The sequence below is a fragment of the Loxodonta africana genome, chromosome 8 (genome assembly GCF_030014295.1).
Source record: "Loxodonta africana isolate mLoxAfr1 chromosome 8, mLoxAfr1.hap2, whole genome shotgun sequence".
Taxonomy (NCBI): domain Eukaryota; kingdom Metazoa; phylum Chordata; class Mammalia; order Proboscidea; family Elephantidae; genus Loxodonta; species Loxodonta africana.
This window is the reverse complement of record NC_087349.1, coordinates 3,690,945-3,763,033: the sequence shown is the minus strand read 5'-3', so window position 1 is coordinate 3,763,033 and position 72,089 is coordinate 3,690,945.

Sequence of the window (72,089 nt, the reverse complement as noted above, 5' to 3'; positions counted from 1 at the left end):
TGAAGAATACCTGTAAGATTCTTCGATAACAATTTACAATTTTAAATACCTAATTTAAAAAATTTTTAATGGGAAAATTAATTGTGCAAATATTTACTATGCCAAAATTTAAAACTAAACCAAAACTAAAAACCAAACCCACTGCTGTCGAGTCGATTCCGACCCTATAGGACAGAGTAGAACTTCCCCATAGAGTTTCCAGGGAGTGCCTGGTGGATTCGAGCTGCTGACCCTTTGGTTAACAGCCATAGCACTTAACCATTATGCCACCAGGGTTTCCATTTAAAACTAAACAATGTTAAAATGCTAATAAGTTCATCAGTGATAAAACCAAACTAAACCCACTGCTGTGAAGTCGATTCCGACTCATAAGTAGTAAAAATAAACATTTAGTAATAATTATATCTAAATAATGTCATTGTTAGGTGCCATCGAGTTGGTTACAACTCATAACGACCCTATGTACAACAGAACAAAACACTTCCTGGTCCTACACCATCCTCACAATCATTGTTATAAGAGTTATGAATTCACTTGGGACATTTTTGCTGTTTCCATTGTTTGATAAGCCTAAACATATCATAGCATGCTTTCTTTTTAAGGAGCTGCTTAAATTAATTGAACATATGGTTACTGGTGTTATATTTTTCAAATTTGCTAGACTCTTAAAACTTATACATATTTACAGAGTGTATTTATTTACCCTAGATAAGCCCATATAAAGTAAGTGATGTAAGATGGACAATAAATAAAATACTAATTTGAGATATCTTAATACTAATGAAAAAAGTACAGATAAGATATTGTGAGAAGTCAGAGGTTGAAGGGACTGTTTTAGATCAAGAAATTCAGCGAATGTATCCCAGAGAGATCCCGTGAAGTTGAACCTTCAAGCACTGGTGACTTTTAGGCACCCTGACAGAGAGAACAGCACAAACCAAGACAGCTAAGTGAGCAGGGCAGGTGGTGGGGGGAGAATAGGAAGGTAAAGGGAGATGTGAAGATGAGGTGAGGAAAGTAGTGAAAAGCATGATTGTGATTTCAAATGTCAGTGTGGAGTCTGGACTTTCCACATTAGGAAATGATATGCCCCAGGAAAAGCATGGGCTGGGATATTCTTGTATGAAGCACGTCTCTCCTGCACAGCACCTGCCAAAAACTCTGCCAAGAGACAGGCTCATCTTTAGAGAAGGATTGAAAAGGAGTCCATAAATGGAAGGAAAGGAAAAGTATAGCCCATGCTAGAATGTGCCACCCAGATCCCATTGACCTTGAAGGCCACCGGAAACTTATTCCACTTATAAGTTATTCAGTTTCTAACTACAGCAATGACAGAGATGGTGTCATACAAGCAGTTCCTCAACAGAAGATTAAGTCAATGAAGTGTGTTGTAGATTAGTGCCTACCCTTTTATTCACATGTTCTTCTAGGCCATACATTCATCTTAACTGCATAAGTAAATCAATGTAAAAATAATTATACCTTTCCATGAATACCCTACCCATTTATATCTGCTGAAGATATGACAGCAAGTCATGGTAAGAAAACGAAAAAGGAAGAATCATAATTTAAGTTAGATTATCCAGTAATCCTTGCTGATGTCAGATGGATCTTGGCTAAAAGCAGAGAACACCAGAAAGATGTTAATCTGTGTTTCATTGACTATGCAAAGGCAGTTGACTGTGTGGAAAATGATAAATTATGGATAACATTGTGAAGGATGGGAATTCCAGAACATTTAATTGTGCTCCTGAAGAAACTGTATTTAGACCAAGAGTCATTCAAACAGAACAAGGGGATATTGTGTGGTTTAAAGTCAGGAAATGTGTAAGTTAGGATTGTATCTTTTTACCATATTTATTAAATCTGTACACTGAGCAAATAATCCAAGAAACTGGACTATCTGAAAAATGGGGCATCCAGATTGGAGTAAGACTCATTAATAATCTGCGATAGGCAAAGGACACTACCTTGGTGCAGAAAGTGAAGAGGACTTGAAGCACTTACTGAGGAAGATTGAAGACCACAGCCTTCAGTATGGATTAAAAAAAAAATTACACCTCAACAAAGAGAAAACAAAATCCTCAAAACTGTACCAATAAACAATATCATGATTAATGGAGAAAAAATTAAAGTTGTCAAGAATTTCATCTTACTTGGATTCACAATCAACACCCTTGGAAGCAGCAGTCAAGAAATCAAAAGACACATTGCACAGGGAAAATCTGTTGCAGGAAACCTCTTTAAAGTGTTGAAAAGCAAAGATGTCACCTTGAAGACTAAGGTGCGCCTGACCCAAGCCATGTTGTTTTCAATATCATATGCATGCAAAAGCTGGAAAATGAATAAGGAAGACCAAAGAAGAACTGACATCTTTAAACTGCGGTGTTGTTGAAGAATATTGAATATACAATGGACTGCGAGAAGAATGAACAAAGGAGTACAACCAGAATGCTCCTTATAAGCAAGGACGGCAAAACTTTGTCTCACGTAGTTTGGACATGTTATCAGGAAGGACCAGGCCCTAGAGAAGGATATCATGCTTGAGGAAAAAGAAGAAGAGCCTCAATGAGACAGAATGACACAGTGGCTGTGTCTTAGTCATCTAGCGCTGCTATAACAGCAATAGCACAAGTGAATGGCTTTAACGAAGAGAAATTTATTTTCTCACAGTCTAGTAGGCTAGAAGTCAAAATTCAGGGTGTCACCTCCAGGGGAAGGCTTTCTTTCTCTGTCGGCTCTGGAGGAAAGTCTTTCTCGTCAATCTTCCCCTGGTCTAGGAGCTTCTCTGTGCAGGAATCCCAGGTCCAAAGGACACACTCTTCTCCTGGTTCTTCTTTCTTGGTAGTATGAGGTCCCCCATTTCTCTGCTAACTTCCTTTCTTTTATATCTTAAGAGATTGCCTCAAAACACAATTCAATCTTGTAGGTTGAGTCCTGCATCGCTAACACAACTGCTGCCCATCTTCTCTCACTGACATCATAGAGGCAGGATTTACATCATATAGGAAAACCACACAAGACCTGGAATTATGGCCCAGCTAAACTGATACACACACTTTTGGGGGAACATAATTCAATCCATGACAGGCTTCAACAATTGGCTCAAGCATAACAACAACTGTGAGGATGGTATAGGACCAGGCAGCGTTTCATTCTGCTGCACATAGGGTCGCTATGAGTCGGAACAGAGTCAGTGGCATCTAACTACAACAACAACCAGTAACAAGTTGCATTCAGCTCTCCACCCCTGGCAACCTCATCTGTGTCAGAGTTGAACTATAATCCACAGGGTTTTCAATGACTGATTTTTTTTTTTAAGTAGATCACCAGGCCTTTCTTCCAAGGATGGACTTGAACTTCCAATCTTTGGATTAGCAACACGGTGCTTAACTGCTTGCCTTACCCAGGGACCCCTAAGTTAGCTTACTTCCCCTTTAAAGTTTCCCATTTATCCTGCGGCACTGACACTGCCCCTTGGCCGTAGAGGTATAAATTGGAAGCTACCATAAAGTGGAAGCATGTCATGACCATCGTAGGAAGTACAATCTTCAAAAGGTGCAGAATTTCCTAGTTAATGAATTTCAGTACCAGCAATCCTTGAAGATGAAAAGGGTTTAAAAATGCATTGAGACGGATGTGTGATGTGTACTCAAAATGTTCTCAAGACCTACTTGTCCAACGAGTATACTCAATGTTGGGCTAAACAACAAATGCTTCTAGCTTAGTGAATAATTCATTCAAGAAGCAGATCTGAGAGCAGATAAATAAACTTGTCAAATATTTCATGACTGAATGCCACTCAAATGAACTTAAAAAAAATGAACTTGAGAAGAAAATATATGGAAAAACTGTGAAGCCAATAGAAATGAGGGTTTCTGCTATTACATCATCTAAAAAATAAATAGAGAAAATAGATGTAGAATCTTAAAGGAAAAGAAATTAAAATCTCCTATATGTATAGTGGTTAAGAGCTCAGTCCACCAGCTGCCCCTTGGAAACTCCATGGGACAGTTCTTCTCTGTCCTATAGAGCCACTATGGGTTGGATTCAATTCAATGGCAATGGGTTTGGTTTTAGTTTTTATACGCACATGTAGCTTTCTTAATTGATATCTATGTAATATTTTTCAAATATCTACCACTGGTCTGGTTCTATTCAACAAGAGAGAGCAGAGGGCGGAAGAAGGGGAGGAATAGCAGAGGAGTCTGGCTCCAGGTCAAAGTTCTGTGTATGATCCTTCAGGCTGGGCCCCCCTGGCCAGCCACCCTGTTACACACGTCTGCATCCCTAGTCCAGACACCTCCATTTGGAGAACTCCTTCCTGGGACACCTCAGCTGAGACACTTCCCGGGAGCCTTCACTGAGAACTCCTTACTTGGGTGGGGGGGAGGGGAGGTGGCCCTCAGCTGAGGCACTTTCCAGGAGGCTCTATTTGGAGAAGTCCTTTCTGGAGTCCTTGTCTGAGGCATTTTTCTCTACTCAATCTCAGCACTTTCCACTCTTAGCGCTCACCTCATTCCCTAGAGCTAACCCCTTCCCTGACATTAAAGGCAGAAGTCTTCTGTTAGGGCTCTTCAGCAGTGAGTCCCCTGGCTACCGTAGGTGTCATGTGACCTAAGCCCAGTGCTGTTCCTTGGGGGAAAATGGGACCTTGGGGGCTGTGCCTGTCTCTTACTGGCCTTTAGCTTACACTGCTGCAGGAAGTGAACAAAGCTTGTTAGTTTTGTTTTGACTCTTGCCTTAATTGAGCACCTGGACACCGGGCAACTGAGCAGACACACTGCTTTTTTCTCAGCGGCTCTCCGGAGGCAGTAGTATGGGTATCACCACAAGCACCGATAGCAGCAGGAGCAGCAACATCAAGAACAATGGCCAAAACAAGACATTTTGACAGAGTAAAATTGTGAATACAAGGTCTGCCTGATGAGTTCTTTTTTTTTTTTTTCTCTCTCTGCTTTAATAATTTTGTTGTTGTTGAGAATATACACAGCTAAATACGCACTAATTCAACAATTTCTACAGGTACAACAGAGTTGACTTAGATGGCATTCTTCAACTTCTGCAACCATTCTCACCCTCCTTATGTGAGTTGTTCCTCCCCCATTAACATGAACTCACTGCCCCCTAAATTTCCTATCTAATCTTTTGAGTTGTTCTTGTCAATTTGATTCCATTTATATAGTTCTTTAAAAGAGCACAATGCTCTAGGCATACCTGCTTTACTAAGATTTAAAGAAGACTTCAAGGGATGTTTTTGGTTTAAGGTTTAAGATTATCTCAGGACAATAAGGGGTTCATCCAGCCTCAATGGCTCCAGGAAGTCTGGAGTCCATGAGAATTTGAAATTCTGTTCTGCATTTTTCCCCTTTTGGTCAGGGTTCTTCTACAGAATCTTTAATCAAAATGTTCAGTAATGGTAACTGGGTACCAGCCAATTCTTCCGGTCTCATGGCAAAAGAGGCAGTCATTTATGGAGGCAATTAGCTACACATTCAATTTCCCCCTCCTATTATTGACTCTCCTTCTTTCTTTGTTGCTGCAGGTAAAGACCGATTGTTGTACATTGGATGGCCACTTGCAAGCTTTTAAGACCCCAGGCACTACACAACTAAATAGGAGGTAGAACAGAAGCATTAAAGGGATTTTAAGCCAATTAACTTTAATGTCCCAAGAAACCATGGCCCTAAACCTCCAAACCAAGGAACCAAATCCCATGAGGTATTTGGTCGTACATCAGCAGCCTCAAAAGATTTTTTTTGTTGTTGTTATTTTCCTGAATATATCTATCACACGACTTTTGCCAATTCAACTTTTTACAGGAGTACAACTTATTGACAGCAATTGCATTACGTAACTGGCCTTTAAAACCTTGGAATTCCAAAAAGAGTAAAAAAAAATTACTAGCTGAGTTATTAAAAAAGACTTATAATAATTTTATGACTCCCGAAGTGAGAACACAAGTTATTAAACATAGTTTTGAGCAATAGTTCTGTGTAAGCATCTGAATGAAATTTTTATGCAGTTGGTTGACTTTCTGAGTAAATTTTTGGTATTCACTAGATGTACATACCTGGTCAAGCATATTTTAATCAAATTATATTAAGCGGTTTGGCTTTAGTCAAATACTTCATGACTTAAAATAGTGATTACTGTTAAAATAGTACATTTAAAGAAGGGTACATGATTAAAATAACTTTTCATTAAATTAGAGCAGAATTTAGTTTTAAGGCAAGTCATTACCACACTAATTAAAAAGCCGTCTCCAACATAATTAGCATATGTAAGATGGAGGTTAATTTTTGCCTCTTTCAACACCAAACATCAATACGATAGGGAATTTGTACTTAATTTTAGTATTTAACCTTCAGTAATAAAAAGTGTAAGTAGCAATACATTTTAAGACAAAATATCTACCAATATAAAATTCTCACTCAGGTCTTAATATTTTTTCCCTAATGGATAATGGGAGAGACTCCTTGGTGTCATTTGTGAGAGGATCCGAAGCCTACCAGGCATTTCTGTTTCTGTAAGTTGACTATAGTTTCTTTATTAATGAAGTTCAGCTCTTCTTTTGGAGTTCTCTGAGTAGTTTAGCTATGTATATGTAACATTCCCAATTCATTATTCCCCAAAGTAGTTTCCTTGAAATGCTCTTCCAAGCGGTAAGCTGACAGGAAAAGTTTCCAAAGCCAAATAAATTTGGGGAACTCTGCATATCTTTAGGGATTCTCATTATATGTTTACATAGTAAAAACCCTCTGAACCCCTGCAGTAAAGAAACCTGTTTAACTTTTTATTCCAGTCTTCCAAAGCTATTTGATCACAGATGGTTTTATTATTATTATTATGTATGAGCTATTTTGTGAAGCACTTATCTAAGCCAAATATATTAGCAACTAAATGGGTTTACTTTGTTTTGTTCTTATATTTTATCTTGATTCCTAGAGATCATATATAATTAATATCATATGATTGGTGATATATTAATTAAATCAATTATGTATCAATGGTAAACAGTGATTATGGCTGAAATGTTTTTTTTTTTATTTATTTCTTCCTGATGTGGGTAAATTTCAAACTACATTCTATGCCGTTAAAGTAAGTAGATAACAATAAATATTATAAAACAGTAACTATAATAAACAATACCACCAATTTCTGCCATGTAAATTGACTATCCTGTTGCCATCGAGTCAATTTGGACTCATAGCAACCCTATAGGATAGAGTAGAACTGCACCGTAGGCTTTCCAAGGAGTGATGGTAGATTAGAACTGCTGATATTTTGGTTAGCAGTCGAGCTCTTAACTACTGTACCACCAGGGCTCCATAAATTGACTATGGTAAAACCTAATTTATGACTGCATGATACAAATCTTTAAAAAGTTTGTATTAATATGCCACATCTTAGACTTCAAAATCCTTTAATATTATATTTTTACTTTGAACACAGAATGGCAAAACAGGTAGATATTAACTAGCTCTAACAAAAACCCGATTTCAGAGAGATTAAGTCACCCAAATACTGTTTTGAGACCAATTCATGTTGTGTTTATCAGTAGATCACTGTGTTTTATTGCCGAATACTGTTCCAATGTATGAACATACTATCCTTTTTTTGTTCATTTATCCATTGTTGATGGACTTTTGGGTTGTTTCCCATGTTCTGTCATTATGAATAAGGCTACTATGGGCATTCTTATAAGAGCCTTTTTGTGAACATGTATTTCCATTTCCCTTGAGAAAACACTAGAAGTTTCCACTTTATGACATTGCTGGGTCATAAGTTAGGGGCATTCAATATTTTAACATAAAGTTTGGTGTAGCTTTTTTATGGATTCCCTATGATAGATGAATGAAACATCCTTATATTCCTAATTTTCTAAGAGTTTTCATTATGATCACCACTGAAATTTTCAAACAATTTTCTTCCTGTATTACAATTATCATAAGATACTTTTATGTTATCCTTTTATACTGTTGATAGTTGCTATCCAGTCAGTTCTGACACATAGTGACACTTTGTACAACAGAACAAAACACTGCTCAGTCCTGCTCCATCCTCACAATCATTGTTAGGCTTAAGCCCATTGTGGTAGGCATTGCATGAGTCTATCTCATTGAGGGCCACCTTCTTTTTCACTGACCCTCTACCTTACCAAGTATGATGTCCTTCTCCAGAGACTGGTCCCTCCTAATAACATGTCCAAAGTATGTGAGATGAAGTCTTGCCATCCTTGCTTCTAACGGTTGTATTTCTTCCAAGACAGATTTGTTCCACCTTCTGGCAGTCAGTGGTTTGCCAACAGCATTATTCAAAGGCATCAATTTTTCTTTGGTCCTCCTTATTCATTATTCAGCTGTCGCATGCATACGAAATGATAGAAAACACCCTGGCCTGGGTTAGGCACACCTTAGTCCTCAAGGTGACATCTTTGCTTTTGAACACTGGAAAGATGTATGTTGCGGCAGACTTACCCAACGCAATATGTTGTTTGATGCCTTGACTGCTGCTTCCGTGGGTGTTGATTGTGGATACAAGTAAAATGAAATCCTTTACAGCTTCAATCTTTTCTCCATTTATCGTGATATTGCTTATGGTCCAGTTGTGAGGATTTTTGTTTTCTTTATGTTAAGGTGTAATCCACACTGAAGGCTGTAGGCTTCAATCTTAATCAGCAAGTGCTTCAAGTCCTCTTCACTTTCATCAAGCAAGGTTGTGTCATCTGCATAATGCAGGTTGCTAATGAGTCTTCCCCCAATCGTGATGCTCCATTCTTCTTCATATAATCCAGCTTCTCAGATTATTTGCTCAGCATACAGATCGAATATGTATGATGAAAGGATACAACCCTGACCCACAACTTTCCTGGTTTTGAGCCACACAGTATCTCCTTGTTCTATTTGAAACACCGCCTCTTGATCTATGTACAGATTCCTCATGAGCACAATTAAGTGTTCTGGGATTCCCATTCTTTGCAATGTTATCCAAAATTTGTTATGATCCACACAGTTGAATGCCTTTGCATAGTCAGTAAAACACAGGTAAACAACTCTCTGGTATTCTCTGCCATTCAGCCAAGATCCATCAGACATCAGCAATGATAGTCCTCCTTCCACGTCTTTTTCTGAATCTCATTTGAATTTCTGGCAGTTCCCTGCCAACGTGCTACTGCAATGACTTTTGAATGATCTTCAGCAAAATTTTACTTGCATGTGATATAAATGATATTGTTCAGTAATTTCTGTGTTCCATTGGATCACTTTTCTTTGGAATGGGTGCAAATATGGATCTCTTCCAGTCAGTTGGCCAGGTAGCTGTCTTCCAAATTTTTTGCCGTAGACCAGCGAGAACTTCCAGAGCTGCATTCATTTGTTGAAACATCTCAATCGGTATTCCCTCAATTCCTGGAGTCTTGTCTTTCACCAACGACTTCAGTGCAGCTTGGACTTCATTCTTCAGTACCTTCAGTTCTTGATCATATGCTACCTCCTGAATGTTGGCCAATTCTTTTTGGTACAGTGACTCTGTGTATCCCTTCCACCTTCTTCTGATGCTTCCTGTACCTTTTTTTATTTTTCCCAAAGCATCCTTCAATATTGCAACTCAAGGCTTGAATTCTTCTTCAGTTTTTTCAGCTTGAGATATGTTGACCTTGTACTTCCCTTCTGGTTTTTGAACTCCAGGTCTTTGCGCATTTCATTAAAATACTTTACTTTGTATTCTCAAGCTGACTTTTGAAATCTTCTGTTCAGCTCTTTTACCTCATCATTTCTTCCTTTCACTTTACCTACTGGACGTTCAGGAGCAAGTTTCAGAGACTGTTCTGACATCCATTTTGGTCTTTTCTTTCTCTCTTGTCTTTTTAATGACCTCTTGCTTTCTTCATGTATGATGTCCTTGATGTCATTCCACAACTTAACTTGTCTTTGGTCATTAGTGTTCAGTTCATCAAATCTATTATTGAGATGATCTCTAAATTCAGGTGTGATATACTCAAGGTTGTACTTTGGCTCTTGTGGACTTGTTTTAATTTTCGTCAGCTTCAACTTGAACTTGCAGAGGAACAATTGATGGTCTGTTCCACAGTCATCCCTGGCCTTGTTCTGACTGATGATATTGAGCTTCTCCATAGTCTCTTTCCACAGATGTAGTCAGTTTGATTTCTGTGTATTCCCCCTGGCTATTTCCACATTTATAGTCATCATTTATGCTGTTGAAAAAGGGTATTTTCAGTGAAGAAGTCATTGGTCTTGCAAAATTCTGTCATAAGATCTCTGGCATCGTTTCTAGCACCAAGGCCATGTTTTCCAACTACTGTTCTTTCTTCTTTGTTTCTAACTTTAGTATTTCAATCACCAGTAATTATCAATGTATCTTGATTGCATGCTTGATGAATTTCAGACTGCAGAAGTTGGTAAAAATCTTCAATTTCTTCATTTTGGCCTTAGTGATTGGTGAGTAAATTTGAATAATAGTCGTATTAACTGGTCTTGCTTGTAGATGTATGGATATTTTCCTATCACTGACAGCATTGTCACATCAACAAAAGAAGAGTCTGAAAGTTTGACTCCATCCATGTTATTAAGGTTGACTCTAGTTTGAGGAAGCAGCTCTTCCCCAATCATATTTTCAGTGCCTTCCAATCAGAGGGGCTCATCTTCTGGCACTATATCAGATAATATTCTGCTTCTATTCTATTAGGTTTTCACTGCCTTTTTTCTTTTTTCCAAAAGAACACTACCAGGTCCTCCTTAGTCTGTCTTAGCCTGGAAGCTCAGCTGGAAGCTGTCCACCATGAGTCATCCTGTCGGTATTTGAAATAGCAGTGACATAACTTCCAGCATCACAGCAACATGCCAGCGACCACAGTACAACAAAAGGACAGACACCTGGGAGTTACAAGATAGATGCACTTTATGTTACGTTATGGCATTTACACGATGCAGGGTTTGGTTTGCTAGTTGATAAAGAATTTATGTGCCTATGTTCCCAAAGGTAATGGGCCTCTAATTTTCTTTGTTGTAATGTCTTTGCTGGGCTTAAGTATCAGGATAATCATGAGTCTTGTAAAATTACTTGAAAAGGGTTCTGGCTTATTCTATTTTGTGCAAGAGTTTGTGTGAAATTGGTTTAATTTCTTTCATTAATGATTGTTAGCGTTCACCATTTAAGTCATCTGAGTTTAAATTTGTATGTTTGTGTGTGAGAAGGTTTTTAATTAAAATTTCAATGTCTTTGATAGATAAAAGGATACTCAATTTTTTTAATTTATTCTTGTTTCATCTTGTTAGATTTTGTTCTTCAGACAGTCTGTTTCATTCAAGTTTGTGTATTTATTGGCATGAAGTTCATCATAATATACCTCTACATTTCTTTTAATGACTTTGGGATTTGAAGTGATAACCCCTCTTTCATTAATGCCCTTGATGAATTCTCTCTTTTATTGTTTTGATTCCTAATTAGTCTTACTAAATGCTTATAAATTTTAATAAATTCTGAAAGACCAGCTTTTGATTTTCTTTGTCTGTTTTTTTTTTTTTTATTATTGCCTTGCTTTATTCTCTTATTTTTTGTGATTATGTGTGTTTTTACTTTCTTCTTCTTTTCCTAGGTTCTTAAATGGCAACTTAAATCATTGATTTTAAACCTTTCTTTCTTTTCTTAAGTAAGCACTTTTAGCAATACATTTCCTTCTAAGCACTGTTTTAGTTGCATTCCACAAATTTTGTTATGATGAGTTTTCATATTCATAACCTAAAAATATTTCCATTTTTCTTTGTGATTCCTCCTTGAATCACTGTATTACCTAGAAATGTGCTGTTTAATTTCCAGACATTTCAGGATTTAATAGATAACTTCTTGGTATTGATTTCTAGTTTAATAATTCTATAGTCCAAAAACATGTTCTGTAGGACTTCAATGTTTTGAAATGTGTGGACTTATTTTTGTCCAGGATTTTCTGGGATCCTTGTACCTGTGGATTTCTTTCTTTGATTAGTTTTAGAAAGTTCTCAACCATTCTTTTCTCTGTTTCTGAAATTGCAATTACATTTTATATTTTATTTAATAGTATCTGAAAATTACCAGATGTTTTGTGTTCTTAACTTTCTTTACTCTGTGTTTTAATTTTGATAATTTCTATTGATCTTTCTTCTAATTTGGAAACCCTGGTGGCGGTGGTTAAGTGCTATGGCTGCTAACGAAAAGGTTTGCAGTTCGAATCCACCTGGCTCTTCTTGGAAACTCTATGGAACAGTTCTACCCTGTCTTGTAGGATCGCTAGGAGTCAGAATCTACTGGATGGCAACAAGTTTTTTTTCCTTCTAATTTGCAGTCCCTTTCTTTTGTTGTTGGAGCCCTGGTGGCTCAGTGTTTAAAGTGGTAGGCTGCTAACTGAAAGGCCAGCATTTGAACTCACCAGCTGCTCTGAGGGAGAAAGATGTGCCTGTCTGCTTCTGTAAAGATTTACACCTTTGGAAACCCTATGGGGCAGTTCTACTCTGTCCTACAGGGTTGCTATGATTCAGAAACAACTCGAAGGTGGTAGGTTTGGTTTTTGGTTTCTTCTGTTGTTAGGCATGTTGTTTATGTTCAACTTCTATCACACCATCACATAAATTGTTTATTTCTTATGTAATATTTTTCACAGCTAGTGTTTCTATTTGGTTATTGTTTTTGTTGTGGTTTTAGAGTTGTTATTTCTCTGCTGAAATTTCCACATCTGTTAATTTATGTTGTTTACCTTTGTAATTATATCCTTTAACATATTCACTGTAGTTATTTTAAAGTCTCGTCTGGGCTATCTGTGAGTCTGCTTTTACTGACTGCCCTTTCTCTTAATTATGAATACCATTTTTTTTGCATATCCTTATAACTTGTAATTTTTTATGAACTGCTAGACACTGTGTGTAGAAGGATAACAGAGACTGAAGTAAATAATATCTATCCTCGGAATAAGGCACACTGGCCTTGTCACACCACAACTTTGTGTGGGGGAGAGGCTGAGTAATATCAACATGTTGTGATTTGAGTGTAAACTTTGTTGTCTGTTTATTTAGTTTGATTTCACCACTGGATGGAACATTTTGAGGTCACTTCAGCAGGGTTTGAGATCTTAGCACCAAGGAGGCTTTAGAGCCTCTTTGTTTTACAACCTGGGTGCCATCTTTGGAAGTCCTGATGATTACTTTCTTCTTTACAGCCAGGTTTTGGATCACTGGGGAGCTTTCCTTGCTCTCCTGGACTACTTTCATCTTTCCATATCTTGAGAGGTCTGTCACTACCCTGCTGCACTGGCCAGTCTTTGGAGGACCATGCAATGTGGAGCCTCAGAGGGATGTCTGTTTTGTTCCCTTGACCTACCACCACCCCTTATATCCAAGGCCTTCATGTCTTCCTTGACCTTCCACTTGTCACCACTCTTCCCACCCTTAGTCTCACGTCCTTCTCATGTATGCTCCAGTCATACTTAAGTAGAGAAACTTTGTTCATATTTCCAAGACATTGAGAAGTTTATGACTCATGCAGTCAACTCCCATGGTAGTATCCCATTTCAAAATCCAGGGATCAAAGAGGAGTTTCAAGCATTACCCATCTCTTCCAAACACTTAAGCAGCCCAACAGTTTACACAGAGCACTCTATGTAAAGCAGCTTCCACTCAGTACCTAGTATCTGGAACCCTGAATTTCCTGGGAGTCTCTGATGCCTCTACTTGAAAATGACAACTTTTCCCATCTTCCACACCATCTTCTCCCTAACATTTTGGTCTCTTGACACCTTTTTTCTTGTGTATAATATGCAGAATCACAGACATTTCCCCTCTCCCATGACAGATAACCTCCTTGAGAACTTAAATATTATTTTATTCTAAATGTTTTGTTGTTTGTTTCTCCTGAGAATCCACCTCAAATTTTGGATTATTTTTTCTTTAGCAGATGATTAAAGGTGAATTACTAAACTGACACGAGGAAAGTGGAAAGACTGAACATTCACATACGGTTTATTTATCCTGTACACATCTATGCTTTCATGAATGCTGGTCTGTATTGGGCTGTACTTTCGCGTAACATATTTATCCTGGAATGTAAGTGTGTAATTGTATGCAATCTCTACAGGAGTCTCTGGGTGGTGCCAACAGTTAATGCACTCAGCTGCTAACCAAAAGTTTGGTGGTTTGAGTTCACTTAAAGGTGCCTCAATGATCTGCTTCTGAAAAAATCAGCCATTGAAACCATATGGAGCACAGTTCTTCTCTGACACACAGGGGACACCATGAGTCAGGGAGGACTCCATGGCAAGTAGTTTTTACCTGTCTACAGTCATCTCTGTCCTTTTAAACACTGATCTTCTTTAGGGAAAACCCGAGTCTCTGTCATCTGTGTCAGGGAAGCAAGCTGACATGCTTTATACTTCTTAAGCTATCAGCATCTGCACACTGAATGGATCATCAAAATTAGCTGTGTAGTTTGAGAAGCTAAACATAAAAGGCATAAGATATGAAAACAGTGGGCTGGTGTTAGATGGATGGTATCTAAGGTATCTGCTATGTACATTATATTATACTTTCCTTTTTTGTTTTTACTTTATAATTACATTTCCCCTCAAACTTCCAGATGTTATACTTCGATGCCAGTCTACTTTTATTGAAATATATTGAGTGATAAGCGATCAGACATCAAAGGAGTTAAAGAACTGGAGCTCAGAAGCCACATCAAAATTCCAAAGCACAAGGAAGCACCAGGGACAGAAACTGCAGTGTGTATAACACAACACTGTGCTAATGAGAACTGAATGTTAGAATACTATTTAAACAGGAGGAATTCTGCTAGCGTGCTGTAAATGGTTCCCACTTTTTAGGGCAGTTACTAGAATCTAACTCTGGTAGCGATGTGCTTCTTTGTTATGAGGCATTTTTTTTTTCCCCATCTTGCATTTGAGTTTTACATGTAAAGTTTAGTACCTGCTGCTGTTCCTGGAATGACTCAGGTGCGTATGCTTCAGAGTCGTTGTCACCAGGTCTGATCATTTAAAATGGGACAGTCTTCAGCGTAAAATGCCGCTGCAAATTTAAGGACCTTTTTCCCAAAAATATTTGTTATTTCATAAAAATGTTCATTTGTTGTGGGTGGTATGTGCAAGTTTATGTATGTGTGTGTGAGTGTACATGTATGTCTGTGTGAGTGTGTGGGAGTGTGTGTTTGTGTGAGTGTATGTGTGTGTATGGGAGTGTGTGTGAATGTACGTGGGTGTGCGAGTGTATGTGTGTGTTCCTGGTAAACTGCTTCTGTAAAGATTACAGCCAAGAAAACCCTCTGGAGCAGCTCTACTCTGTAACACATGGGATCATCATGAGTCAGGATGGACCGAACAGCAGCAGGAAACAGATAGTCCCAGGGAAATGTCCTGGCGATTTACTTCCAAAAGCGAAAACCTCATGGAGCACAAAAAATCTGATCCATGACTGATTGTGGGGTTGGTAAAGGACCAGGCAGCATTTTGTTCAGTGTGCGTGGGGTCGCCATGAGTCCAGGGCTGACTCAACAGCAGCTAACAGGTGTCAGACACCCCGCTAAGCAAGTTATATGGATTGTTTTATTTCAACTTCAGAACAATCCTATGAGTTAGTTTTGACCTCATTTATAGGTGAAGTTCCTAAGGCACAGAAAGCAAGTGATAATAACCAATGCTACGAATTTGGTGGGAGAATCAGGGTTCAAACCTACAGAATCAGACTGCTACACGTGAGTATATTTAGGAAACCAAAACCTCCCAATTCCAGTAAAGCCCAGAGGTTTCTCCATTGTTGGCAGCTGAGAGGCACCAGCAGGGGCCTGGAATCTCTGTCTGGAGCATCAAAGGACAAACTGCAGAAGTTTAGGAATGTCCTTTCTCCCTCTTCAGGTACGTGATTTTCAAAACAATTAAGGTAAAATTTACCACACATTGGGACCATGGATTTTTTTTTCTCAATCCAACTTGGCCTCATTATTTACTGCTGTTGTCTCCATCCACATCTTGCCATTAGTTTATCCATGGATCTGAATTTCTGAGACTCTTACTTTTAGTATTTCTCTTTCTGTTTCATCATAATGGGGACACTGGATCCTGGCTGAAAGCAGAGAATACCAGGAAGATGTTTACCTGTGTTTTATTGACTATGCAAAGACATTCAGCTGTGTGGATCATAACAAATTGTGGATAACATGGTGAAGAATGGGAATTCCAGAACATTTAATTGTGTTCATGAGGGACCTGTACATAGATCAAGAGGTAGTCATTCAAACAGAATAAAGGGATGATGTATGTTTTATCTTACTTCCCTGCTTATATTTTTGTGTACTGTATATTTTCACAATAGATTTGTATTATAAACATAATGAGAAAACTATTAAGTATATGAAACAATAGAGAAAATTAAAGTAGAATTTCTAAAAACAATACTATGCTGGGAAATGTATTAGAGATCTATTTTTTTAATCCAACAAATAGTAAGACCCTATTAATATTGGCATTTCAAAAATGTAAGAATTTAAGAACACATTCACTCACACAAATGAAAATCCCAAGGGAGGTCCTGGCTCTGGCACTGTTGATGCCCGCACTCACGCAATGCATCAGGAGTCGTTCTCTATGTCTTTCAATTTTGCCTTTCTTTGTGTTGGGTTTATTTTCAGGCAAGGTCCACTGAAGGTTGACAAGATGGCCATAAAATGACCTACGCTTATATCCAACTAGAAAAGGGATCCAATGATTGACGGATTTTTCTTTTTCAAATATAACAGTACAAGTCCCTGGGCTGACCTTCTTTGTTCTGTGGAGCACTGGAGTCTTAGAATGTAGTCCACTCACAAGTCAACTACTTGTGCCAAAACAAATCAGAGTCAGAGCCCAGCATAACTAGATGGTGCCTAGCTACCACCACTGACTGCTTTGACAGGGGTCACAATAGAGGGTCCTGGACAGAGCTGGAAAAAATGTAGAACAAACTTCTAACTCATAAAAAAAAAAAAAAAAAAAAAAAAACCAGACTTACTGGATTGGCAGAGACTGGAGAAACCCTGAGAGTCTGGCCCCGGATATCTTTATACCTCGGTAATGAGGTCATTCCTGAGGCTCACACTTCATCCAAAGGTTAGACAGGCCCATAAAACAAAATGAGACTAAATAGGCACACCAGCCCAGGGGCAAGGACTAGAGGGCGGGAAGGGACAGGCAAGCTGGCAACAGGGAACCCAAGATCAAGAAGGGAGAGTCTTGACATGTCGCAGCGTTGTTAACCAATGTCATAAAACAATAGGTGTATTTATTGCTTAATGAGAAGCTAGTTTGTTCTGTAAACCTTCATCAAACAAAATAAAAAAAAATCAATCAATCAATCAAAGTCAGAGAGGAGTCGGTCTCACCTGAACCATGGAGTTTCAGGGTGCTTTCCCAAGGAGCCCTGGTGACACAATGGTTAAGGGCTGTAGCTGCTAACCAAAAGGTCAGCAGTTTGAATCCACCAGCTGATCCTTGGAAGCCCTATGGGGCGATTCTACTGTGTCCTGTAGGGTCACTGTTAGTTGGAACCAACTCGACTACAATGGGCTTGGTGTTTGGTTTTTCCCTCAGGAAAATAGGGGTGCCAGTAACAGATGAACAGGAAATGAGCAATGGGCCACAGAACAAGATAAATCCTTCCTAAGTGAGTCAGTAAATGAGAAATTTATAAAGAAATATACATTTGAGGACCTAAACTTATAAACCTTGTCTACATGAAGTCACTATAAGCACAGCTAAGAGACAAGATACAGAAAGAAAAACGCATGTGTTGTAGTTAAATGTTTAATATTTATGTATATGAAGAGTTCCTATTTCCAAGGCCAGAAAAAAAAAAATAGTACAATAGAAAAATTTATAAAGTGCATAAAAAGGAATTCAATGTAAAAAAAAAAGGCAATGGTCATAATACACATAAATTATTATTAATAATCAGCAATGCAAATAAGGGTGATAAGATTTCACTTGTCATTAATGAGATTATGGAAGTGGGAAAAATGATAAGTTAAATGGTAAACACAGCCTAGTACAACTGGCACTTTCTTACACTCTTGATGGAAACATAAACTGGTGCAGCTTTTTTACCTGGTACAGATATCGAGGTTGACAAGTTGCCAGTCACCTGTCAAAATTGAAAATGTTCCTATCTATGTCTATCTTAGAAAAAATCTCACAAATATGCGCAAAAGTGTATAAGAATGTAATTGTACCACTCTTTGTAATAGCGCACACACGCACACACACACACACAACCTGAAAACCTATCAGTAGGATAATGATTAACAAATTATGGGATACCTGCATTTTGAAATAATATGAAAGTCGTTAAAGCATGACATATCTCTGCAGGAACAGAAAGGCATGGATCGTTAGATCGCGTGTGTGTGAGTCTACTGAAGGTAATCCTATATCCATGTGTGAATATACATTACCCTAATCTAAATGCCCATAACTGTGCTACCTCTGTGTGTGAGGGTGTGTAGAGAGAGAGACAGAGGGCAGGACATGAACTTTCATTTAGGCAGTGCTTACTTCTGTGGAAAAGTCAGAGCATGAGGAGGGAACAGAGAGATACACTTCTATGTTACTAGAGGTTTTGTGACTACATATTATATATTTTTTCTATTCATGGTTAGTGTGGGTGTGGGGGGTCGCAAGGGTGGGGAGTGGGAGGAAGTACAGCAAATGCTGGAAGAAATGAAGAAATAAATGTACCATGTTTGCAGAAATTACAAAACATGTCTTCCTGAAGCCTGTTGGGCAAAGAGACAGTACCTGTTACTTGTGTTGTACTTCAACTTCATGGACAAGCATTTCATGTTTTCTACTATTGCACCCAGCCCCTCACCCTGACACCCAAACCCTGACCAGCTACTCTGTGCTGGGCACACACTGGAAATGGGAATGCTAACAGAAGCAGACTATGGGAGGCCATCACAGCTGCTCACGCTTTGGGCAGGGGCAGATTATCCAATAGATGAGGTAAGCACGGTGCTTGCCATGCTTACCAGTTCACAGGCTAGTAAGTAAGCACAAGTAAGCCCATGGTTACCTTACTTACTGGATCATCCGCCCCTGACAGGGATTGTAAATTTGAAAAGAGTCTTTGATCTGTAGGAAGTTGCTATTGGGCTGGGAAAGAGACAGATACCAGCCATACCTAGAAGCAGAATCTTTGAAGTAGTGAAAATGTGCAATTGTTCACTAGAGATGATCTGGTAAGCAAGGTAAGCACCTTGGTTACCTTACCTGTTGGATAATCCACCGCTAGCTTTATGATTTATCTCCTGTTGGATAATCCACCGCTGGCTTTATGATTTATCTCCTGTGATTGGACATGCAATTAGAAATTCATGGGGTGGCAGCTTGTGTCTTCTCTGAACCCTTTAGGTGTGTTCTAATGGGCGAGAGCTCAGCCTAGAGCCAAGGCGCTGCCACCTGAGGCTTACTTTCTTAGTGTTACCATCTCTTTTTGGGGTCTTATAGAAAGTTAATCATTTTAATGTTTGTTTGTCTGTTTGTTTATAATCTGCTGAAAATTTCCAAAAGATTCACTATGAATACATACATATATATATATAAAATAGATCAGAAATTTTGAGCGGTTGCTGGCTGAGACATCTCTGAGGGCTTGTCAGCAGCGGTGTGGCCGGGAGTCCTAGTGCCCAATCCAAGCTGCACTGGTGCTGCCCATGGACCACGTCAGCCAGGCCAGGGTTGTCCTGTACAGTGCACCTAAAAGGCATTTTCTTTGAACACAGTTATTAACGTGTTATTAAAAAGTTAGTCTTTATATTTTAAATACATATGTTTTTAAACTCACTCTTCTTAATCCATTTGTATTCCACCCTGAGGCCAAAAGACTTCCTATGAGTATATTCTGAGAACAGACCACTAAAAGTGTAATGTAGACCCAGACAACGTTCTGGGTTGGTTTACCAAAAACAGATTATGGATGAACACTTAAGGAAATCCTTGGCATAAAAAAAATGTTTTGCATCGGTCACTGTGAGATATTTGGCTTCCTATTCAACCCCTGTGTTTATCCTCAAGCATAACAACAATTGTAAGGATGGCTCAGGACCGGGCAGTGTTTCATTCTGTTGTGCATGGGGCTGCTATGAGTCAGAACCGACTTGACGGCACCTAACAACAACAACAACGACCCTCAAGCACACATGTTCTCATTGTTGGATTTGATTGTTTAAAAAATACCACCAGGTTGGTAATTATTTTTGTTGTTCTTGTTGCCTTAGTTTGTCCCCATTTTTCTGTGTGTGTTAAATTATCCCGCTGTTGTGCTTGTCCTATTTGAAGTGAACTAACACTAAAAATCATATTGCTGGTTCTGCGATGACATGAACGTTTAGTGTAAAGATGCCTTCAGGGAGGTTTTCGGTGTCTAAAGTTGGGAGAGTTTTAGAAGTTGCTTAATGTAACTTTAATGCATTATTTAATGACAGTAATAAATCCTGACACATCCTTCTCTCTACTGAAGAAAAAAAATCATTTAATTCTTAATACAATTTCTCCAGTAACAGTTTACAGTTGAAGTTCGAAGTATTCATTTTCCTAGTCTTGAAACATAAACCTCTTCGTTATACAACACAGCTACAGAGGAATTTTTTTCTCCCACAAATGAGCATAATAAAAAATATCAGAACTTTCAATTTAGCAATTTTTAATCAGAATTATCTGGTGCAGTGGTTAAGCGGTCAGCTGCTCCACCAAAAAGTTGATAGTTCAAATCCACCAGCCGCTCCCAGGGAGAAAGGTGTGGCTGCCTGCGTCCGTAAAGATTTACAGCCTTGGAAAACTTATGGGGCAGTTCTACTTTGCCCTTTAGGGTCACTATTAGTTGGAATCGACTCAGCAGCAATGGGTTTGGTTTTTGTTTTTTGGGTTTCTCACATACAGACTATTTTCACATTGTTACACTCAAAAACTTACTAGTTTTTCATCATCACATATTTTAAGCTCATTTCTATGTTGGGAAACTGTGCTTTTTCAGTTATTGAAGTTCTATGAGGAAATAAGTGTGTATGGAAAAAAACAAAATAATGTAAATATGTATTTGGACTTTTAAAAAGTCTTGATAGGTTTTCACCCAAAAGAGTGCACTGCATGATCATTTATCATGTGGTTGAGGAAAAAGGAAAATTTTGTCCTCTTTTAAGAACTAGCCTGTGAAATAAAAATAAACAGATGAGAATAAGCACTAGTGGCACCGTGGTTAAGAGCCTGGCTGCTCACTAAAAGGTCAGCAGTTTGAATCTACCAGCTACTCCTTGGCGATCGATCCTATGGGCTGGTTCTACTCTGTCCTATATGGTCACTATGAGTAGCTGGAATCAACCTGATGGCAACAGGTTTTTTGTTTTGTTTTTGTTTTTTGATAGAGAGAGAGAAGCATAAATAGTGGAGTTTCATCTTTTCTAAAACTTTTGGAAAGAGGGAGCAAGGGTAACGCAGGTGGAATGACTGTGAGCTTCCTCCTGTAGGGAGAACAGGAATCTTAGGACAAGGAGCAGGGTTGCATTCTAAACAGCACTTCCAGGATGATGGACTGAGTTATTAGTAATGACCTAGGAAAGGAACATATAGCGGTCTGGATAAGAAAAGTTATCAGTTTTGTTCACCAGTGTATTTTCCCTTCCCTTTTGGCCAGTGGGAGTCATTTTAGAGCAAGGATTAAACCCCCGTATCTTGCCCCATGGCAGTGGTGTCACAAGGGTTGGTAACTCATGCTGTTAACACCCCACCCCATGAACCTCCTCATGTACCAGACCATACAGAATCCTTAGTAATTTTTTTGTTCTAATGTTCCTCGTAAATCATATCTCGTGTATATCACTCCTTCTTTTCCTCTAATTACTGCATCATTCTCAAAAAAGCTATTGGTGTAGGTTCACAAATACTAATTTTCACAATATTGTAGCTAAAACACCTGGAAATTTAACAAAATCAGCAATCATAAAAACACTGGCAGCAACAAAAAGAACAGCGTACACATGCCTGTAGCACTTGCAAACAAAACCACATGATTCGAAGCATCATTTTAATTGACTAAAAATGTCAGCTCTGAATGAGCACATTAAAAACTAAAAATCAAATCCATGGTGCCTATTCTGATTCATAGTGACCCCATAGGGTTTCTAAGGAGTGGCCAGTGGATTTGAACTGCTGACCTTTTGGTTAGGATCCCTGGTCTTTACCACTATACCACCAGTGCTCCAGAGCACATCAGATGGCTCAAAAAGTAAGTTATCATAGAGTTTTAGACTTGTAGGTCTATTGACACATGTAAACTGAGCTTAGGAAAAATATTTTTGTTGTTATAACTAACCACAGGGATATTTTTACTAAAAAAAAAAATAGATTTCTCGGAAACAGTGCACAAAAATTTTATAGACAGTCATTTTGGTGCTACACCCTCTGACAGTATCATCAGGGCGGTCCACACCCCATGCACACCCTCCCCCACCCCAGTGATGCCACTGGCCCATGGGTGTAATTCGGTGTGTGTAGGAGCTGTGATGAAGGGATGGTCTTCACCTAAAAAGTCAGAGCTTCAGGGCCCATGACATCCTTACCCGACATGAAGTTCTTGAAGTTCTGTGAGAGCCCACTGCCCTTCCTGGAGATGCCCACTCAGAACTGTGCAGGCACCAATCAGCATTAGGCACAAGGAAGTGTTCTCCAGTGTTCTGCCTGGATTCCTGCTGCAGTTGTCCTGTGACTGACCTGTGGGACCAACCCTCCCAGCAAGAGCAGCTCACCTACTGAGGGCTAGCTCCAGTGACGCCTGCAACTGTCCTGACAATAGGCTTCATGTGTTTCTGTCCACTACCGCTTCCCCTGGCATAAGTAGATCACAGGTCTGTGTAAAGTCCACTGTTTCCAGAGGGAAAACACTGCATCCTGAGTCCGTAGGCTCCTTCACATGGTCGCATGATTCCATTGCCATCAAGTCATTTCTGACTCATAGTAACAATCAAGGGACTCCGAGCAAGTCTCAACCTTTGATTTTGGGAAAATCCCACCTCTGTGCTTTCCTCTAATGTCTACCAGGTGGCGGATGCTGAGCTTCTTCAGGATTTCTCTCAGTCAAGTGCACCAGGCTGTCCCAGTTCCTGGGAATATCCCACACTTTGGGAAAAAATCCTGCCCTTTGCCTCTGAAAAGTATGGATATTTCCTTGATCCCAAATGACATTCATCCCAATGTAGGAAGCATGCTTCTATGTCTCTCTAAGCCTCCATTTCTTTATTTTAAAATAAGTCTAATAGCACATGTATCTCATAAGGTTTAGAGTGCAAAAAACAAGATGATCAATAGCAAGGACTTTAACACAGTCTCCTGTATAAAATAAGCACGAAATTGTTGTTGTTAGCTGCCCTCTAGTCGATTCAGGGAGACCTGGTGGCACAGTGATTAAGTGCTATGGCCACTAACCAAAAGGTCAACAGTTGGAATCCACCAGCTACTCCTTGGGAACTCTACGGGGACAGTTCTACTCTGTCCTATAGGGTTATTGTGGGTCAGAATTGACGAGATGGCAATGAGTAGTCAATTCAGACTCATGGTGAACCCATGTGTGTCAGAGGAGAACTGTGCTCCATAGGGTTTTCTAGGCCTTTGACATTTCTAGCCTCTTGACCTTTTGGAACAGATTAACAGGCTTCCAAGGCTTCTCTAGATGGATTCAAACCTCCAACCTTTTTGCTATCAATTGAGCGCTGAACCGTTTACACCATCCGGGACTCTAAATAAATGTCCGTTATGATTCTAATGTTGGCGTTGAAGGTATACCTCATTTAACCATTGCTGTTGACCTCTATACTATTTAATTGTAATAATTAAAATACACCTTTAGAACTCCTTCATATCACGGCATTACTGGCACTGCAATAATTGTGTTAAAATTTCACCGTCATTTTTTGCCTAAGATTGCATACAAACTAGTTAAACGTTCACTAGTTTAAGTTTTCAGTATGGATTATTATAATAAGAATAGCTCTATTGGAACATAAAGTTCCACTTAGAATAAAATTAAGTGGTTAAAAATAACTTAAATAATACCATAAATAACTCTTACTACTAAAAAAAAAAAAAAAAAAAACCAAACCCACTGCCATTGAGTCAATTCTGACTCATAGCGACCCTATAGGACAGAGTAGAACTGCCCCATAGAGTTTCCAAGGAGCGCCTGGCGGATTCAAACTGCCGACCTTTTGGTTAGCAGCCGTAGCACTTAACCATTACGCCACCAGGGTTTCCTCTTACTATAAAGTGTTCGTTAAAAATTCAGAATAAAAAATTTATTTTCAATGTGTTTAACACTTATAGTATTATAAGACAAAATTTAAAAGGCCCTCTGTAGAAATTACTCGTCTGTCAGTTTGTCATACTGTGGGGGCTTGTGTGTTGCTGTGATGCTAGAAGGTATGCCACCAGTATTTTAAATACCAGCAGGGTCACTCTTGGTGGACAGGTTTCAACAGAGTGTCCGGATTAAGACACACTGGGAAAAAGGGTCTGGCAATCTACTTCTGAAAAAAACTGGCTAGTGAAAACATTACAAACAGCCACAGAACATTGTCTGATATAGTGCCAGAAGATGAGCACCTCAGTTTGGAAGGCACCCAAAATACAGCTTGGAAAGAGCTGTCCCTTCAAAGTAGGGTTTGCCTTAATGACATGGGTGGAGTAAAGCTTTCAGGACATTCACTTGCTGATGTGTCAAGACTCAAAATGAGAAGAAACAGCTGCAAACATCCTTTAATAATTTGGAATGTGGAATGTACAAGGTATGAATCAAGGAAAATTAGAAGCTGTCAAAAATGAAATGGCTTGAGCAAATATGAATGGGTATAAACAAATTGGAACGTGGGTAGGTACAGATGTATACATAGGTGTGAACAGATAGAATTATTTACAAGTCTGTATAAATACAAATATGTGGGTGCAGGCTCATATATTCATTGAAGACACAAATACAGATAGTCCTCAGGCATAACCAAACACCTTCCAGCACTGGTTTTCTGGGTTTAAAGACTTAAGACCAGAAGGCGGGGCCAAGATGGCGGACTAGGTGGACGCTACCGCGGATCCCTCTTGCAACAAAGACTCGGAAAAACAAGTGAATCAATCACATACATAACAATCTACGAACTCTGAACAACAAGCACAGACTTAGAGACGGAAAACGAACAAATACAGGCAGACAGTGACCGTTTTCAGAACTGGGAGCCAGTGTACCAGGCAGGTGACCTTCGGAGCCCTATCTGGGGCAGAGCCCAGGGGGGCAGATGGCACAGACAAGGGGCCCAGCCCTACCTCACCAAACCCATCCCGGGAGAGAGTCTAGCTGGTTGGCGCGGGTGGCATAGCGGCGCAGCCGGAGGGAGAAGCACCCGGGAGGCAGTGACTGATCTTGGAGCAGGGAGAGCAGCGTCCCAGCCGGGGAGCCGTCCTGCTGGGAGTTTGGCGAGAAGCGGGCGGGGTGCGAGCGGGGGGGGGTCAGCTATATTTCCCTAAAGCGACCCCGGGGCGGGGCCCACACATTCGTGTGGGGGGACGCCCACCCAATTTGCACGTGTGGCACGGCGCACTGGAGGGAGAAGTCCCCGGGAGGAAGTGATTGGTCTTGGAGTGGGGAGAGCAGCGTCCCAGCCGGGGAGCCGTCCCACTGGGATTTTGTGAAAGCGGGCGGGGCATGAGCACGGGGTCCAATTATATTCCCCTGAATTGACCCAGGGGGCTGGCCCACCTGGTCGTGCAGGTGACGCCCGCCCAGTTCGCGTGAGCGGTGCTGCGCAACAGAGGGAGGAGTCCCCGGGAGGAAGTGACTGGTCTCAGAGCAGGGAAAGCAGCATCCCAGCCGGGGAGCCGTCCCGCTGAGATCTTGGCGAAAGCGGGCGGGGCGTGAGCGCGGGGTCCAATTATATTCTCCTGAGTAGACCCTGGGGGCGGGACCACCCGTTCGTGCGGGAGACGTCCACCCAGTTCGCGTGAGCGGTGCCGCGCACCGAAGGGAGAAATCCCCGGGACTAAGTGACTGGTCTCGGAGTGGGGAGAGTAGCGTCCCAACCGGGGAGCCGTTCCGCCCGGAATTTGGCGGACGGGGGCGGAGCGTGAACGCGGTGATCAGCTCTATATTCTGTGGTGCTACACTCCTTGCTCCCTGATCCCTCCCCCACCCTCCCCAGGCGGCTCCATTAACATCCGAATAACTGAAGCCAGAGGGAGAATTCAGATAGGGATTTGACTGCATTTTTTTTAGCTGATTACCTGGAAAATCTAGTTTCCCAGTGATGGCTCGGAGAGAGCAGTCCATATCAAACCACATAAAGAAACAGACCATGACAGCTTCTCCAACCCCACAAACAAAAGAATCAAAATCTTTCCCAAATGAAGATACAATCCTGGAATTATCAGATACACAATATAAAAAACTAATTTACAGAATGCTTAAAGATATCACAAAAGAAATTAGGATAACTGCAGAAAAAGCCAAGGAACACACTGATAAAACTGTTGAAGAACTCAAAAAGATTATTCAAGAACATAGTGGAAAAATTAATAAGTTGCAAGAATCCATAGAGAGACAGCATGTAGAAATCCAAAAGATTAACAATAAAATTACAGAATTAGACAACGCAATAGAAAGTCAGAGGAGCAGACTCGAGCAATTAGAATGTAGACTGGGACTTCTGGAGGACCGGGGAATCAACACCAACATAGCTGAAAAAAAAATCAGATAAAAGAATTTAAAAAAAATGAAGAAACCCTAAGAATCATGTGGGACTCTATCAAGAAGGATAACTTGTGAGTGATTGGAGTCCCGGAACAGGGAGGGGGGACAGAAAACACAGAGAAAATAGTTGAAGAACTCCTGACACAAAACTTCCCTGACATCATGAAAGACAAAAGGATATCTATCCAAGATGCTCATTGAACCCCATTTAAGATTGATCCAAAAAGAAAAACACCAAGACATATTATCATCAAACTTGCCAAAACCAAAGACAAACAGAAAATTTTAAAAGCAGCCAGGGAGAAAAGAAAGGTTTCCTTCAAGGGAGAATCAATAAGAATAAGTTCAGACTACTCAGCAGAAACCATGCAGGCAAGAAGGGAATGGGATGATGTATACAGAGCACTGAATGAGAAAAACTCCCAACCAAGGATCATATATCCAGCAAAACTCTCTCTGAAATATGAAGGAGAAATTAAGATATTTACAGATAAACACAAGTTTAGAGAATTTGCAAAAACTAAACCAAGACTGCAAGAAATGCTAAAGGAGATTGCTTTGCCTGATGACCAATAATATCAGGTACCAGCACAATACAAGGTCACAAAACAGAATGCCCTCATATCAACACAACTCAAATAGGGAAAGCACAAAAACAAACAAATTAAGGCTAATTCTAAAAAATAAATAAATAAACAAAATAATACACATAACAGGAAATCATGGAAATCAATAGATAAACGATCACAATAATCAAAAAGAGGGACTAAATATAGGAGGCATTGAACTGCCAGATGGAGAGTGATACAAGGCGATATAGAAGGATACAAGTTAGGTTTTTACTTAGAAAAATAGGGGTAAATAATCAGGTAACCACAAAAAGGAATATCAATTCCATAACTCAAGAAAAAAGCCAAGAAAAACGTAACGACTCAACAAACACAAAGTTAAACATTATGAAAATGAGGATCTCACAAGCTACTAAGAAAAACGTCTCAGCACAAAAAAATATGTGGAAAAATGAAATGGCCAACAACACACATGACAAGGCATCAAAATGACAGCACTAAAAACTTATTTATCTATAATTACGCTGAATGTAAATGGACTAAATGCACCAATAAAGAGACAGAGAGTCACGGACTGGATAAAGAAACACGATCCACCTATATGCTGCCTACAAGAGACACACCTTAGACTTAGAGACACAAACAAACTAAAACTCAAAGGATAGAAAAAAATATATCAAGCAAACAATAAGCAAAAAAGAAGAGGAGTAGCAATATTAATTTCTGACAAAATAGACTTTAGACTTAAATCCGCCACAAAGGATAAAGAAGGACACTATATAATGATAAAAGGGACAATTGATCAGGAAGACATAACCATATTAAATATTTACGCACCCAATGACAGGGCTGCAAGATACATAAATCAAATTTTAACAGAATTGAAAAGTGAGATAGACACCTCCACATTTATAGTAGGAGACTTCAACACACCACTTTCGGAGAAGGACAGGACATCCAGTAAGAAGCTCAATAGAGACACGGAAGACCTACTTACAACAATCAACCAACTTGACCTCATTGACTTATACAGAACTCTCCACCCAACTGCTGCAAAATATACTTTTTTTTCTAGTGCACATGGAACATTCTCTAGAATAGACCACATATTAGGTCATAAAACAAATCTTTCCACAGTCCAAAACATCAAAATATTACAAAGCATCTTCTCAGGCCACAAGGCAATGAAGCTAGAAATCAATAACAAAAACTAGGGAAAAGAAATCAAATACTTGGAAAATGAACAATACCCTCCTGAAAAAAGACTGGGTTATAGAAGACATCAAGAAGGGAATAAGGAAATTCTTAGAAAGCAACGAGAATGAAAATACTTCCTATCAAAACCTCTGGGACACAGCAAAAGCAGTGCTCAGAGGCCAATTTATATCAATAAATGCACACATACAAAAAGAAGAAAGAGCCAAAATCAGAGAACTGTCCCGACAACTTGAACAAATAGAAAGTGAGCAACAAAAGAATCCATCAGGCACCAGAAGAAAACAAATAATAAAAATTAGAGCTGAACTAAATGAATTAGAGAACAGAAAAACAATTGAAAGAATTAACAAAGCCAAAAGCTGGTTCTTTGAAAAAATTAACAAAACTGATAAACCATTGGCTAGACTGACTAAAGAAAAACAGGAAAGGAAACAAATAACCCGAATAAGAAAAGAGAAGGACCACATCACAACAGAACCAAATGAAATTAAAAGAATCATTTCAGATTACTATGTAAAATTGTACTCTAACACATTTGAAAACCTAGAAGAAATGGATAAATTCTTGGAACAATACTACTTACCTAAACTAACACATCCAGAAGTAGAACAACTAAATAGACGCTTAACAAAAAAAGAGATTGAAACGGTAATCAAAAAACTTCCAACAAAAAAAGTCCTGGCCCAGACGGCTACACTGCAGAGTTCTACCAAACCTTCAGAGAAGACTTAACACCATTACTACTGAAGGTATTTCAAAGCATAGAAAAAGACGGAATACTACCCAACTCATTCTATGAAGCTACCATCTCCCTGATACCAAAACCAGGTAAAGACATTACAAAAAAAGAAAATTTTAGACCTATATCCCCCATGAACATAGATGCAAAAATCCTCTACAAAATTCTAGCCAATAGAATCCAACAACACATCAAAAAAATAATTCACCCTGATCAAGTGGGATTTATACCAGGTATGCAAGGCTGGTTTAATATCAGAAAAACCATTAACGTAATCCATCACATAAATAAAACAAAAGATAAAAACCACATGATCTTATCAATTGATGCAGAAAAGGCATTTGACAAAGTCCAACACCCATTTATGATAAAAACTCTTACCAAAATAGGAATTGAAGGAAAATTCCTCAACATAATAAAGGGCATCTATGCAAAGCCAACAGCCAATATCACTCTAAATGGAGAGAAACTGAAAGCATTTCCCTTGAGAACGGGAACCAGACAAGGATGCCCTTTATCACCGCTCTTATTCAACATCGTACTTGAAGTCCTAGCCAGGGCAATTAGGCTAGACAAAGAAATAAAGGGTATCCAGTTTGGTAAGGAGGAAGTAAAGCTATCACTATTTGCAGATGACATGATCGTATACATGGAAAACCCTAAGGAATCCTCCAGAAAACTACTGAAACTAATAGAAGAGTTTGGAAGAGTCTCAGGTTATAAAATAAACATACAAAAATCACTTGGATTCCTCTACATCAACAAAAAGAACACCGAAGAGGTAATAACCAAATCAATACCATTCACAGTAGCCCCCAAGAAGATAAAATACTTAGGAATAAATCTTACCAAGGATGTAAAAGACCTGTACAAAGAAAACTATAAAACTCTGCTACAAGAAATTCAAAAGGACATACTTAAGTGGAAAAACATACCCTGCTCATGGATAGGAAGACTTAACATAGTAAAAATGTCTATTCTACCAAAAGCCATCTATACATATAACGCACTTCCAATCCAAATACCAATGTCATATTTTAAGGGAATAGAGAAACAAATCACTAATTTCATATGGAAAGGAAAGAACCCCTGGATAAGCAAAGCATTACTGAAAAAGAAGAAGAAAGTGGGAGGCCTCACTCTACCTGATTTTAGAACCTATTATACAGCTACAGTAGTCAAAACAGCCTGGTACTGGTACAACAACAGGCACATAGACCAGTGGAACAGAATTGAGAACCCAGATATAAATCCATCCACGTATGAGCAGCTGATATTTGACAAAGGACCAGTGTCAGTCAATTGGGGAAGTGATAGTCTTTTTAACAAATGGTGCTGGCATAACTGGATATCCATTTGCAAAAGAATGAAACAGGACCCATACCTCACACCATGCACAAAAACTAACTCCAAGTGGATCAAAGACCTAAACATAAAGACTAAAACGATAAAGATCATGGAAGAAAAAATAGGATCAACCCTAGGAGCCCTAATACAGGGCATAAACAGAATACAAAACATTACCAAAAATGATGAAGAGAAACCAGATAACTGGGAGCTCCTAAAAATCAAACACCTATGCTCATCTAAAGACTTCACCAAAAGAGTAAAAAGACCACCTACAGATTGGGAAAGAATATTCAGCTATGACATCTCAGACCAGCGCCTGATCTCTAAAATCTACATGATTCTGTCAAAACTCAACCACAAAAAGACAAACAACCCAATCAAGAAGTGGGCAAAGGATATGAACACACATTTCACTAAAGAAGATATTCAGGCAGCCAACAGATACATGAGAAAATGCTCCCGATCATTAGCCATTAGAGAACGCAAATTAAAACTACGATGAGATTCCATCTCACACCAACTAGACTGGCATTAATTCAAAAAACACAAAATAATAAATGTTGGAGAGGCTGCGGAGAGATTGGAACTCTCATACACTGCTGGTGGGATTGTAAAATGGTACAACCACTTTGGAAATCCATCTGGCGTTATCTTAAACAGTTAGAAATAGAACTACCATACAACCCAGAAATCCCACTCCTCGGAATATACCCTAAAGATACAAGAGCCTTCACACAAACAGATATATGCACACCCATGTTTATTTCAGCTCTGTTTACAATAGCAAAAAGCTGGAAGCAACCAAGATGTCCGTCAACGGATGAATGGGTAAATAAATTGTGGTATATTCACACAATGGAATACTACGCATCGATAAAGAACAGTGACGAATCTCTGAAACATTTCATAACGTGGAGGAATCTGGAAGGCATTATGCTGAGTGAAATTAGTCAGAGGCAAAAGGACAAATATTGTATAAGACCACTATTATAAGATCTTGAGAAATAGAAAAAACGGAGAAGAATACATACTTTTGTGGTTACAAAGGGGGGAGGGAGGGAGGGAGGGAGGGAGAGGGCTTTTTATTGATCAATCTGTAGATAAGAACTGCTTTGGGTGAAGGGAAAGACAACACTCAATACAAGGAAGGTCAGCCTAATTGGACTGGACTAAAAGCAAAGAGGTTTCCGGGATAAAATGAAAGCTTCAAAGGTCAGCGGAGCAGGGGCTGGGGTCTGGGGAACTTGGTTTGAGGGGACTTCTAAGTCAACGGGCAAAATAATTCTATTATGAAAACTTTCTGCATCCCACTTTGAATTGTGGCGCCTGGGGTCCTAAATGCCAACAAGCGGCCATCTAAGATACATCAATTGGTCTCAACCCACCTGGAGCAAAGGCAAAGGAAGAACACCAAGGTCACACGACAACTAAGAACCCAAGAGACAGAAAGGGCCACATAAACCAGAGACCTACATTATCCTGAGACCAGAAGAACTAGTTGGTGCCCGGCCACAATCGATGTCTGCCCTGACAGGGAGCACAACAGACAACTCCTGAGGGAGCAGGAGACCAATGGGATACAGTCCCCAAATTCTCATGAAAAGACCATACCTAATTTTTTTTTTAATGTTATGACCGAGACTAGAGGAATCCCAGAGACAATGCTCCCCAGAACTTCTGATGGCACAGGACAGGAACCATCCCCGAAGACAAGTCATCAGGCATGAAAAGGACTGGTCAGTGGGGGGGAGAGAGATGCTGATGAAGAGTGAGCTAATTAAATCAGGTGGACACTGGAGAGTGTGTTGGCAACTCTTGACTGGAGGGGGGATGGGAAGATAGAGAGAGAGGGAAGACGGCAAAATTGGCACGAAACGAGAGACTGAAAGGGCTGACTCAATAGGGGGAGAGCAAGTGGGAGAAGGGAGTAAGATGTATGTAAACCTATATGTGACAGACTGATTGGAATGGTAAATGTTCACTTGAAGCTTAATAAAAATTAATTAAAAAAAAAAAAAAGACTTAAGACCAGAATCTCATGGGACAACTCAGTCAATTGGCATAACATAGTTCATAAAATCATGATCTGTATCCAACTGAAGTCAGTAGCATCTGGGCTCTTAAAAGTTTGTGAGCAGCCATCTAAGACACAATTATGTGTCTCAACTCACCAGGAGCAAAACAGTAAGGGGGTGACCAAAACAGCAGAGAAGAAATGAGCCTACAAAAGCCACAAATTCACCTACCCTGAGACCAGAAGAACTAGATGGTACCTGGCTTCCACCACTCACCATTCTGACCAGGGTCACGATTGTTGGTCCTGGATAGAAAGAGAAAAATATGAAGCATAACTAAAATTCTTATTAAAAAAAAAAAAAGCCAGACAAACTGGAACAGCAGAGAACAGAGGACCCTCCTGAGATTAACACCCTGAGACATGCTTTAAACCTATAACCAACTCTATTCCCTGAGGTTACTTTTTAGCAAAATAGCTAAGTGGCACACAAAATAAAGGGTATTACCCAAAAGATGGATGCCCTACTTAAAAACCATCAGTATGAAACCAAAAGATCAACAATTTCTCAAAAGCAAAGATGAGAAGATGGCAGGGGTGCAGGGAAACTAGAGTGCTTTAAAGGGAGCAAACAGAACACAAAGAGAATGTTGACACATTGAAATAAATGTAACTAATGTCACTGAACAATTTGTGTGGAAATTGTCAAAAGGAAACCAACAAATGGAAATCAGTAAAATATAGTGGAGCAGCATAGTGGAGGCCAGCATGTGGGGGCTTCGTGCACCCAGGGCAGCTGTGGGCCAGCGCACCAGTAGCACTCTATCTGCAGCATGCACCAGGAGCCAGAAGGAAGGGGAGGAGGAGGTGTACAGAGCTGGATGGAAGGAAGAAAGAAAGAAAAAAATGGAAAAAAGAAAAAAATATATCAGCTCGACAAGTGGGGCAAGTATAGGTGGAGCAAACCTGGGGCCAGTGAGAAGGGACAGGAGGAGGCATACTGGGTTAAGTAGGAAGGAGGGAGAAAATGGTGGTGTGGAGGGGCTGTGGGTGGGGCAGGGTGAACCTGGGGCAGCAGCAGCCCAGTGTGCCAGCCATTCTGTAGCCTAATCATTGTGGTGGTTCCATAGGGAAGATGGGAGAGGTGGCAAACAGGGCTAGGTGGGAGGGAGAAAGAAAAGGGAGAATAAACGAACATATAAATAAAAATGAAAAGACTGGTTGTGCAGTGGAGTCTGGCAAGTGGGGGGGGGTGGAGCAAGCCAGAGGGCCAATGGGAAAGGAAGGAAAGTGATGTATGGGGCTAGATGGGAGGGAGAAAGAAAACAAGAAGAGAAAGAAAAAAATGCAAAAAAAAAAAAAAAAGTGAGATGTTAGCTCGCAGGTAGGAGTGGGGTGGACCTGGGGTGACAGCAGGCGGGTGGCTCTCTAGCCAAGGTGGCAAGGCAGAGGTAGACAGGAAAGGGCAGAGGTAGCCTATGGGACTAAGAGGAGGGAAGAAAGAAAAGGAAGAAAGGGGGTAAAATGACATGGAGAGAGCTGGTAGGTGGTGGAGGGCTGGACCTGGTGGGGCTGCAGGCCGGTGAGGATCATGGTCTTATGTAACATCTAGGCAAATTGGCATAACCTACTTTAGTGAGTAGTGTCTGGTGTCTTAAAAGCTTGTGAGTAGCCATCTAAAATACATCTATTGGTCCCGTGATGTTCAAAGCAAAGAAGAACGAAGAAAACCAAAGAAATGAGAAAAATATGAGTCCAAAGAACTAATGAACCACAGTCTCCACCAACCTGAACCCAGAAGAACTAGATGGTGTCCAGCAACCACCATCAACATCTCTGACAGGGATCACAATAGAGGGTCCAGACAGAGCAGGAGAAAAGTATGGAACAAAATTCGAATTCACAAAAAAGACCAGACTTACTGGTCTGACAGAGACTGGAGGAACCCCCGACACTATGGCTCCGAAACCCTACTAACTTACAACTGAAGAGACTCCCAAAGTCTACCTCTCAGTCAAAGATTAAATAGGCCTACAAAAAAAAAAAAAAAAAAACAATGAAATGGAACACGTACAGATTGATATCCTAGGCATTAATAAGCTGAAATAAACTGGTATTGGCCATTTTGAATCAGACAATCATATAATCTACTATGTTGGGAATGACAGCTTGAAAAGGAATGAGATAGTGTTCACCACCAAAGAGAACATTTCAAGATCTATCCTAAATTACAATGCTGTCAGTAATAGGATAGTATCCATCCGCCTACAAAGAAGACCAGTTAATACAATTATTTTTAAAATTTATGCACCAGTCATACATGCCAAAGATGAGGAAACTGAAGATTACTACCAATTTCCACAGTCTGAAATTGATCAAACATGTAATCAAAACACATTGATAATCACTAGCGATTGAAATGAGAAAGTTGGAAATGAAGGAGTGATAGTTGGAAAATATGAACTTGGTGATAGAAACAATGCCAGAGATCACAGGAGAGAATTTTGCAAGACCAATGACTTCTTCATTCTAGATACCTTTTCGCACCAACGTAAATGGTGACTACACACATGGACCTCACCGGGTGGAATGCACAGGAATCAAACTGATGACTGAAAAGCTCAATATCAGTCAGAACAAGGCCAGGGGATCTCAGTGAAACAGGCCATCAATTTCTCATATGTAAGTTCAAGTTCAGCAAAATTTTGAATGATCTTCAGCAAAATTTTTGCTTGCGTATGATTTTAATGATATTGTTCTATAATTTCCACATTTGGTTGGATCACCTTTCTTGTGAATAGGCATAAATATGGATCTCTTCCAGTCAGTTGGCCAGGAAGCTGTCTTCCATGTTTCTTGGCATAGACGAGTGAGCACCTCCAGTGCTGCATCTGTTTGTTGAAACATCTCAATTGCTATTCCATCAATTCCTGGAGCCTTGTTTTTCGCCAATGCCTGCAGAGCAGCTTGGACTTCTTCCTTCAGTACCATCAGTTCCTGATCATATGTCACCTCTTGAAATGGTTGAATATGGACTAATTCTTTTTGGTGTAATGACTCTGTGTATTCCTTCCATCTTCTTTTGATGCTTCCTGCGTCATTTAATATTTTCCCAATGGAATCCTTCAGTATTGCAACTCAAGGCTTGAATTTTTTCTTCAGTTTTTTCAGCTTGAGAAACGCTGAGCATGCTCTTTCCTTTTGGTTTTTCATCGCCAACTCTTTGCACATGTCATTATAATACTTTACTTTGTCTTCTCGAGAGGCCCTTTGAAATCTTCTGTTCAGTTCTTTTACTTCATCAATTCTTCCTTTTGCTTTAGCTACTCAACGCTCAAGAGTGAGTTTCAGAGTCTCCTCTGACATCCATCTTGGTCTTTTCTTTCTTTGCTGTCTTTTCAACGGCCTCTTGCTTTCTTCATGTATGATGTCCTTGATGTTATTCCACAACTCATCCAGTCTTCGGTTACTGGTGTTCAATAGGTCAAATCTGTTCTTCAGATGGTCTCTAAATTCAGGTGGGATATACTTAAGGTCATATTTTGGCTCTTGTGGACTTGCTATGATATTCTTCAGTTTCAGCTTGAACTTGCATATGAGCAATTGATGGTCTGTTCCACAGTCAGCCCCTGGCCTTCTTCTGACTGATGATATTGAGCTTTTCCATCATCTCTTTTCACAGATGTAGTCAATTTGATTTCTGTGTGATCCATCTGGCTAGGTCCATGTGTACAGTCGCTGTTTATGTTGGTGAAAGAAGGTATTTGCAATGATGTCGTCGGTCTTGAAAAATTCTATCATTCAATTTCCAACATTGTTTCTATCACCAAGGCCATATTTTCCAACTACTGATCCTTCTTCTTTGTTTCCAACTTTTGCATTCCAATCACCAGTAATTATCAATGAATCTTGATTGCATGTTCGATCAATTTCAAAAGTGGCTGCAGCAGTATATTGACAGGGAACTGCCAGAAATTCAGGCCGGTTTCAGAAGAGGACGTGGAACCAGGGATAGCATTGCTGATGTCAGATGGATCCTGGCTGAAAGCAGAGAATACCAGAAGGATGTTTACCTGTGTTTTATTGACTATGCAAAGGCACACAACTATGTAGAGCATAACAAACTATGGATAACATTGCAAAGAATGGGAATTCCAGAACACTTAATTGTGCTCATGAGGAAACTTTACATAGATCAAGAGGCAGTTGTTCGGACAGAACAAGGGGATACTGATTGGTTTAAAGTTAGGAAAGGTGTGTGTCAGGGTCGTATTCTTTCACCATACCTATTTAATTTGTATGCTGAACAAATAATCTGAGAAGCTGGACTATATGAAGAAGAGTGGGGCATCAGGATTGGAGGAAGACTCATTAACAACCTGCATTATGCAGATGACACAACCTTGCTTGCTGGAAGTGAAGAGGACCTGAAGCACTTACTAATGAAGATCAAAGACCACAGCCTTCAGTATGGACTGCACCTCATCATAAAGAAAACAAAATCCTCACAACTGGACCAATGAGCAACATCATGATAAGTGGAGAAAAGATTGAAGTTGTCAAGGATTTCATTTTACTTGGCTCCACAATCAACAGCCACGGAAGCAGCAGTCAAGAAATCAAAAGACGCATTGCATTGGGCAAATCTGCTACAAAGGACCTCTTCAAAGTGTTGAAGAGCAAAGATGTCACCCTGAAGACGAAGGTGCGCCTGACCCAAACCATGGCATTTTCAATCTCATCATATGCATGTGAAAGCTGGACAATGAATAAGGAAGACTGAAGAAGAGTTGACATTTTTGAATTGTTGTGGTGGTGAAGAATATTGAATATACCACTGACTGCCAAAAGAACAAACAAATCTGTCTTGGAAGAAGTGTGACCAAAATGCTCCTTAGAGGCAAGGATGGCAAAACTGCGTCTTACATACTTTGGACATGTTATCAGGAGGGATCAGTCCCTGGAGAAGGACATCATGCTTGACAGAGTACAAGGTCAGCAAAAAAGAGGAAGACCTTCAACGAGGTGGATTGACACAGTGGCTGCAACAATGAGCTCAAGCATAACAACGATTGTAAGGATGGCACAGGACTGGGCAGTGTTTCGTTCTGCTGTGCATAGGGTCTCTATGAGTCAGAACCAACTCGACGGCACCTAAAACAACAACAACAAGTTCAATTTGAAGCTGAAGAAAATTAAAACAAGTCCACAAGAGCCAAAAAACAATCTTGAGTATACCCCACCTGAATTTGGAGACCATCTTGAGAATAGATTTGATACATAAATCACTAATGACAAAAGACCAGACAAGTTGTGGAATGACATCAAGGATATCAAACATGAAGAAAGCAAGAAGTCATTAAAAAGGCAGGAAAGTAAGAAAAGGCCAAAATAAATGTCAGAAGATAGTCTGAACTTGCTCTTGAGTGTAGAGTACCTAAAGCTAATGGAAGAAATGATGAAGTAAAAGACCTGAACAGAAGAGTTCAAAGGGCAGCTCCAGAAGCCAAAATAAAATATTGTAACAAAATGTACAAAGACCTGGAGTTAGAAAATCAAAAGTGAAGAACAACACACTCAGCATTTCTCAAGCTGAAAGAACTGAAGAAAAAATTCAAGCCTCGTGTTACCATTCTGAAGGATTCTATGGGCAAAATATTGAATGGCTCAAGAAGCAGCAAAAGCAGATGGAAAGAATACACAGATCGCTCCACCAAAAAGAATTGGTCAATGTTCAACCGTTCCAGGAGGTAGAATAGGATCAGGAACTGATGATAGTGAAGGAAGAAGTCCAATCTTCACTGAAGGCATTGGCGAGAAACAAGGTTCCAGGAATTGACGGAATACCTGATGAGATGTTTCCACAAACGCATGCAATGCTGAGGGTGCTCACTCATCCATGCCAAGAAATTTGGAACACAGCTACCTGGTCACAGACCATGGCACCCATTCCAAAGAAAGATGTTACAGCATCATGTGGAAATTATCCAAACAATATCATTAATATCACACAAAAGTAAAATTTTTCTTAAGATAATACAAAAATGGTTGCCACAGTACACGGACAGGGAACTGCCAGAAATTCAAGCTGATTCAAAAGAAGACTTAGAAGGAGGGATATAATTGCTGATAACAGATGGATCTTTGGCCGGAAACAGAAAATACCAGAAAGATGTTTACCTGTGTTTTATTGACTATGCAAAGGCGTTCGACTACTGCATCAATCATGACAAATTATAGATAACATTGCAAAGAATGGGAATTCCAGAACACTTAACTGTGCTCATGAGGAAACCTGTACATAGATCAAGAGGCAGTCATTCAACAGAGCAAGGGAGATACTGAGTGGCTTAAAACCAGGAAAGGTATGTGTCAGAGTCATACCTGTCACCATACTTATTCAATCTATATACTAAGCAAACAATCAGAGAAGCTGGACTATATGAAGAAGAACAGATTGTTCAGAACAGAGGAGGATTCAATAACAACCTGCTGTGTGCAAATGACACTACCTTGCTTGCTGAAAGTGAAGAGGACTTGAAACACTTACTGATGAAAATCAAAAAACAGAGCTTTCAGTAGAATTACACCTCAACATATAGAAAACAAAAGTCCTCACAACTGGACCAATAAACAATATCATGATAAAGGGAGAAAATATTGACATCATCAAGGATTTCATTTTACTTGGATCCATAATCAAAGTCCATGGAAGTAGCAGTCACAAAATCAAACAACATAGTGCATTGGGCAAATCTGTTGCAAAATACGTGTTACAAAGCCAAGATGTCACACTGAGGACTAAGGTGCACATGACCCAAGCCATGACATTTTCAATGGTCTCATATGTCTGCGAAAGCCAGGCAATGTATACGGAAGGCCAAAAAGAATTGATGCATTTGAATTGTGGTGAAGGCAAAGAGTATTGAATATACAATGGACTTCCAGAAGAATAAACAAATCCGTCCTGAAAGAATTACAGCCAAAATACTCCTTTGAAGTGAGAATGGTGAGACTTCATCTCGTGTCCTTTGGCCATGTTATCAGGAGGGAATGGTGCCTGGAGAAGGACATCATGCTTGGTAAAGTAGAGGGTCAGCAAGAAAGAGAGAGATCCTCCATGGTATGGGTTGACACAGGGGCTGCAACAATGGGCTCAAACACAGCAACGATTGTGAAGATGGTGCAGGACGAGGCAGTGTTCCGTCCTGTTATACACAGGGGGCTACAAGCCTGAAGTCACTCGATAGCACCTAACAATGGCAGCACGTGGTGGTGGTGCAGTGGTTAAGTGCTCAGCTGCTAACTGAAGGGTTGGCAGTTTGATCCCATCAGTCGCTCTGTGGGAGGAAGATGTGGCAGTCTGCTTCCTTAAAGATTACAATCTAGGAAACCCTCTGGGACAGTTCTGCTGTGTCCTGTAAGGACACTATGAGTCAGAATTGACTGGAGGCAAAGGGCCGGTTTGGGGTGTAGAAATTACTCTCGTTCTGGTTGGGTGAGCACCACACTTCTCCTGTGTTTCCCTCCAGATCTACTCTCCATCTTCTCTACCTGTCTGGTGCCTGTTCTGGGTACCTGGTTTCTTGGCTTCAGTTTGTGTTCAGCCAGCGGGGAGCCTGATCATTGGACTGGAGCTATGCCGGGTGTAAGGAGGGGAGTGAGGACAGACATTTATTACTTCCTGGCTCATTTTCTGTGCAGGTGCCCAAGGTGGCCATGTCTCTAGACCAAGTCACAGCCTCTCTCAAGCTAGACTGTTCTCACCATTTTCTCCTCCTGGGCCTAGTAACCACCAGTTCCTCTCTACACAACCCAGGACTCAGGGTGGGAACAATCGCTGCAGTTGCTAGCATTGCACCATCTCCTGAGGTTGCCTTTATTCTTCCTACACTTCGTTGACTCCAACTCATGGTGACCCCACGTGTGTCAGAGTAGAGCAGAGATCCATAGGGTTTCCAGTGGCTGCTTTTCCAGAAGTAGATCACCAGGCCTTTCTTCCAAGATACTTCTGGGTGGACCTGAACCTTCAACCTTTCTGCTAGTCATGGAGCACGTTATCTGCACTCCCCAGGGACTCCACCTCATAGTCTCCTTTTTAACTCCTCTTTGCATTGTCCTATATAAGTGTGCCATATGTTTCATGCTGGGATCTAATCAATACAGGAAGTAAAAAAAAAAAAAAAAAAATATTTTTACATTTTTAAAAACTCCATGTCTCCAAAAAGGGAGATAATCTATACTTTTACATTTTAGAGGGAGTCAGAAAAAAACCTAGGATTAAGACTGCAGTCCCTCTATTAGACTATTTATATCCAAATTCTGATGTGGCCCTTTATTGCTATTTTTACTTTATTTCTCTAAAATCCACTGTTCTCAATTATAATACGGGCTAAGAGTGCATGGTAAGTAGTGTCTGTCTCACATTATTGAGGTTACCCATTGCCATGGAGTTGATTCTGACTCATAGCAACCCTATAGGACAGAGGAGAACTGCCCCACAGGGTTTCCAAGGGGCAGCTGGTAGATTCAAACTGCCAACCTTTTGGTTAGCAGCCAAGCTCCGTATAAGAGTGTTTAGCACAGTGCCTTTCACAGAGTAAGTTTTCAATGAAGGTTAGCTCTTATTTATATTACCTGTGTCTCATACATTACAAACAAGTGAATATTTTAGGGCTTAAATTTCTTTTTTATTACCATCTCCAACCTAAGCACTATGAAAAAAATCTAAGTGAGTGCATATTTACAAATATTTTTAACTTATAGCTCCATTATAAAATAGAATATGCTCTGAGTCATTACATTAGGCGTATTTGGGTTTTTAGCTCTCTAAATCCAAGCCGTAATTTCTGTTTTTTTTTTCCCACCTTCATGCAATGTAATCTGCTGGTGTCAGGCTAGTCAAATACAGTAGGCTGGGTCATAAATAAATGAAGCACCGGCTAAGCTCTCTATAAGTTGCTGCTCTAAACTGGAGTTATTCCTTCTCTCCTCACAGGTCCTAGAACCCCCTGGAGCAGGAAGGGGGAAATCAGTGGCTAGAACCCAAGTTTTACAAGCAGCATAGCATCCATTTTTTATGTTTTTTCAGCCTGTACTAGAGTGGATGTCTTCTTTGAAAGGCTGCTTTCACTGTAAGTTTGATCAAAATGAAGATGAGAGCTGTTACAGCAATGAAGGGCTGTGCTTTTATAAAGAGCACTTGATCTGCTTGTTTCCCTGTCTCATACTGCATTTTTTTTGTTTCCAGCCTTAAAGCCTTCAACAAAGATATTAACCTGTTGCCATCAAGTCGATTCTGATTCACAGCGGCCCCATGTGCATCAGAGCAGAACTCCATAGGGTTTCCAATGGCTGGTTTTTCAGAAGTAGATCAACAGACCTTTCTTCCAAGGTGCTTCTGGGTGGACTTGAACTGCCAGCTTTTTGGTTAGCAGTCGAGGGCGTTAACCATTTGTACCACCCAGGGACTCCACGAAAGGTCTTGGACCCGAGTAAATGTAATTGGCCTCTTAGAGAACCTAAACAAAATTATCTCCATCTAAATCTTCCAAATCGTTTTGAATGTTATTTCAAACTGTTTTTCTAATTTCAAGAGCAATGCATCCTTATTGTAGAAAATGTGGAAAGTAGAGAACAGCATAAAGGATAACGCATACCGTCATGATGGAGGAGCAAAGACTGTGAATATAGTGGAGCATTTTGCTCCCATGTTTTATATAGACAGCTAGACTGCAGATATAGGGCGGTGCTGCGTTCTATTATTGAAATTGGTAGAAGGATAATTAGGGAAGCCACTTTAAAAGTAAACACTATGTAGCCAGTGTTTCTCTGTGACATAAATATTTTGAAAACTCCATTTTGGTAGTAGGATAATCATTATAATCATTTTATAAATGCACCATAATGTATTTAAACGTTCTCTAATTTTTGCCCATTTAGGTTCTTAGCAATTTTTTACTGTTTTAAATAACTGTGTCACGATAATCCTTGTAAAGTAATATTTTTATACTTATCTGATTACTCCCCCAGGTTTTTAGAGAGAGAATAACTGAGTTAAAGAATATGAACCTAATTAGCCTCTTAAAATGTACTGCTATGTGACTTTTGAAAATGATTTACCCATATTTGCAGAAAACAGGAAACAATCTTTTCTTTTTATCTTTTTTTGCCAGTTTAAAAGATGAAAGACAATATCTTATTAAAGTATTTGGCATTCTCTTTTTGTAGTGAGATATATCATTTTTTGTTTGAGTATATTTGTGCTTCTTCTGTGAATTGTTCAGTCGCCCCCTGGAGGTTTTACAGTTTTTCACCACCATCAACAAGGAAAATGCAAACACATCGCAAAGTATACTTTTAAAGCCTTGGGGGTCCAGGAAAGCTAAGGAGCTTTGATGAAATAAAATTCTCTGGAGGGAAGGATAATTCAGAGTGAGCCGGTGGATAAGCAGTGGCTTTTCAGGGTGAATGCTGTTGAGGGCCCCCACGGCGTCGGCTCAGGGCCATGGAGATGCCGTTCACAACCAACAAAACTGCCCAGTCCTGCGCCTTTCCCATAAGCTTGTACCAAACTGACTTTTGATGCAGCAAGTCTTGAATTCCTATGCACGGAAGGTCCATGGGGTATCTCACCTTGTTTTTCAGGGCTTCCCTCCCAGCTCCTTAGATACCACCCAGTCTGACTATTTAGCTAAGCATTATGTAGGAGGCTCTCAGATGTATCTTCAAATCAGCCACGGCCATTCCTTTGCACAGATTAAAAGCTTTGTGCTGTGTTCTTTCCCGAGCAGCAGCCCACAGTCTGATCCTCAGCCTGTGCTCCGAACTGGTAAATGTATTCACTCCTAAGGGAGACAGTGGTGGCTGGGTGGTGGAATCCTCGCCTTCCATGCAGAAGGACTGAGTTCAGTCCCCAGCCAGCATTCCTCACGCGCAGCCGCCACCCGTCTGAGCACATTCTGTACCTTGCTTTTCACTTTAGGGGTAATAGATATCCCAGGAAAGATGTTTTTTTCTTCATTTTGCATTTGATCTGGGATTGTTTAGAGCTGGAAATAGCGATTTTGTAGGTGCCTGATACAAGGTATCTTCCTTTATTTACTCTATAGCGAAAGCTTGTTTCAAAATAACACACTGAGCTTGGAAATAGTCTGAGTTAATCTGGCAGAGCGTTCTAAAAGCTATAAAGAAAATAATAAATTTATATTGTCATCAAATGTATCCCTACCATAAATAAACAAAGATAAACAAAGGAAAGCATGGAAATTATTGAAAAGTCTGCGTCTTACAGTTGCCTGGGAGGCTTAGAGAAAACACTGGACAAGTGCAGTCAAGATCTGGCCCTCCCACTTCCGCTGTAACAGAGTACTATAGCCTTTTTATGCACAACTAATAACACATGCATTAAATCCATTCTGATTAAGATCAGGCTCAAAACAACAGAGAGCACTTATACATTATCAATAATTAAAAAAATAATAATTACACACTGAAAATTGTTTTATCTTGTTTCAATTATGTATCATTTTCTGTGTAATAAAACGCTAGCTAAGCTTGAGCCTTATGCTCTTTTAAGATCTACGTGGGATGTAACTGAGAACAGCAACTCAGAAGACTGGATAGGAAACCTTAGGGGGCAGTGAGTTTATGTTAATAGGGGAGGAAAACCCAGAAAAGGAGGATGAGAAGGACTGCACAACACTGCCATCAACGTCGCTGAATGGTACATGTAGAAACCCTTGAACTGATGTATGTTTTGCTTTGTATGTTCTCAACAATAACAAAAAAATTAAAAAAAATTTCACTCCCAGTAACCCAGTGCCATTGACTAGGAGAAATGTCTTTGATCTCTCCTCTAGTTTGTAAGTTGGCACATCATTCATTTAAAACATTCCTTGAATGCCTGCTCCATGTCACACTGTAGAGACCTGCCTGTCTAACAAGGGTCCCTGGTCACATGTGAACTGAGCGTTTGGAATGGACCTGGTCCAAACCAAGATGTCTTCTGAGTGTACAGCAAACAACTCATCCCAAAGCTTTTACATAAATATAAAAGATCCCATGTCACGGATTGAATTGTGTCTCCCAAAAATATGTGTCCACTTGGTTAAACCATGATCCCCAGTGTTGTGTGGTTGTCCTCCATTTTGTGACTGATGTAATTTTCCTGTGTGTTGTAAATTCCAATCTCTGACTGTGGTTAATGAGGCAAGATTAGATTACGTTAAGGGATTAGTGTGGGAGGTAACACCTTTACTCAGGTCACATCCCTGATCTGATGTAGAGGGAGTCTCCCTGGGGTGTGGCCTGCACCACCTTTTATCTTATAAGAGATAAAAGGAAAGGGAAGCAAGCAGAGAGTTGGGGACCTTATACCACCAAGAAAGCAGCACTGGGAGCAGAGCGCGTCCTTTGGACTGGGGCCCCTGTGGCTGAGAAGCTCCTCAATCAGGGGAAGATTAACGACAAGGACCTTCCTCTAGAACCAAGGGGCCTTCCCCTGGAGCTGATGTCCTCGACTCAGACTTGTGCCTCCTAGACTGTGAGAGAATAAATTTCTCTTTGTTAAAGCCACCCACTTGTGGTATTTCTGTTATAACAGCACTAGATAACTAAAACATCTCATTATTATGTTTTTATATTAATTACATATTGAGTGATCTTTTGCATAAATGGAGTTACAGAAAATATGTTATTAAATTAATTTTACTTTTTAAAAGCTTTTTTCCATATGGCTATGCCTGTTATCAACAAGTTGATTCTGACTCATAGCAACCCTAGAGGACAAAGTAGAACTTCCCCATAGGGTGTCCAAGGCTGTAATCTTTCCAGAAGCAGACCGTCTCATCTTTCTCCTGAGGAGCGGCTGGTGGGTTCAAACTGCTGGCCTTTCATTTAGCATCCTTTAACCACTGCACTGCCAGGCCTCTTCATATGGCTATGAAAAAAATAAGATTATGTGTGTTGCTTACATAAGATTAATATCAGACAGAGATGAGACACTCATGGTACAGATGTGCAAACACACACACCTGCCCTCAAATTGTAAAACTTATCATTTCAGATGCTTCACACACGTGATCTCACTGAATACTCATGACACCCCAATTGATAGTGATTGACGTTTCTTTTACACACTAGGCAGATGAGCCTTGCAGAAGTTAAGAATTTTCATCAGTGTTTTATAGAGCTGGTAAAGGCAGGGGTAGAATTTAGACCTAGACCTATTTCAAACTCCACGGCATTTTTTCATCCTTGTACCTCTATAGGTCGTGGAAGCTCAATATAAGGATAATCAATACATAAGGTAGCAGATTTGGAATCTGGGGCAGGTTCACATCTGCTTTTGGGGGAGAGGTGAGACGCTTACTATTTGGGCAACGATACAAATCTGTAGCTTTTCACCTGCATATTTGGTTTTTCATGAAAACCTCAGTTCCTTGTCAGTAAAATATCATTATTTAGTTGCTTCCATTCCAGTGTCCATCAAAAGCCTTTCTAAGATAATTGAATAAGATCAGGACATGCTAAACTTTTATTCTTTCAGAATCTGAAGGGCAAACCTTTTCTTCAAGCGAGACCATTACAATGCTACTCACCTTCAGGATAGCACCCTTGCTTTCTCTTGGAAAAGTGCTCAACATCTGGACATAGGCTCTCAGGTTTTATTATAAACAAACACAGTAAATAGCCAAACTGTATATTTTTTCATTGGGGCATAATTTTCACACAGTAAAATGTACAGGTTTTAAGTATACAATTTATAAGTTTGGCAAAAGTATATGACCATGAAATCAATAACCCAACAAAGACCTAGAACCTGTCATCATCCCAGAAAGTTCCAGTCAACCCCCAAACGCATAGACAGCCACTGTTCTCAACTGTATCATCAAAGGTTAGTTTGGGCTGGACTTGGACTTCGTGCAAATGGAATAATTGAGTAGGCGCTGTCTGTGTCTGCCTATTTTGTTCAACATGATGTTTTCCAAGATTCATCCATACTCTTTTGTTGCTAATGTTGAACAGCATTCCATTGCATATCACACAATTTTCTTTGAACGATTCTCCTCTTATAAGGCAGTTGAGTCATTATGGTTGGGAATATAGTTGATAAAGAGGTAGGAGGAGGATGCATCCCATAGGCATTATTCTCTCATGGCCGGAATCGGAAGTCTCCTGGTTGTGCATTTTATAGCTGTTCTTGTATGTGTTATCTATAATGCTGTTCAATTTCCCTTAGGTACAGGTCTAAAATATAAATCTCTTCTATAGTTCAGCAATGAGATTCCTGATGTAATAATTACCTTCAAATCCACCTTCTAATATTATAATTTTATTGTATCTTTGTCTTTTTCAACTAATCCTTCAAATGTATTTTGGAAGTATGTGATTTACAAAAATAAATGAGGAGACTAAATAGAATAATCCTAGTTGAAACGTGTTAAGTGCAAAGTCAGGGCCATTGGAAAAGCACTCTGCCTTTCCAGAGGACGCAGTTACTTTGATAAACAACAACAACAAAGGGATTATGGTTCGAAGGGGGTTATAAAAATCCAACAAACTCAGCAAACCCTTTTCTATAGAACAGAAGCATCTTTGTCTTTGGTATCAGATTTTTTTTTTTTTTTCTTTTGAATGTCCAAATGCGTAGTTTGTGTGAGTGGGGCGAATCCGAGCAGCACAGAGCCGGAGCCTTCTGCACTTTGGTTGCTCAGCCGGCTGGGAAGCGGTGTGGGCCCAGCAGGGGTAAGAAGGGTGGGGGGTGGGAAACATGTATTGCTGGTTACCAGGAGCTCTATCTCCTGCTGGGAGCTTCAAGAATCTGCTTTCCTTACTCCCTGTCCACTGGTCCCCAACGGGAGTCCAAGAAGGTGAATCCATGGTACATTAGCTAATAGGGGACCTCTGCCCATATCTTTCCTCACTCTCTGTTGTTCTCTGTTAGTTTCTTATCCCATTCGATGCTTGGTTGAGCTCTTTATCTCTTTATTTGATGCTTAGGGCTCCAGGAATGACATTTATCTCTGTTTTACTTAGTTTCTGGGGTCTTTGCTGTGGAGGGACGGTGTGGTGTCTCTGTCTACGACGCCATGTTTGCTCCACCTCTGCAACTTTTTTAATCATCTTCAGCAAAGTTTACTTGCATGTGAAAAATAAAATATATTCATGTTTCTGCTAATAGGGTGACTTAGAAGTTGGTCAATTCTGATCACATTCTACTGCCCATGACTTAGTCATATGGTGTCTTTTATTGGAAATGAGGCTGATAAATACAGTTCCTTACTGGTGGGTCTATGCACCCAGCTAAGACTTAGAGGGTCTGCTACTAAGAGGGAGGGTAGAATTGGCCTACGTTCACAACTAGTCATCTCTACCATGACACATGTGCCTCTTGCCTTTCAAAACACTTTCAAGTTATGTTGAAAAAATACCATCTATTCCCAGACTCATCTCTTACTCTTCTGTAACCATTGCCTAATTGGTGTATTTGCTCAACCTCCAGTTCTTTCTAATGCTGTGAAGTGAAGCTATGTAGCTGAAGGCTACTAATATTGCAAAGTTATTGGGGACCTTAAAGATAAAAATGTGTAAAAATGCACTGTGAGCTATGAGGCTCTGTATTAAGACAAGCTGTTACTTTAACTGTGAAGGAAGAAATGACCTTTTAAGTACCATCCTTCAAAGCTACCAAAACTAAGGCTTAGGACAACCCAAAACGATGTAAATGTTACAGTCACTGAATTACAAAAGAGGTAATTCATATTGGAAAGAAGAAAGACTGAAGGAAATATTTATAAAACATCAGGAAAAAAAACATCAGAGTTGAGCCAAATAGTATGTTTTATGCACATATGTAGATACACATATGCATAAGTAAATAAATATGCACCCACATGCATTTTTTTTAATTTCACATTGACAAAGTTCTTTAAGGGAAGTTTCCATATTCCAAAAGCAAATTGGGGCTCAGAGAGGTTATATATCTGGACTGAGATGATTTAGCTGGCCAGAAATAGAATCAGTATTACAATACACATCTGCTTCAAATGCCAGAGGTAAGGAAAAACATTTATTTACAGTTTAAATGATCGAGCCAAGCATTTTAATTAATGAATATTATCTTTAAAAATGGTAGTGTCACTTCACTGACATTAATTTTAAACATTACATATTTGCTTTGGAGCAGAAATATTGGTGGTTTCAATTAGATTGCTCGTAACTAAATAGGAAAAGGTGTGTGTATTTTAAACATACTTTGTAAATTCATAATAATAAGATTTTGTAAGCAAAAATATACTGTACAGAATCCATATCTTAAGTGATGGGAAATATTGTGTAATTTCGTTGACTTTGTTAATTTTGTTAAATACGAGGTGCCTAAAATTGAAAACCAATCTTCATACATCGTTGTTGAATGAACTGAGAATAAGTTTGATCTCTGATGAAATATTCACATTTTGTTCAATTCACTGGAAATTAACATTGATTCGTCATCTTGAGTCCACTGGGACCACATGCAAGTGTCAAGCAGCAGGCTTGTCAGCCTGGCTGACAATTAAATTCCCCTTAAAACAGAGATGTGGGGAATTGAATTGGTTTACTGTAAATGGAAAAGAGATTGGATTGCAGCCTGGTTCCCAGAATGATTGAATCCTTTCTGGGTGAAGCAGTATTAAATAAGATGATTAACAAGGGACTGTGTTTTTCATTTAATTTAATTTTACAGTGTGAACGGATCTGCTTCGAGGGTGGGTGCCAGAAGTTACACGCTCAGCCACAAAATTGGTTGGAAAAGTGAGTAATGGAGGTCTAGGGACAATGGGCAATGGGTGGGTACCCAGATGAGCACAAAGAGAGCCTCTCTAACTTCCTGGTATATATTTAAAAAAAAGTTGCCCTTGAGTCTATTCTGACTTGTGGTGACCCTGTGTGTGTCAGAGCAACCCACAGGCTTTTCAAAGTCAAGAGTATATTGCCAGGCCTTTCTTCCAACACACCTCTGGGTGGACTCAAACTCCAACCTTTGGGTTAGCAATCGACTGAGCACCACCAGGCACTCCTCCAATTGCACAGCAGCAGAGAAACGTATTAAGAGCAATTCTTCAACCCTGGGTGGGGGGCATATGCCACTGAGAAGGTTTCTGACTGTTCTTTGCCCTTCTCTGCAAATCCATCAGAGTAATGACAACTCATGCCTGTAAGAGGCCATTACTGCCTTGGTGAAGCACAAAAAGCCATTACGAGTTGTCTTTGAATCCTGGGAAATAAAAATGTCGAGCTGGTTCAATACGGAAGCCATTGAATTCTTAAGTTCCTTTGGCAAATGCATTTAGTAAATAGATGGGTATAACAGAAAAAAAAGATGATGACAGAGAAAGCTTGATTCATTTTTATGAAGTGTCTGCGTATAATACAGGAAAGACAAGTTTGGATAGACTCTCTGGAGAGGCTCTGAATGTGGCACAAATCTGTTGCTTCTTAGTTCTCAGCTACGTGGCTTTGACATAAAATTGTAAAATAGTCTCTCCGCCTCCCTTGATATTCCTTCACTCTTTCATCCTCAGTCAACAGCTTAATGCCCTTTCTCCACATCCGCTTTGAAAGTATTTCCTCAGCTATGTTGTCCCCATTAGCACACGACTGACAACAGTGTTAAGGAAGATGTATTTCTACTCTTTAACACTCCGCCCCCAGAACTAAACCAAAATTAGGTTGTCAGTGTTATATGCGTCACAATAGTCCTCACGCTTCTGTATGAATTCCCAAATCTTCTCTGATAGGGAGAAACTCAAATCATCATATTCTCTATTACCTATCATTCAAATGTTTAGCAAATGAATTTTTGGCTATCATTTTCTCACACATTTCCTGGACAAATCCAACTCTCTTCTCTCTATGCTAAATCTAATTACATACACATAGGGATATTTTTTCTTAAATCCTTTTCTCTCTCTCTCTCTCTCTGTCTCTCTGTTCTTCAGATTGGATAATTTATATTGATCTGTCTTCAAAGTCATTGACTTTTCTGCCACTTACAATCTGTGCTAAGCCCATTCATTTTATTTCCAGAAGAGCTTAAATTTATAGAAAAATTGCAAATATAGCACAGAAAGTTCTTATATATACTACACTCAGCTTCCCCTATTATTAAAATCTTTCTTTAGTGTTCTACGTCTGTTACAATTAATAAACCGATATTGATACACTGTTTTAAGTTCATGCTCTATTAAGATTTCCTTAATTTTTACCTAATGCCTCCTAAGGCTACTCTCGGTTACGACAGTTTCTCAGTCTTCCCTTGTTCTAAGGACCTTCATAGTTTTGAGGAAGACTGGTCAGGTATGTTGTAGAATGTCCCTCAATTGTGATTTTTCTGGTGATTTCTTCATTATTAGAGGAAGGTTATAGGTTTTGGGAAGAAGACCACAGAGGTAAAGAAGCATTTCCATCACATCATATCAACAGTACGTACCATCCGCATGACTTATTATCCTTATAGTTGACCTGGATCACCTGGCAGAGGTAGTGTTTGTCAAGCTTCTCTACTCAGTTGACTTATCAGTTGGGAAGTTGTTATTAGGACATACATATGTACTGTTACATACTGTGTTAATCACATCATTAATAAATTCTCTAGGCACTTATTTTACTTCTTATTTGACCACTTAAAGATTAGAACTAATAAAATACAAACATCCCTGTAGTTACTGCATTGACATCTAGTGGAACAGATGGTCCAGAGCCACTATTGGCAGAATCAATCTGCCAATATCAGCTCCTGAAGCTAAATGGTAGGGAAATAACTGGTTCCCTCCTCTAAGTCTGCTTCATTCCCCAGCAATTCTTCAACTGTGGGAAACACCTCTACTCCCAAGTGATCTCGGTTATATAGAAAGAAACAGGCCTGCATAAACACATCAGAAATGCAAGATGCATGTGAGAAGTTGGTGTTCAATAACGACAGAAATATAAATAGATCGGTTGTAAAGAAAACCAAAGGAAATCACAAGAAAGACATTGTAATGAAATGAGCCCAGAGAGGAAAAATTCACTAAGGAATTTAATTTTACTTGTTACCCATTTGACATTATGGAGGACCTGCGAAGGATTCTAAGCAGCTATTTGAGGAGGTCAGATGCTCACTTTGGAGTGTCAGCAACACATAAAACACTCAAATGCTGGGAGGAACTTTCCTGAGCTGGGATATTTGTAGTTGGGCTCTGTAATGATCCCTTTATTCACTCCCTCACACCTCTCTCCTACTTTTCATTGCCAGGCACATTCATCCCTGGGGCCATGCTTTCCAGAGTTCCTTTCTCTTATTTAAGGAGCAGATTGTCTGGAGGCTGGATCCCAGGTTCATGTGAGGATAAGTGATTTCATTAACCTGGAACTCATCGAGAAGATGGATTTTGAAACCTCTTCTATGTTAGCAATGACATGTCACTCATTTAACACTTAAATAGTTTCCAATAAATGCCTTAATGTCTGCTAGTAGGAACTTTGAGTAATTTCTAACGATACAAAAAGCGTGAAGGAAAATTTCATAGCAATATGAAAGTCTCTTGACTCCTTGTCAGTTTCTAGACAAGGAGGAAAGTTTAGAGGATCATAAGTAATAAAAGTTCATTTGTGCCACCCTTATTTAGGAGTACAATAATGAGAGAGTTGATAATAGAAAATATTCATATATTTAACCCATACCTACACCATTCATAGTTAATGAACAGTTTGTTTTATCCTCAATTTTAAATTTAGTTGCTCTCTTGTTTGATTAGCACTATGAATCTTGACTTTTAGACTTGAAAAACTGTGCAGCTCAACAGTTTTTCTTGTCTTAGCCTTTTATATTTCTTGTTAAAACATCCTCAGTTCTCCACTGTTCTTTAAGTACCATACTCTTCCCTGTTTAGGCTACTTTTTCAGTCTATGCTGCTCTCAAAGTATTTCACTAGGAAATAAAATAAGGCTAGGAGAAGACAGACCAAGATATGAAAACTGAGGCCAAGAACTCAAGATGTTATTGTAAACTAAAGGAGTTTACTCTATTTCTATTTTGCTGCCCATTACAAGAAGGATTCTGGGACACGAGAGTGTTATCAGAAAGATAGCCATAGGTCCTCATGTGCCTGGGGCAGAAGGCAACCCTGCTTTCCTGAGCTAGCATCTACGCATCTTGTTAGAGCCCTCCATTACTCTCAAAATTGCCAACATTTAGTGACATGTTTTATGGTCATCATAGGTATAAGTAAAGTGACAGGATGTATTTTAGGCAGAAAGTTAGTATTAGTTTATTTTCTTTTAGTCAGATCTCTCTTGCGATCCGCCATGCCCATAATGCATTTTATTTTCTTATTCTTGCTTAACCTCTTCCCCTAGCACAGAAAGCCTTTACAGGTGGGGAGCTGAAGAGGGAAGGAGAGCCATTTAACCCTACCCTACTCTATCACCCTCCAACAGCCTTTCCTGAACAAAGTTGTCTATGCCTCTCAGTTCCCTAGGATGAGCAGTTCCTGAAACTCCCAAGGCAGAATCTTCAGGATAAAGGAGACCCTTCAGTCCCCTCTTTCTCTGCTCTTCATGCTAACGTCTCTCTCCTTTGAGGGAATGAGAGTGTAATGGCTGCATAACTTGGGTTAAGATGGGGCAAGCGAAGTGGAGACGGAAGGAAACTTTTAACAGTTCAATTTCAGATGCATCATCCTATCATATGTATCTCTAGATATCTGGTCACCACGCACCTGTCAGTGTATCGTACTGTGGTGGCTTATGTTGTTGTTGTTGTTAGATGCTGTCAAGTCGGTTCCAACTCATAGCAACCCTATGCACAACAGAACGAAACACTGCCTGGTCCTGAGCCATTCTTACAATCATTGCTATGCTTGAGCTCATTGTTGTAGCCACTGTGTCAGTCCACCTCATTGAGGGTCTTCCTCTTTTCCGCTGACCCTGTCCTCTGCCAAGCATGATGTCCTTCTCCAGAGACTGATCCTTCCTGACAACAAAGTATGTAAAACACAGTCTCGCCATCCTTGCTTCTAAGGAGCATTCTGGCTGTATTTCTTCCAAGACAGACTTGTTCCTTCTTTTGGCAGTCCATGGTATATTCAATATTCTTTGCCAAAACCACAATTTAAAGGCATCAATTCTTCTTCAGTCTTCCTTATTCGTTGTCCAGCTTTCACGTGCATATGATGTGATTGAAAATACCGTGGCTTGGGTCAGGCGCACTTTAGTCTTCAAGGTGACATCTTTGCTTTTCAAAACTTTAAAGAGGTCCTTTGCAGCAGATTTGCCCAATGCAATGCGTCTTTTGATTTCTTGACTGCTGCTTCCATAGCTGTTGATTGTGGATCCAAGTAAAATGAAATCCTTGACAACTTCAATCTTTTCTCCATTTATCATGATGTTGCTCATTGGTCCAGTTGTGAGGATTTTTGTCTTCTTTTTTTTTTATGTTGAGGTGTAATCCGTACTGAAGGCTGTGGTCTTTGATCTTCATTAGTAAGTGTTTCAAATCCTCTTCACTTTCAGCAAGCAAAGTTGTGTCATCTACATAACGCAGGTTGTTAATGAGCCTTCCTCCAATCCTGATGCCCCGTTCTTCTTCATATAGTCCAGCTTCTTGGATTATTTGCTCAGCATACAGGTTGAATAGGTATGGTGATATAATACAACCCTGACGCACACCTTTCCTGACTCTAAACCAATAAGTATCCCCTTGTTCTGTCCGAACAACTGCCTCTTGATCTATGTAAAGGTCCCCCATGAGCACAATTAAGTGTTCTGGAATTCCCATTCTTTGCAATGTTATCCATAATTTGTTATGATCCACACAGTCGAATGCCTTTGCATGGTCAATAAAACACAGGTAAACATCCTTCTGGTATTCTCTGCTTTCAGCCAGGATCCATCTGACATCAGCAAAGCTATCCCTGGTTCCACGTCCTCTTCGGAAACCGGCCTGAATTTCTGGCAGTTCCCTGTCGATATACTGCTGTAGCCGTTTTTGAATGATCTTCAGCAAAATTTTGCTTGCATGTGGTATTAATGATATTGTTCTATAATTTCCACATTTGGTTGGATCACATTTCTTGGAGGCATAAATATGGACCTCATCCAGTCAGTTGGCCAGGAAGCTGTCTTCCATATTTCTTGGCATAAACGAATGAGCACCTGCAGCATTGCATCTGTTTGTTGAAACATCTCAGTTGATATTCCATCAATTCCTGGAGCCTTGTTTTTCACCAATGCCTTCAGAGCAGCTTGGACTTCTTCCTTGCTTATACCTTGCTTATACCTTGCTTACACCTTGCTTATACCTTGCTTACACCTTGCTGCAATTCTGGAAGCTATGCCACTGGTACTTCAAATTCCAGCAGCATCACCCTTGACGGACAGATTTCAACATAGCTTCCAGACTAAGACAGACTAGGAAGAAGGACCTGGTGACTTACTTCTGAAAAAATTGACCAGTGAAAACCATATGAATACTAGCAAAACACTGTATGTGTTATCAGGAGGGACTAGTCCCTGAAGAAGCACATCAATGAAAAAAAGAGTAAGACCCTCAATGAGATGGACTGACACAGTGGCTGCAATGATGCACTCAAGCGTAACAATGATTGAGAGGATGGTGCAGGACTGGGCAGTGTTTTGTTCTGTTGTACATAGAGTCACTATGAGTTGGAGCCAACTTGATGACACCTAATAACAACATCTATATCTGGTAGTGCTTTTCATTTGAATGTGGTCCTCATTACACATCTGTGAATGTTTCACTGACCTGGAAAGAACTGGGCCAGTATAGAAAGCCCGAGGTGACCAGGACTTCCAATCTCAGGAACTAATCTGAAGCAGCTGTGACCCTGGAGAGACCATTGCGTCAGCTGGAGCTCATATAAATTCAGCACATAAGGAATGCTAAACTTTTTGTTGTTAAATATTCAAAAGTAGAGCCACTGGTTAGAAATTGCTAGAAATGCATTTCTGTTTATAAAAGGGTGGCTAGATTTTTAGATTTAGAATAAGCCATTCCCCAGATTAGTGGACCAGTTCTCGTGAGGTGACCTTCATGAGGGTTAGGGACAGCTGGGGATATGTGCACTAATAGGGGGGTAGTAATGGTGTCACTGTCTACCTGAGGCATTGGCGCCCTTCTCATGCCTGGCAATGTTGGAGAGATGGCGGAGAGGCTAAAGCAGAACACAGTTTTTGTGAATTGTTTTGTGACTTGTGGGGACATGAGCAGGGCCACCGTGATGGCCATAGGCCAGTGTGTGAATCTAAAGTGGATGGAAACCTTCTCCACACATCTTCAAGGCAGGACGCTGATTTGTTCACTGGTGTCTCCAGGGAGTTCCATGTCACTTTGATATCTTGAAAGTTTTTCCTTGGATGTCAGTCCTTTAGCCCACCAATGAAGGTAGTAGTGAGGAACCCAGGGGTGACTTCATAGGTGATGGGCATTGGTTACATTGAAAGGACAACATATGTTTTTTGTTTGTTTGTTTTTAAGTATAAGAATGTCCCAAACACATATAGTTAAAAAATGTTTATCTGAAATTCAAATTTAACGAGGTGTCCAGTCTTTTATCTGCCAATCCTGCCCTGTTGCATCAGTAACCTCCCATCTCCACGTGGCCTTTTCTCTTTGCTCTTCACAAGGTAGAGGAGTGGAGACTCATGTCTGACCTCAGCTCTGCGGTTTCTCCTTTCTCTTCTCACAGGCCTCCCTGCCTCTAGGCGGCACTCTCCAGTTACGGAGTACAGGGCTCAAAAATAAGTGCTCACCATGCTACCCATCCCTGACCTTAGGCTGACATATCTGTAAAATGGAATGATAAGCTGTATCGTTGTAAAAACAAAGTTGTGTGAGAGAGAGAGCAAGTTTTAATTTATGTTAAGGCGCTGTCACGTTTTGGACTAAAACAACCACAGATTTACCTATTAAATCTTTGTGTTATAAACACGTTTTGCTTGGACAGTGCACCTTTAGTCGGCCCACAGGGTTTTGTCCCCACACTGTGGTGGCGACAGAGTACCCATTGCTTTCATGTAACGTGGTTGAAAGGCGTTAATATTCATCCCACCCATAGACGACTCTCCTTGAGCCTGGATTCGCAGCTATCCTTTGAAATTCTCTGTTTTCAAAAATATTCCTTCCAAGGGGCAGATCACCATGGTTTTCTCAATCATGTCCCAGCACTTGTGGAAAGGGACATGGCTAGTCAAAGGACAAGATTTACTTTTGGGGACAAATCTCGCAGCTGAAGCATGAATGTGAAAGTACCACACCGCTGACACTGGACACCTGAACGTTATTCTCAGCATCAACAGTCAAAAGCTACACGTTACTCTGAAATCTCTTTTAACCCCTTGATGTTGCAATTTCCCCAAATATGAAATCATGGCAATAAAATAGATGCATGATTCCCAAATATGATTGATTAAAAAAAAAAAAAAACTTTGAAATTTTTCTTTTATTTCTCTAGATTTCTGAGTCTCACCCCAGACCTAATGAACTGGAACCACTCAGGCTGGACCCTGGGAATCTGTAAGTGTTCACTTTTCCTGATAATCCTGCTGGTCAGCCAGGGGTTGGCTGTGTCCTTCCAGCGCGAGCACTTTTTTTCGTGCAAAAGCTTTGACTGCTGCAGCTGGTCTACTATATCCTTCTATAGTTTTGTTATTGTTGTTGTAAGTTCCCACTGAGTCAATTTCAACTCATGGCAACCCCATAGTGTCTCCATGTGTACAGAGTAGAACTGCTCCACAGGGTTTTCAAGGCTGTGACTTTTGGGAAGCAGATTGCCAGGTGCCTCTGGTAGGTTCGGGCCACCAACCTTCGGTTAGTGGCTGAGAGCTTTATGGTTTGCACCATCCAGGGATGACTCTTTCTGCAATACCCATTGCTGTCAAGTCGATTCTGACTCGTGGTGACCCTATAGGACAGACCAGAACTGCCCCATAGGATTTCCAAGGAGTGGCTGGTGGATCTGAACTGCCGACATTTGGGTTAGCAGCCAAGCTCTTAACCACTGTACCACCAGGGTTCTCCTGCAATAAAACCCCATTAAACCCATTGCCTTCGAGTCATGAATATTTAATAACCGACTGTGTTCCAAATGAAAATGCTCTTCATTTGAAAGCCACAGGTGGAGGCCACTGTAGATTTTAAAACCTGTCTTGACAGACAGAGAAGGAGGAGCCCTGACTGGAGCCACCTGCTTCCCACTGCTCTGCGGGAGGTGGGACACTGCCCTTCATGAACTGCCTTTCTTCGCACTGCAGGAAGCCTGCATAGACAACAGGTCACCAGATCAAGCCCCCATGTTCCAAGCCAGCCAACAAATCAGCTTTCTATTCAGTCCTTCCATCAAAAAGTGCTTCTTAGTCAAGGTTTCACCAAGTTTTCTTTCACATCTTTCAGTTGAATTTATTGAGTGTTTACCAAGCCCATTATACCCAATATTATGTATTCATGACTATAAACAAAAAATAAAATCATGATTTTTGCTCATAAGATGACAATATGACCATAAAGATAAGATGTAAGAAATGAAACATATGTGACTGCCTGTCAATATGAGAAAAAAAAAAAAAAAAATGGCTAGACTATAAGAGTTTGTTAAAGGATGAAGAATTTAATGGTGGTTAGAACAATCTGCAGGAGGCCCTGGGTGGGACATGAGGTTAACATGCTCAGCTGCTGAAAGACAGGTTGAAGCCCACACAGAGGCTCCTTGGAAGAAAGGCCTGGCAATCCACCTCTGAAAAATCAGCTCTTGAAAACTGTTTGAAGTACCGTTATACTCTGACACACACGGGGTCACCATGAGTTGGAGACTCGATGGTTTTTTTTTTTTTTCTTTTCTTTTTTTTAGAGCAATCTAGAAAGTCTGCATGAAGTAAAGCTGTGCCCTGTATGGGTAGGTTTGTTTATGTTGAAGGTGGGACAGGAGGCCCAGATACTGAATTACTCAAGTACCAGCCGGCTTCGTGCACTCACCACCGCTCTCCCTATCCTGCACCTTCCACACGTTGTGCTTCACTGGTTTTCCTCTGCCCTCGGATTTCTGTATTTTACATTATCTTTTCTATGTATTTTAAGCCATTTGTCTTCCTACACAGCTCTTTGATCAAATACTGTTTGAGGCTGTGGTTTGTTAGAAGATAAATTCTTGAGCTTCTTAGAAGTTTTAATGCAGACTTCGCCTCTCAGGGAGTTTCATGTACTTATTTCCCTAACTAATAAAAAAAAAAAAACTAATACCTATGTTTAATCATCATTCCCTTTTTGAAAAATATATGACAAATTATTTTTGCCTCCTTTCGTGGCCAGCCCTGGGGTTTAGTCAAATTGGCATCATCGTGGAGAGCAATTCACCCGTGCATAGAGCACTTTCCATTCAAGCTCTTGTCCACTCTTCAAAACAGTAGGCTGTGTTTTATTGTAATTTTGAAACTGCAAGTGCTAGGTAATTGCATATTCTCTCTTGAAACTCTACAATTTCCACTTTTTCTCTCAGAACATCTGTTAGTCACAATGTGGTTTAAAATCCCACTATTTCTGCTTACACTAACTTTGCAAATTCCCTCATCTCAGTTTCCTCTCAATCGGCAGGATTTGTTATGTGGACTCTTGAGTTTTTACTTACACATGGTCTGTATTTCTGATCCTGAGCAAATATCATGGATTCATATTTCTCTGAACATCAAAATGATTGTTCTTCCAGCATCGTTGTATTGGAGGGTGATCTTTAGAACAGGGAACTTCCTGGGGCAGGGCTGGCTGCTGGATAAAATCCAGGACACCCAGTTACATTTGAATATCAGAGAAACAATGAATGGGTTTTTCATGTAATTATGCAAAGATGGGTCGTAGGTGTACTAAAAATCATTCGTCGTTTGTTTTGAAATGTCAATTTAACTGGTAGTGCAGTGGTTAAGAGCTTGGCTGCTAACCAAAAGGTCAGCAGTTCAAATCCACCAGCCACTCCTTGGAAACCCTATGGGGCAGTTTTACACTGTCATATAGGGTCGCTATGAGTCAGAATAGACTCGATGGCAATGACTCTGGTCTTTTTTTGTCTCCTGTGTTTTTATTTCCCAAATCTGGGGGCCCCACCAGGAAGTACTGTGGAGCCTCCACCAGGCTCCTCCAGAGGCGTCTGCCTCATGCTTCATTCCCTTCCGCCTGCCCTCACTTCCTTCCTCTAGCTCCTTTGCTCAGCCCTTCTGTTGTTGCCACCGCCCCTGTGTGTTCCTGGGCACACACACTCCCTGCCTCTGGTTCCTCACGAGCCATCCTCGGCAGATGCACTCAGGTGTCGTGTCTATACTTTTTTTGTTGTTGTTGTTACCATGCTATCATTTTCTGCTCTAGAATCACTCGATGTTCCCTATTCCTCTCATGACAAAGTCAGTACTTCTCAGCTTGATTTCTTAGCTCCATTCTGACTGGTGCATATGTATTTCCATTCAACTGCTATCCCACCGATTGCCAAAATTATTGCCTTTATAATAAACTGCTCTTATTTTGTACCTGTGTCATTTCGCCAAGCGTCCTGTGTCTAAGTTATCATCCCTTTTGTCACCTGTGAAGCTCTGGTCCAAGGGTCCTCTTTGGATGCTTCCCTATACCTTTTATGCTTTAGAATTTGTCTTAAATGTTGTTGTTGTTAGATGCTGCCAATGAACTCTGACTCATGACACCCCTCTGTGTGTCAGAGTAAAACTATGTCCCAAAGGGTTCTCAATGACCCATTTTTTGGAAGTAGATCACCAGGCCCTTCTTCCGTGGCACCTCTGCAGGGACTCAAACTTCCAAGCACATTTACCATTTGGACCACCCAGGGGCTCCAGCCTAGGCTTCATCCTTTTTGAAATCCCCCTTTACTGGACTTATCTGTAACAGTATCTTTAACCCATGATCATGGATTGCATTTCATTTTTTAGGCAATTTGATTTATTTCTCTTTCGATGGCATATTAATGTTTTGTGGGTCAGAGAATAAGCACATTTTGGGGGGGGCTGACCAAACAGCAGGTGTTCAACAAAGAGGCTTTAAGTCGAATGGAAGATGACACCGACCTGCCGATATAGAGCGCAGGAATTTCCCACGGGTAGAAGATGACCGAATTAGTTTGGGAGCATGTGGTTCCGCTGTGCAGGATGAAGGTTGCACTTGGCAGCAGAAGGAGAGTGTGGAAGTGAAATTGGACATCACTGGGCGGTAATCACGCAGCTGAGGGCGAGATGGCCTAGCCCATGATGCTCTGAAAGCTGCGATTTCTGCTGAGCTGATTTAAGTCCTCTGAAGTCCAAGAGACCACCCTCTGCTTCTGATTGTTCATCTTGGTACATCCAGCCCGGGCCTGCCCTCTGAGCTCAGCTTCCTAGGGTAGGCCGTGTCCTGGCTGTGGGAGAAGCCAGTGCATGGATTTCAGGCCAGGTCACTGGAGGTGAGGTACAGGAACGCAGGGGATGGTGTGGCTTTAGGAGACGGGCCACTTCAGTACTCACCCTCCAGCCCCGCATGAAGACAGATAACAAGACCCAGGCACTTTTGATCTACTGACTGAGGCCCAACGTGGCCTGCTATTTCTTCCTAGCACTATACACTAGAGTTCATATAAATCAATTTATAGGGACATTATTTATTCCTCTCTCCAAGACAATTTGCCAGAATGAGGTCAGGAAGAAAGATTAATATGATATCTGGCACTGCAGCGAGAAAAAACCCATTTTACAATTAGGGTCAAGTCTTAGAGAGGCAGGGATTTGTGCCGCACCAGAAAACACTAAATTCACCATCTCCGTCTGACGGGCTGGGTGGGTCCCAAGTCAAGGAGCCTATCCCGGGGCAGTGCTGCTGAGTGAGAGACTCAGGCCCGGGGGGTTCGAAACCCCAGCTGGACAGTTTCTCCATCTGAAAATGAGAAAAAGTCTTGGGGTTTTGTGACAACTGAAAGTGAAAGTAGGTGGGTGGTGGGTCCCCCATGCAATAGCAGCCACCTGGTACAAGTGTGCACTCGGCTCCACTCCTGGCAATGTTTCCTTGGCAAGGAACCAAGGCTCGGGTCCACGGTGGAGCCCTGGTGGCACAGTAGTTAAGAGCTCGGCTGCTAACTAAAAGGTCGACAATTTGAATGCACCAGCCAATCCTTGGAAACCCTATAAGGGAGTCCTGCTCTGTCCTATAGGGTTGCTAGGAGTCGGAATTGACTCGACGGCAATGAGTTTGGTTTTGGTTATAATTTAAAGCTCTTTCAAATGCATTATCTCATGTCATGTTAAAAAAAAAAAAAAAGCTGAACTCCACATTCAGCAATAAGAAGAAATGAGCTACAAAAAGCCACGGAGGATACTTAAACCTGTACTGCTGAGTGAAAGAAGCCAGCCTGGAAAAGCTACATGCTATACGACTCCAGTTAGATGACATTCTAGAAAAAGGCAAAGCTATACAGAGAGAGTGAAAAGGTCAGAGATTGCCAGGAGCTCAAGGGAAGGGCGGAGGGACGAATGGGTGGAGCACAGGGCCGTCTTAGAGCAGAGAACCTATTCCACATGATATTTCCACGGTGGACACAGACAGCATGCATTTGTCAAAACTCAGAGGACCATGCAACATGAAGAGTGAACCCTAATGTATACTGTGGGCTTTGGTTAATGATAATATGTCAATATTGGCTCATCAATTATAACCAATTCACCACACAAGTGCAAGATGTTAATGACAGGAGAAACTGTCCAGAGGGAAGACTGGGCATATGAGAACTCTCTGAGATTTATCCACGGTTTTTCTGTAAACATAAAACTGCTTGAAAAAAATAAAGCCTATTTAAAAATAATAATAATAACCTCCAAAGATACAGTGGATTTTTATTGTTCTCCTTACAGTTTTCAGGGAGGGAAACTGAGTCACAGAAGAACCTCGCAGTACAGTAGAAACATGCCTAAAGAAGAGTCAGGGGAACTTGATTAAATCCCCAATTTAGCCACCAACCGCTCTGTGGCCTTGAGCTCTTTTGCCTGCTGTATGTGAAGTAAAAACAGACCCGGTCAGTCACCGCCGTCCGGTCTAGCTCTCAGTATTTGTGGGGCAGCCCAGGAAGCGGCAAAATCACAAATAAAATTTGAATTTTTCTGGTTATCAGTGGTACGGCTTCCCTCATGTGCTCACATAGCTTCTTCTGCAGTTACCTGCAGCATCAACCCCCTTTATTCCCTTGAAGAAACCTAAATCTCATTGCCCTTTAAATCCAGCGGCTAGACGTGTGTGTCTTACGGTAAATGTTGCTCGCCCGCCCATGATTTGTTGTAACCGCACGGGGGATGCACATATATCGAAAGTGCATTTGGAGCTCTGTCCAAATTATAAATTCAATAACTCGCTCAAAATTATAAATCAAATAACTGACGACGGGGCAACTGTCAATCAATTGAAATAGATTAATAACCTCACCTGTAGCGACTTGGTGAGGGCTAGAGGATATGGGGGCTGTAGGATTTCAGCTCTCATCTTGACAGCTCTTCACAGGGGTGGTGGGCGCTCCTCTAGACTGGATAATAGGAAAACAGGCACTTTTGGAGCACACGGCACACCTGTGCGCAGACTGCCTCTGTCCTCACACTTGCCCTTCGCAGGAGGCACTCCTACCATTATTACCGTTTTACAGGTGAGGGAACTGAAGGTCAGAGAGGTGGAGCGGCTGGCCCCTTGATATCTCATGCTAATAGGGCGGGATCCAACACCTGGCGGAGGGGGGTCTTTCTCTAAGTGCTCATCTCTTGTCAATTACACTGGACCGGTCCCAGGAAAATCTTAAGAGGGGAAGGTGACTGGTGGGTGGAACTTCACCTTCCATTTTTCTTCAGTTGGATACCATATCTGTGGATCAGAGAATATAAAGATACCAAGAAACCCAAAGCATGCTGGATTTATCAGGTTTCTTTTCTTCTTTTAATTTTTATTGTGCTTTAAGTGAAATTTGCAAATCAAGTCAATCTGTCATACAAAAATTCACATACATCTTGTTATATATACTCCTAGTTGCTATCCCCTTAGTGAGACAGCACACTCCTTCCCTCTACTCTCTATTTTCATGTCCATTCTGCCAGCTTCTGATCCCCTCTGCCCTCTCATCTCCAGACAGGAGCTGCCCACATAGTCTTGTGTGTCTGCTTGATCCAAGAAGCTCAGTCTTCACTAGTATCATTTTTTATCCCATAAAAACAACCCACTGCTGTCAAATCGATTCCTGTCTGAAGAGTTGGCTTCGAGAATGGTTCCAGTCTCAGGCTAACAGAAGGTCTGGGGACCATGACCTCCAGGGTCCTTCTAGTCTCAGTCAGACCATTAAGTCTGGTCTTTTTACTAGAATTTGAGGTTTGCATCCCACTGCTCTCCTGCTCCCTCAGGGGTTCTCTGTTGTGTTCCCTGTCAGGGCAGTCATCGGTTGTAGTCAGGCATCTAGTTCTTCTGGTCTCAGGCTGATGTAGTCTCTAGTTTATGTGGCCCTTTCTGTCTCTTGGGCTCATAATTACCTTGTATCTTTAGTGTTCTTCATTCTCCTTTGCTCTAGGTGGGTTGAGACCAATTGATGCATCTTAGACGGCCACTTGCTAGCATTTAAGACCCCAGTCACCACTCTCCAAAGTGGGATGCAGAATGTTTTCTTAACAGATCTTATTATGCCAACTGACTTAGATGTCCCCTGAAATCATGGTCCCCAAACCCCTGCCCCTGCTACGCTGGCCTTGGAAGCATTCAGTTTATTCAGGAAACTTCTTTGTTTTTGGCTTAGTTCAGTTGTGCTGACCTCTCCTGTATTGTGTGTTGTCTTTCCCTTCACCTAAAATAGTTCTTATCTACTATCTAGTGAAAACCCCTCTCCTTCTCTCCCTCCCCACTCTCGTAACCATCAGAGAGTATTTTCTTCTCTGTTTAAACTATCTTTCAAGTTTTTATAATAGTGGTCTCATACAATATTTGTCCTTTTGCAACTGGCTGGTTTCACTCAGCATAACACCTTCCAGATTCCTCCATGTTATGAAATATTTCACAGATTCATCATTGTTTTTTTATCGATGCTTAGTATTCCATTGTGTGAATATACCATAATTTATCCATTCATCCATTAATGGGCACCTTGGTTGCTTCCGTCTTTTTGCTGTTGTAAACAGTGCTGCAATGAATACGGGTGTGCATATATCTGTTTGTGTCAAACCTCTTATTTCTTTAGGATATAGTCCAAAGATTGGGATTGCTGGATCATATGGTAGTTCTATTTCTAGCTTTTTAAGAAAGCGCCAAATGGATTTCCAAAGTGGTTGTACCATTTTATATTCCCACCAGCAGTGTATAAGTGTTACAGTCTCCCCACAACCTCTCCAACATTTATTATTTTGTGTTTTTTTTGATTAATGCCAGCCTTGTTGGAGTGAGATGGAATCTCATTGTAGCTTTGATTTGCATTTCTCTAATGGCTAATGATGGTAAGCATTTCCTCATGTATCTGTTAGCGACCTGAATGTCTTCTTTAGTGAAGTGCCTCTTCATATCCTTTGCCCATTTTTTAATTGGGTTATTTGTCTTTTTGTTGTTGAGTTTCTGCAGCATCATGTAGATTTCAGAGATGAGACGCTGATGCTGATCAGAAATGTAATAGCTAAAAACTTATTCCCAGTCTGAAGTTAATCTTTTTACTCTTTTGGTGAAGTCTTTGGATAAGCATAGATGTTTGATTTTTAGCAGCTCCCAGTTATCTAGTTTCTTTTCTGCATTGTTAATAATGTTTTGTATACTGTTTATGCCATGTATTAGGGCTTCTAGCATTGTCCCTATTTTTTCATCCATGATATTTATCATCGTAGATTTTATGTTTAGGTCTTCGATCCATTTTGAGTTAGTTTTTGTTCATGGTGTGAGGTATGGGTCTTGTTTCATTTTTTTGCAGATGGATATCCAGTTATGCCAGCACCATTTGTTAAAAAGACTGTCTTTTCCCCATGTAACTGCCTTTGGGCCTTTGTCAAATATCAGCTACTCATATGTGGATGGATTTACGTCTGGATTCTCAATTCTGTTCCATTGGTCTATGTATCTGTGGTTGTACCAGTACCAGGCTGTTTTGACTACTGTGGCGGTATAATAGGTTCTTAAATCAGGTAGAGTGAGGGCTCCCACTTCGTTCTTCTTTTTCAGTAATGCTTTACCTTATCTGGGGCCTCTTTCCCTTCCATATGAAGTTGGTGATTTGTTTCTCCATCTCATTAAAGAATGTTGTTGGGATTTGGATTGGATTTGCATTAAATGTATAGGTCGCTTTTGGTAGACTAGACATTTTTATAATGTTAAGTCTTCCTATCCATGAGCAAGGTATGCTCTTCCACGTGTGTAAGTCTCTTGGTTTCTTGCAGAAGTGTACTGTAGTTTTCTTTGTATAGGTCTTTTACATCTCTGATAAGATTTATTTCTAAGTATTTTATCTTCTTGGGGGCAACTGTAAATGGAATTGATTTGGTGATTTTCTTTTTGATGTTCTTTTTGGTAGTGTAGAGGAATCCAACTGATTTTTGTATGTTTATCTTGTATCTCAATACTCTGCTGAACTCTTCTATTAGTTTCAGTTGTTTTCTCGAGAATTCCTCAGGGTTTTCTGTGTAGAAGGTCATGTCATTTGCAAATAGAGATACTTTACTTCTTCCTTACCAATCTGGATGCCCTTTACTTCTTTATCTAGCCTAATTGCTCCGGCTAGGACCTCCAGCACAATGCTGAATAAGAGTGGTGATAAAGGGCATCCTTGTCTGGTTCCCAATCTCCAGGGGAATGCTTTCAGGCTCTCTCCATTTAGGATGATGTTAGCTGTTGGCTTTTTATAAGTGCCCTTTATTATGTTGAGGAATTTTCCTTCTATTCCTATTTTGCTAAGAGTTTTTATCATGAATGAGTGTTGAACTTTGTTAAATGCCTTTTCTGCATCAATTGATAAAATCATGTGGTTCTTATCTTTTTTTTTATTTATATGACGGATTACATTAATTGTTTTTCTAATGTTGAACCATCCCTGCATACCTGGTATGAATCCCACTTGGACATGGTGAATTATTTTTTTTGATATGTTGTTGAATTCTATTGGCTAGAATTTTGTTGAGGATTTTTGCATCTAAGTTCATGAGGGATATAGGCCTGTAATTTTCTTTTTTTGTGGTGTCTTTACCCAGTTTTGGTTTCAGGGATATGCTGGCTTCATAGAATGAGTTTGGGAGTATTCCATCCTTTTCTATGCTCTGAAATACCGTTAGTGGTAGTGGTGTTAACTCTTCTCTGAAAGTTTGGTAGAACTCTGCAGTGAAGCCGTCTGGACCAGGGCTTTTTTTTGTTGGGAGTTTTTTTGATTACCTTTTCAATCTCTTCTTTTGTTATGGGTCTATTTAGCTGTTCTACCTCTGTTTGTGTTGGTTTAGGTAGGTAGTGTGTTTCTAGGAATTCATGCATTTCTTCTAGGTTTTCAAATTTGTGAGAGTACAATTTTTCATAGTAATCTGATATTCTTTTAATTTCAGTTGCATCTGTTGTAATATCGCCCATCTCATTTCTTATTCGGGTTATTTGCTTCCTCTCCTGTTTTTCTTTTGTCAGTTTGGCCAATGTTTTATCCATTTGTTAATTTTTTCAAAGAACCAGCTTTTGGTCTCGTTAAACTCTTTCAATTGTTTTTCTGTTCTCTGTTTCATTTAATTTTGCTCTAATTTTAATTATTTGCTTTCTGCTGGTGCCTGAGGTTCCTTTTGTTGCTCTCTCTCTGTTTGTTCAAGTTGTAGGGATAATTCTTTGATTTTGGCCCTTTCTTCTTTTTGTATGTGTGCATTTATTGATGTAAATTGATCTCTCAGCACTGCTTTAGCTTATGTCCCAAAGGTTCTGAGAGGAAGTGTTTTCATTCTTATTGGATTCTATGAATTTCTTTTTTCCATCCTTCATGTCTTCTATAACCCAGTTGTTTTTGAGCAGGGTATTATTCAGTTTCCAAGTATTTGATTTCTTTTCCCTACTTTTTCTGTTACTGATTTCTACTTCTGTGGTCTTATGGTCAGAGAAGATGCTTTGTAATATTTTGATGTTTTGGGTTCTGCTAAGGCTTGCTTTATGACCTAGTATGTGGTCTATTCTAGAGAATGTCCCATGTGCACTAGAAAAGAAAGTATACTTGGTTGCTGTTGGGTGGAGCATTCTGTATATGTTTATGAGGTCAGGTTGGTTGATTGTGGCATTTAGATACCTATGTCTTTATTGAGCTTCTTTCTGGATGTCCTGTCCTTCACTGAAAGTGATATGTTTAAGTCTCCTACTATTATTGTGGAGCTGTCTGTCTCAATTTTCAATGCTGATAGAGTTTGTTTTATGTACCTTACAGCCCTTTCATTGGGTGCATAAATATTTAATATGGTTATATCCTCCTGGTATATTGTCCTTTTAATCATTATGTAGTGTCCTTCCTTAACCTTTGTGGTGGATTTAACTTTAAAGTCTATTTTGTTGGAAATTAATATTGCCACTCTTGCTCTTTTTTGATTGTTGTTTGCTTAATATATTTTTTTCCATCCTTTGAGTTTTAGTTTGTTGGTGTCTCTGAGTCTAAGGTGTGTGTCTTGTAGGCAGCATATAGACGGATTTTGATTTTTATTCATTCTGCCACTCTCTGCCTCTTTGTTGGTCCATTTAGTCCATTTACATTCAGCGTAATTATGGATAGGATGAGTTTAGTGTTGTCATTTTGATGTCTTTTTTTTCTGTGTTGTTGACAGTTTAAGAGAAGGTTTCTTTAATTTTCCTTGTTCAAATAAATTATTTCAGCTTATCAGTTTGCTCAATTCCACCTATGTAGCTTTCACCGCTTCCTTGGAATACAAGATCACTAAAGTTTGCAGCTAGATGCTTTGATGTTTCTTAATTTTATAATGACCTACCTGGGCCACTTAACTCATCACCTGCAGCTTCCTTCCCCCTTCCCCGCGCCTCCCAGGCAGGCACAGGAAAGAACCCTATTCTTGGCCAATGGGAAGGGAAAAAATATTTTATGTCAAGGGCTCAGTATGCTGATCCCAGAGACCATGCATTATGTTTTAATAACTGGATTTCATTTTATAAATTAGTGTTAGGTGGGTACCTTCTGTAAGGCAAGCTCTGTGTTAGCTGGCTGCACACATGTTCTCTTACCTAGTCCTCCAACACCAAGGGCAGTTCTTACTTCCTGAGACTGCTTCCGTGGATATGACCTCTGCAGAGATGCTTGGGGAATGGAATGGCCATGCACAGCCAGCCTTGTAGAGACTTAAGTGGCTTTATTGACCTAAGACTTCAACTTCTTGTAAAATCTCAAACTTACCTCCCAGATGAAATGAGGTTTCACGAATCTCACATGGGTTAAGCCACTCTCCACAATCACATGACTTTCAACGTTTCCTCCCAATTCACCTCCCTCCCATACCATAGCAATCCTCACCACCACCAAAGGATCGCCGCATTCTTTTCTATTGTTTTTAGTAGCAGTAATAGTAACTCTTTTGGTATTTATCCCTAGCCAATAAGTCTTGAAAACTCCAATCTGGATTAAGGTAGCCCTGAGCTCAGAACCATCTCTATCCAACAATAGCCACAGGCACTAAGAGCACATAACTTCTACTTAACGCACTGTCACTGACTCTGACTCGTGGCAACATTATGTATAGCTAAATGAAACATTGCCTAGTCCTGCACCAACTTCACCATCATTGGTATGTTTGAGTACATTACTGTGGCTAACCTAGGGGGTCATCTTCCAGCACTGTATCAGACAATATTTTATTGTGATCCCTAGGGTTTTCATGGGCTAATTTTTGGAAGTCAGTTATCAAACCTTTCCTCCCAGTTCTTCTTAGTCTAGGAGCTCCACTGAAACCAGTCCGCCATGTGTGGCCCTACTGGTATTTGAAATACCAGCGGCATAGCTTCTAGCATCATAGCAAATGCAAGCTACTACAGTACAACAGACAGACAGATGTCCGGTGGGCTTGACATATAGAGGGGCTATGTTGCAGTCACAAGAGGAGGCCATAAATCATGCTGAGGGAAAGGATGATGCTGGATGTCACCAGGAATGTCAAATACTGGTGAACATAATCAGTCAATGAAATAAAGGGAAGGAGTACAAACAACACGGGTATCTGAGATATTCACTGTCCTCCATTCCACCTCAAGGGGGTGCAGTTTTTGTTGAATCCACACGATTGTAATGAGTTCCCCCTCAGAGCAGGCTTTATTTTCTCATTTCACATGTGACAAAACTGAGGCACAAAGAGATTTTCCAGATAATGTGGCTTGAAAGTGAGGTAAACTGAAAGCAGGTACAGCCAACCTCAACACTTTTTTCAGTATGGTACACCTACATTACAGAAACAATGTAAAGATCTAAAAAAAGTAATCACAGACTACCTGGAATAAATTAAAAGGAAGCAGGCTTAGCACATAACAGAAACAACGACTATACACGTGGACCTCACCAGGTAGCTTACACAGGAATCAAATCAACTACATCTGTGGACAGAGACAATGGAGAAGCTCAGTGTTATCAGTCCAGACAAAACCAGGGGCAACTGCAGAACAGACCATAAATGGCTGATAAGCAAGTTCACACTGAAGCTGAAGAAAATAAAGCACAAGTCCACGAGAGCCAAAGTGCGACCCTGAATATGCCCCACCTGAATTTAGAAACCATCTCAAGAATAGATTTGATGCAATGACACTAATGACTGAAGACCAGAAGACTTGTGGAATAACATCAAGGATATCACGCACTAAGAAACTAAAAGGTCATTAAAAAGGCAATAAAGAAAGAAAAGACCAAAATGGATGTCAGAAGAGACTCTGAAACTAAACAGAGTAACTAAAGTGAACAGAAGAAATGATGAAGTAAAAGAGTCAAACAGAAGATTTCAAATGGTGGCTCAAGAAGACAGTTAAGTGTTATAGTGAAATGTGCAAAGACTCGGAGTTTGAAAACCAAAGAGGAAAAACATAGTCAGCATTTCCCAAGCTGAAAGAAATGAAGAAAAAATTCAAGGCTGGAGTTTCAATATTGAAAGATTCTGTGGACAAAAAGGAGCCCTGGTTGCACAGTGGTTAAGAGCTTGGCCACTAACCAAAATGTCAGCAGTTTGAATCCACCAACCACTCCTTGGAAACCCTATGGGGGTAGTTCTACTCTGTCCTATAGGGTCACTATGAGTTGCAATTGACTCGATGGCAATAGGTATGGGCAAAAAATTGAAGGACGCAGAAAGTACCAAAGAAAATGGAAAGAATACATAGAGCCATTGTACCAAAAAGAATTGGTCAGTGTTCAACCATTTCAGGAAGTAGCACATAATTAAGAACCACTGGTACTGAAGGAAGAAGTACAAGCCATGTTCAAGTCTCTAAGAAATGACTGAACACCAGTTGAGATGCTGCAACAAACTAAACTTTGGAACCTCTTACTCATCTTCGTCAAGAAATTTAGAAGACAGCTATCTGGACAACTGACTAGAAAAGATCCATATTCGTGCCCATTTCAAAGAAAGGTGATCAAACAAAATGTGGAAATTATTGAAAATATCTTTAGTATCACATTCTAACAAAATTCTGCTAAAGATAATTCAAAAACGGCTGTAGCTGTACATCGACAGGGAACTGCTAGAAGTTCAAGCCAGGTTCGCCAAAGGACATTGCTGATGTCAGATGGATCTTGGTTGAAAGAAGAAAATATCGAAAGTTTACCTGTGTATTATTGACTACACAAAGGCATTTGACTGTGTGGATCATAACAAATTACAGATGACATTGCAAAGAATGGGAATTCCAGAACACTTGATTGTTCTCATGCAGAACCTGTACATTCATCAAGAGAATAGAACCAGGAGATACTGTGTGGTTTAAAACTGGAGAAAGTGTGTGGCAAGTTTGTATCCTTTCATGTTACATATTCAATCTGTATGCTGAACAAATAATCTGAAGAACTGGACTATATGAAGAAGAACCTGGCAACAGAATTGGAAGACAATTCATTAACAACCTGAGATATGCAGTTGACACAACTGTTTTCCCAAAGTGAAGATGACTTGAAGCACTTACTGATGAAGGTGAAAGACTACAGACTTCAGTATAGATTACATCTGAACATGAAGAAAACTAAATTCTTTACAATTGGACCAGTAAACATCATGATAAATGACAAAGAAATTGACGTCATTAAAGATTTCAGTCAATGCCCGTGGAAGCGGCAGTCAAGAAATCAAACAATGTATTACATTGGACAAATCTGCTGCAAAAGACCTCTTTAAAGTGTTGAAAAACAAAGATGTCA